This window comes from Amblyraja radiata, chromosome 32 (assembly GCF_010909765.2).
Source record: "Amblyraja radiata isolate CabotCenter1 chromosome 32, sAmbRad1.1.pri, whole genome shotgun sequence".
NCBI lineage: Eukaryota > Metazoa > Chordata > Chondrichthyes > Rajiformes > Rajidae > Amblyraja > Amblyraja radiata.
The window spans coordinates 29,753,415-29,825,503 of NC_045987.1; the positions used below are offsets into that span (position 1 = coordinate 29,753,415).

A 72,089-nucleotide genomic window follows, 5' to 3' on the forward strand; every position below is an offset into this window, starting at 1 on the left:
CCACACCATACACAGAACATATAGTAAGGAGCTGCTGGAGACCAGCGCTAGATGGACTAAAGACCACAAGAACAGCTGCATACATAATATGGTTCACTAAAATATTACCAATCATGCACCCAGTATTACAGGCTTTTAATTGTTTGGACAGATCATCAATATAAAGATTAAAAAGAACCAGGGCCGGATTTACGTATAAGCTTCACATGCTTAAGCTTAGGGCCTCGAGATCTAGGGGGGCCTCGCAGAGCCGGATTTACCACTAGGCTTCATAGGCTAAAGGCTAGGGCGCTAGGGCCGAGACGGGACAGGTGGCGGAGGTATGCGTTGGGGAGCACTTCGGGTCCAGTGATCACAATACCATTAGTTTCAATATAATTATGGAGAGGGTCAGAATTGGCGGTTGAGACTTTTGATTGGAGAAAGGCTAACTTTGATGAGATGCGAAATTATTTAAAAGGAGTGAACTGGGACATTTTGTTTTATGGGAAGGATGTAGAAGAGAAATGGAGGACATTTAAAGGGGAAATTTTAAGAGTACAGAATCTTTATGTTCCTCGGTTGAAAGGAAACAGTAAAAATTGGAAAGAGCCCTGGTTTTCAAGGGAAATTGGACATCTTGTTCGGAAAAAGAGGGAGATCTACAATAATTATAGGCAGCATGAAGTAAATGAGGTGCTTGAGGAGTATAAGGAATGTAAAAAGAATCTTAAGAAAGAATTTAGAAAAGAAGATATGAGGTTGCTTTGGCAAGTAAGGTGAAAGTAAATCCAAAACGTTTCTACAGCTATATTAATAGCAAAAGGATAACGAGGGATAAAACTAGTCCATTGGAGAGACAGAGTGGACAGCTATCTGCAAAGCCAAAAGAGATGGGGGAGATATTGAACAATTTCTTTTCTTCAGTATTCACCAAGGAGAAGGATATTGAATTATGTGAGGTAAGGGAAACTAGCAGAGTAGCTATGGATACTTTGAGTTTCAAAGTAAAAGAAGTACTGACACTTTTGAAAAATATAAAAGTGGATAAGTCTCCAGGTCCTGACAGGATATTCCCTAGGACATTGAGGGAAGTTAGTGTAGAAATAGCCGGGGCTATGACAGAAATATTTCAAATGTCATTAAAAACGGGAATAGTCCCCGAGGATTGGCGTACTGCGCATGTTGATCCATTGTTTAAAAAGGGTTCTAAGAGTAAACCTAGCAATTATAGACCTGTTAGTTTGACTTCAGTGGTGGGCAAATTAATGGAAAAGATACTTAGAGATAATATATATAAGCATCTGGATAAACAGGGTCTGATTAGGAACAGTCCACATGGATTTGTGCCTGGAAGGTCATGTTTGACTAATCTTCTTGAGTTTTTTGAAGAGGTTACTAGGGAAATTGACGAGGGTAAAGCAGTGGACGTTGTCTATATGGACTTTAGTAAGGCCTTTGACAAGGTTTCTCATGGAAGGTTGGTTAAGAAGGTTCAACTGTTGGGTATAAATGCAGGAGTAGCAAGATGGATTCAACAGTGGCTGAATGGGAGACGCCAGAGGGTAATGGTGGATGGCTGTTTGTCGGGTTGGAGGCAGGTGACTAGTGGGGTGCCTCAGGGATCTGTGTTGGGTCCTTTGTTGTTTGTCATGTACATCAATGATCTGGATGAAGGTGTTGTAAATTGGATTAGTAAGTATGCAGATGATACCAAGATAGGGGGTGTTGTGGATAATGAAGAGGATTTCCCAAGTCTACAGAGTGATTTAGGCCATTTGGAAGAATGGGCTGAAAGATGGCAGATGGAGTTTAATGCTGATAAATGTGAGGTGCTACACCTTGGCAGGACAAATCAAAATAGGACGTACATGGTAAAGGGTAGGGAATTGAAGAATGCAGTTGAACAGAGGGATCTGGGAATAACCGTGCATAGTTCCTTGAAGGTGGAATCTCATATAGACAGGGTGGTAAAGAAAGCTTTTGGTATGCTAGCCTTTATAAATCAGAGCATTGAGTATAGAAGCTGTGATGTAATGTTAAAATTGTACAAGGTGAAACCAAATCTGGAGTATGGTGTACAATTTTGGTCGCCCAATTATAGGAGGGATGTCAACAAAATAGAGAGAGTACAGAGGAGATTTACTAGAATGTTGCCTGGGTTTCAACAACTAAGTTACAGAGAAAGGTTGAATAAGTTAGGTCTTTATTCTCTGGAGCGCAGAAGGTTAAGGGTGGGACTTGATAGAGGTCTTTAAAATGACGAGAGAGATAGACAGAGTTGATGTGGACAAGCTTTTCCCTTTGAGAATAGGGAAGATTCAAACAAGAATTAAGGGACAGAAGTTTAGGGGTAACATGAGGGGGAACTTCTTTACTGAATGAGCTTCCAGTGGAAGTGGTGGAGGCAGGTTCGTTGGTATCATTTAAAAATAAATTGGATAGGCATATGGATGAGAAGGGAATGGAGGGTTATGGTATGAGTGCAGGCAGGTGGGACTAAGGGAAACTAATTGTTCGGCACGGACTTGTAGGGCCGAGATGGCCTGTTTCCGTTCTGTAATTGTTATATGGTTATATGGTTATGGAAATCTTGGGGGCCTCCGGCCAAGGCAGGACACCTGCCGTTCAACTCTGGGTGGGCCCCCCTCTCTATCTCTCTCTCTCTCTCTCTCTCTCTCTCTCTCTCTCTCTCTCTGTCTGTCACTCTCCGTCTCCGCCCGCCATCCGTATCCATGTCCGGACTGCCGGGTCTCCGCTCGCGCCTCATCCGCCGGCACGGCAGGCCGCCTTGCACATGCGCACTGCTCCGGCCAGCACATTCTTTCCCTGCACATGCCCTCCGCGGCGGGATCCGGCCGCCATTGCGCACCCGTGTGCCGGCATGTCGTCCCAGCGTGGCCTGCCGTCAATTCCTTTGGATGCCACCAGAGGTCACTGGTGGTCGGGTCAGTCCGCACCTCCACCTGTTTCTTATGGCGCCAGCAGGGGGAGACAATAGTCAAAGAATTTAACATGGTAATTGGGGCGAGAACAAAAATGGAACAAATGCGATGAGATCAGCTGGAAAGTGACAATAAAATGGAACATTTAAAAGCATAAACATATGCAATGGACTGCGCCGAGCAGGTCAGCTTCCCCAATGGAGGGAGGCAATCTGAGCCAATATTGCAGGCTTATAGCAGAAATGACTCGTTCCAGTGCAGTCAGTGAATATGAGTGACCTTGTAGTTCAATACTCCAGAAGTCCAGAAGTCTGCATCATGCAGAGGTGGATGATGACCTGTTATTTTTAAGCATGGGCCTCAATATCACATCCTTCGAAATCCCTGTGAATACAAGCCCACTCTTTCATCATATGTCAATCCCGGGAATTAACCTGGTGATCCTATGCTGCACTCCCTCAATACCAAAAATTTCCTTCCACAAATTAGCAGACCAAAACTGCACATAGTGCTCCAGGTGTTGTCTCACTAGGGCCTTGTACAACTGCAGTAGGACCTCCTTGCTCCTAAACGCATATTCTCTCGCAATGAGGGCCCAACATGCCATTAGCTTTCTTCACTGCCTGCTATACCTGCATGCTTACTTTCAGTGACTGGTGTACAAGCACACCCAGGTCTCGTTGCACCCCTTTTCCTAATCTGACATCAGATAATAATCTGCCGCCTTGTTCTTGCCACCAAAGTGGAAAACCTCACATTTATACACATTATACTGCATCTGCCATGCATCTGGCCACTCACCCAGTCAGCCTGCAGCTTCATAGCATCCTCCTTGCAGCTCACTCTGCCATGCCACTCAGCTTGGTGTCATCCGCAAACTTGGAGATGTTACATTTAATTTCCTCATCTAAATCGTTAATCTACACTAGACCAAGTGGGACCCTCCTACGTTTTGAGGAAGATACAATGAATACAGACAGATGACACACACACAACAGACTTTTATAGGTATAGAGATAGAGATCATAAAAGACTGAAGTCCCACCACTGCAGGGTTTCCACGTTGAAGGAAATTACCCGAAATTCAGGAAATTCTGGTTGTCTTTGGGTAATTTTAAGGAAATTGAATAATTTCGGGAAATTTCCACATGCGGCGCACGAAGGGGTGTAAAGGTAATCCAAACAGTACTGCCGGTTTAGCGCTCAAATGTTTAAACAGAGCGCTGTCAGTTTAACTCGTGGGAATTGAAACAGAGTTGTCGACTGCAGTGCTATGGGTTCTAAATATAGCGCTACGGCTGCAGTGCTATGGGCTTTAAACATAGCGCTATGGCCACAGTTCTATGGGTCACAGACTGTTCGGGAAAATTCTCGTATAACAATGAATGTTTGAAATTCTCTTTCTCAGTGGAAGTTGAGCCTTTGGTTATTTTTCAGGCAGTGGTAGAAATCTGGATAAGCCTAGTGGTGAAAATTTACCAGTGGGCGGTGGGATTGCAGTTACATTGGGATTGGCCTTGATTTTACGGAATGGTGGATGGGCTCAAGGGGGAGAGAGGGAGGGGTGGAGGAGGGAGGGAGAGAGGGAGAAGGAGGGAGGGAGGGAGGGAATAAAAGGAGAGAAAAAAGGAAAGGGGAGCGTGAGGAAGAGAGAGGGAGGGAGGAAGAGAAAGGGAGGGGGAGAGAGAGAGAGCGAGGAAGGGAGAGACGAAAAGAGGGAGGGAGGGAGGGAGGGAGAGAGGGTGAGAGCAGGCAGTTACATAGATCTGTTTTGCCTTGTTCTTCTTTGTGTTAACATGACCACTAAAAAAAAACCACCAAATAGCACGCAGGAAGCATTTTTGAAAATTTCAAGAAATACCATAAAATTCCAGGAAATTTGGGATTCTATTTAAAGATTTTTTTTTGAGGTGTGGAAGCATTGCACCACTGAGCCTTGCGGGTCACTGCCTGCCATTATGAAAAGGACCTGTTAATTCCTACTCTTTGCTTCCTCTCTTCCAACCAGTTCTCTGTCCATGCCAATACCCTACCCCATGTGTTGAGACTCCCCCCCCATCCCCATGATTTCCAGATTGTCCCACTTTGTGGTTTAAGTTTGTTTCCATCGTCTCCTGTGTACCTACAATATTTCAGCAGTCATTTTAATCATAGGTTACTCGTGTATGAAGGATAAAGGGGCCTTCCTATTTCCTTAACCCAGGCCCTTTCAACTTAGCATATTAAAAATGATATTTCCCCACAAGTCTCCTCTGATAACAGAAAATATTCCTAACATCCTGTTTTTCGATATGTAAAAAAAAATGCTGGCCCTGTTAAAAACCTCAGATCTCCTCTGCATCCTCTCCAGTGCAACCACATACATCTCTGCTGAAATTTGGTAGCAAAACTGTATATAGTACTCAAACGACAGGCACAATTTCTACCAAAACCTCTTTGCTCTAATATTTTATACATCAGTTTTAGTCACATAGTCATTGAGCGATACTGTGTGGAAACAGGCCCTTCGGCCCAACTTGCCCATACTGGTAAAGATGTCCCAGCTACATTGGTCCCGCCTGCCTGTGTTTGGCCCATATCCTTCCAAACCTGTCCATTCCATGTACCTGACTGATTCTTAAACGTTGCGATAGTCCCTGGCTCAACGACCTCCTCTGGCAGCGTGTTCCATTCATCCACCAACCTTTGTTTGAGAATGTTACCCCTCGGATTCCTTTTACCCCTCATTTCCCCTTCACATTTAAACCTATGTCCTCTGGTCCTCGATCCGCATACTCTGGGCAAGAGACTCTGTGCATCTACGCAATCTATTCCTCTCTGATATCATACACCTCTATAAGATCGCCCCTCATCCTCCTGCACTCCAATGAATAGACTAAACCTACTCAACCTCTCCATAGAGCTCAGGCACTCTAGTCCTGGCAACAACCTCGGAAATCTCTATCCTTTCCAGCTTGGCAACATCTTTCTTATAACAGGAACTGAACTCTAAATGCGCCCTAACCAATGTCTTATACAACTGCAAGATTACCTCCCAACTTCTACACTCAATACTCTAACTGATGTAAATCCTTTTTGTCCCCCCTATCTACCTGCAACTACCTTCAAGGAATCATGCACCTGCACTCCCAGATCTGTCTGCTGTACCACACTCTCCAGAGCCCTACCATTCACCGTGTAACATGAAACCATCTGTATGTGTTTTTAACCACATGTATTAGTACATTTAAGGATATGTGGACTCCAAGGTTCTTCCATTCTGCTCAATCCCCTCCCATTTATTGTGTTCCTTTGCCTTGTTGCAATTGCATACCACACAGTGGAGGAGGTAGATGAATAGGCTTAACACTGAATGTTCAATATTTGAAATTTGTACCTCCCATTTTAAAAACATAGAAAATAGGTGCAGGAGGAGGCCATTCGGCCCTTCTTGCCAACCATTGTGATCGTCCCCAATCAATAACCCATGCCTGCCGTCTCCCCATATCCCTTGATTCCACTAGCCCCTAGAACTCTATCTAACTCTCTCTTAAATCCATCCAGTGATTTGGCCTCCACTGCACTCTGTGGCAGGGAATTCCACAAATTCACAACTGGGTGAAAAAGTTTTTTCTCACCTCGGTCTTAAATGGCCTCCCTTTTTATTCTAAGACTGGCCCCTGGTTCTGGACTCGCCCAACATTGGGAACATTTTTCCTGCATCTAGCTTGTCCAGTCCTTTTATAAGTTTCTATAAGATGCCCCCTCATCCTTCTAAACTCCAGTGAATACAAGCCTAGTCTTTTCAATCTTTCCTCATATGACAGTCCCGCCATCCCAGGAATTAATCTCGTGAACCAACGCTGCACTGCCTCAATCACAAGGATATTCTTCCTCAAATTAGGAAGGACATTTCCTTCTTATAATCTTGAATACAGTCACTGGTAAAACCTATATATCTTACACATGCCAACAACATTTTCACGTCCTACCATGGGCAATTGTGTCATCACATTTGCTCCAATGAAAATTGTTTATCTTTTGGAACATCATGAAAGATTTGATAACAAATACATAGGACAACTATGTATGAAATGTGATTCCAAAGGAAAGGCTATTGGTGAAAGGGGATAGGGGGGTTATTGGAAAGTGGAATATTGGTGAACATCCAGGTGGAACACAGAGATGGGGTAAAGAACAGAGGAATTTTGTTGGTTAGTTATCTAAAATGAGAGAATTCAGTGTTCATATTGTTGGGTTGTAAGCTACCCAAGTGGAATATGTGATGTTGTTCATCCAGTTTGCCTTTGGCCTCACTCTGGCAATGCAGGAGAGGCCCAGGACTGAGAGGTGAACATGGGAAGTGTTGCTAAAAGATTAGCAACCTGAACATCCAGCAGACCTTGGCGGACTGAGCACAAGTGGTTGGCAAAACCGTCACCAAGTCTACCGTTGGTCTCGCTGATGTAAAGAGTCGATATATCGTGAACAGTGGATGTAACACTGCCCTAAAACATCCTCTGTCACATCCATCACAGGACCCCAGCAGTCCTTCCAGGTGAGACAGAGGGTCACGTGCACCTCCTCTAATGTCATCTACTGCATTTGGTGTTCCTGATTTTGATTTGTATGAATATTAAACTAAGGAAGATTGTGCTTGTTGTGCATTGTTATTCAGGAACAGTTAAGTTACCATCAGGATAAATTGATCATAGCAAAATTTTAAAATATTTTGTTTAAGTACCACATACTATGATCACATCTAAACAACTGTGGGACGTGTCATTCCCCAGTCAGAAAAAGTGGTATATTCCTGAACATAGGGGAAAACAATCCCTACAAGAAATTGTAAACCCTGTGCATAAACAAGGGGGAGGGGGGCGTGATCATCGAGCCTTTTCGATTTGACTCGCCAGTGTTTGGTGTCAGAAAACCTGATGGACGATGATGATTAGTCATCGACTACATTGTCCTAAATAAACAGATGAAGCTAAAGTTAGACCAAAAGCAGTCATTACGACAAATGTTGTCGGCATTAACCCGTAAAAAATATAAGTCCTGTATAAATGTACTTAATAGCTTCTGGTCACATCTAATCCTCAAAAATGACATGACTTTTGATGGTTCACAATATCAGTGGACTCCCCAAAATGTTCAAAATAGCCCAGACATATTTTCGGCAGGAGTTGTGCAGATTGTACAAGACACTTGTGCATATACAGATGATGTATACTGTACAGCAGACACATTTGATGAACAAGTAGCACACATTAGGAATGTTACTGAAAAACTATCAGAAGCTATGTAATTAACGTTAGAAAATCTCAACTATATCGATCAGGAATGGAGGTACAGTAGTCGGATTGGAAAACTTTATAATACAGACTAAAAGATCTGTGGGCCAAAGCAAAAAAGACTAGAATACAGCTGAAAACAGGCTATTTTATTTTGTGTAGGATAATGAGTATATATTAGCCTATCAATCTTTGTGGCACTTCTTACTGGCTCCAAACCAATCACCCATGTTGAGTCCCTTCCTTGTTGGTCCTGATCCCAGGGTGCCGGTTGACATTACCTCATTACTTGTGTCCTGAGAAGGAGTTGCTGTTCACAGTTCTGTCCGGGTTTTTGTCAGTTGTAACCTTGAGTTCACAGCTTGTTCTTTGACTCTGCGCTCAAGTTTACAGCCAGTTCTTATCAAGGAATTAGCAGTTGGTAACAATCTCACTCCGTCAATACAGTAACTTAATATAATATGGTTTGTAAGGCTTTATATACTCTATTTTGTTAATATGTTGTTTACTGCTATTAATGCAATTATATCCTCATGGTTTACTCCTTTGACATTTATATTTAAGCCAATATGTCTTAAGGGCCTGTCCCACGAGCATGCGACTCCATGCGACAAGCGCGACCTAACGTGGTCGCTTGAGCCGTATGGCCTCACGGGCCGGTCCCACTTCGATCGCCGGAGCCGTATATGTAGTTGTGCGGAGCTGGTCCCGACATCACGCGAGGCTCCGAAAAACTGACCTTGTTCAAAAATTCCGCGTGGCAACGGCCTGCTGGCCCGCAGCCGCCTCGACGCCGTACACACGCCTCGACGGGGGTGCGCAGCGTCTTGACGCCGTACGTCACGCGCGAACCTCCCGCGGACTTCGATCGAACTTCATGTCACTCACTCGACCTCCGCGCGGCCCCCGCTTCCGGTTTGGTCGCGCTTGCTGCATGCAGGCCCTTAACTGTATCAGGTGTATTATCTATATCATGTTTATTATCCATTACATGTCTTACCAGGATGAGAAATATGGCTACCCTTGAGGAACACTATACTCCTGATCATCTTTTTACCTATTTTGTTACAACTTCTTCAGAAAAGTCAATGTAACCATAAAGCCTCTGAGGCCTACAAATTATTGTCTTGTCACAAAGTGAAACGATTTGGATGTATTGTGTTACTTGGTTACTATTTATATGTAGGCATATATTGTGTATGCAGTACACGTACAATGCAACAAGTAGGTACAGAGTGCTACGCAGCACCATTGCCATTTGTTTTACATTCATGTTACAAGAACAATCTGTATAATATTCTGAAAATATTCCATTGTCTGGTAGAATGGATTGGGTAGCCCTTGCTCAGTTAAAGTTTTGTAGAGAATTGGAAATATTGGGGAAATGGATTACATGCTCCAAATCAAACCTAATTGCTAATAAGATAAAAGGTGGAGATCTGGACATACCTATCTGGAATCCAGAACCAACAAAATGGAAAGAAACCTATATAAATGGTCTGGTTTGAGTCCGAATGCCAAAATACAGCACCCACAATGGGAGGAAGTTAAACATTCTGAAACCTCATGCTGTTATTCGGATTGGGTAAACCAAGCAGAATCCTCAACAGGAAGCTTTTACCCTTCATTATCTCAGTACATACAGTGCATTCAGAAAGTATTCAGACCCCTTCACTTTTTCCACATTTTGTTACATTACAGCCTTATTCTAAAATGGATTACAGTCATTTTTAAAATCATCAATCTACACACAACACCTCATAATATAAAAGCGAAAATGGGTGTTTAGAAATTTTTGCAAAATAATTAAAAATAAATAACTGAAATATCACATTTACGTAAGTATTCAGACCCTTTACTGTGACTCTCAAAATTGAGCTTCGGTGCAACCTGTTTCCATTGATTATCCATGGGATGTTTCTACAACTTGATTGGAGTCCACCAGTGGTAAATTAAATTGATTGGACATGATTTGGAAAGGCACACACCTGTCTATATAAGGTCCCACAGTTGACAGTGCATGTCAGATCAAATATCAAGCCATGAAGATGAAGGAATTGTCTGTAGACCTCCGAGGCAGGATTGTGTTGATACACAGATCTGGGGAAGGGTATAAAACATTTTTTTGCAGCATTGCAGGTCCCGAAGAGCACAGTGGCCTCCGTCACTCTTAAATAGAAGAACTTTGAAACTTCATAGAGCTGGCCGCCCAGCCAAACTGAGCAATCGGGGAAGAAGGGCCTTGGTCAGGGAGGTGACCAAGAACCAGATGGTCACTCTGACAGAGCTCCAGAGTTCCTCTGTGGAGATGGGAGAAACTTCCAGAAGGACAACTATATCTGCAGCACTCCACCAATCAGGCCTTTATGGTTGAGTGGCCAGCCAGAAGCCATTCCTCAGTAAAAGGCACATGACAGCCGCTTGGGGTTTGCCAAAAGGCACCTAAACAAGATTCCCTGGCCTGATGAAAGCAAGAATGAACTCTTTGGCCTGAATGCCAAGTGTCATGTCTGGAGGAAACCAGGCTCCGCTCAACACCTGGCCAATACCATACCTACGGTGAAGCATGGTGGTGGCAGCATCATGCTGTGGGGATGTTTTTCAGTGGCAGGAACTGCGAGACTAGTCAGGATCGAAGGAAAGGTGAACGGAGCAAAGTACAGAAAGATCCTTGATGAAAACCTGCTCCAGAGCATTCAGGACTTCAGACTAGGGCAGAGGTTCAACTTCCAACAGGACAACGACCCAAAGCTCACAGCCAAGGCAGGAATGGCTTTGTGACGAGTCTGTGAATGTCTGTGAGTGGCCCGGCTAGAGCCCGGACTTGAACCTGATCGAATATCTCTGGAGGGACCTGAAAATAGCTGTTCATCAACACTCCCCATCCAACATGACAGAGCTTGAGAGGATCTGCAGAGAAGAATGAGAGAAATTACCCAAATACAGGTGTGCCAAACTTGTAGCGTCATACCCAAGAAGACTCGAGGCTGTAATCACTGCCAAAGGTGCCTCAACAAAGTACTGAGTAAAGGGTCTGAATACTTATGTAAATGTGACATTTCAGTTATTTATTTTTAATTATTTTGCAAACATTTCTAAACATCTGTTTTCACTTTTTTATTGTGGGCTAGATTGCTGATTAAAAAAATGAATTTAATCAATTGTAGAATAAGGCTGTAACGTAACAAAATGTGGAAAAAGTGATGGGGTCCGAATACTTTCTGAATGCACTGTATAACTTTCACTGAAACACAAAGTTACAAATCCATAGGAAGCAGAATATAGCGATACAAAATGTAATGAAAGAAAAATTAGGTATCTTGTTTATAGTGTCATAATCTTACAACATGGAAACAGGCCCTTCGGCACAACTTACCCTCAGCGCCCAACATGTCTCATTTACACTGGTCCAACCTGCCTGCGTTTGGCCCATGTCCCTATAAACCTATCCTATCCATATGCTTGTCTAACTGTTTCTGAAATGTTGCGATAGTACCTGCCTTAATTACCTCCTCTGGCAGCTCGTTCCGTACATCTACCACCCTTTATATGAAAAAGTTATCCCTCAGATTCTTATTAAATCTTTTCACTGACACTTTAATCCTATGTCCTCTGGTTCTCCAGTCCTGGTTTACAGAACTTACTTTCAAAAGATCTCAACTGCAGCAAAACCCTTGTTATTATGGTCATCTTTATAACAGATTTTGGTGATAATAGAGAGCATCCCTACAGTAATCACGCCACCGTCTGTTTAGAAATAAAGACTGTTACATTGCGGGGGCCTTTAGAAAATTTGCAAGTAATTACTTTGATTAACACTTGTTCCATGATGGACACAAAGTGCTGGTGTAACTCAGCAGGTGAGGCATCTTTGGAGAGCATGCACAGGTGACGTTTCAGGTTGAGACCCACCGCAGGATCATGTTGTGCACCCGACTGTCACAAGGCCAAGACTAGCAGCGTGCCTGGAGACACGCCAATGTTGACCGCCTCCTCTCTCTGAGACTGGGACAGGGGAAGCTGCCGTCGACCCACACTGTGGCCTCAGCTGATTCCAGACCAGTCGTACCGACCCTCACCTCTAGACCATGCTGCAGACTCTACCCCAGACGCGCACTGCTTCCCTGGCCACTTCAAGGCAGGACCTACCAAACATAATTGTCATGCCGGCATCAGACCGCAACGCTTCACCGGCTGCTTCCACGCCTAACCTACTGATGCCATAATCAGCCCACACAGCTTCCTCATCCACTCTTCCAGACCGTGTCTGCCGCCACCACCAACAACTCTTACCTGCACTCTGGCCTCACGTGGGCCAGGACCATGGACTTCCGCCAGGCTTCATCTCATCTGGCAGCTAATAGGCTGGGGCTGTCAACTCACCTGGATTCCAGACCCAGTTCCACACCGAGAATCTGAAGAAAGGTTTTGACCCGAAACATCATCTATCCATGATCTCCAGAGATGTTACCTGACCTGTTATTCCAGCACTTTGTGTCCTTTTATGTATTAATCAGCATCTGCAGTTCTTTGTTTCTACTACTTGTGCAATGAAACTACTACTTGTGCAATGATTACTCGGTAATCAAATTCGGTTATAGCGGACAAGCAACAATAATGGATACCATTCTGCCCCCATGCTATGGTCCGTTATGACGAAGTTTACTGTAATGAATCCTGAACGACAAACAAGGAACTTATGAACACTTCTGCGAAAAGGAATGAATAATTTCAACTCACCGCAAGATGTCACTACTTCATTAAATGAACTAATGGTAATAAAGACTGCAGCCTTAACTTGAATTATTTTAAAGATCGGGTAAAAATACAAGAACTGTTAATGACGAAGAAATGTCAAAGATGGACTGAAATAGACGTTGCATACACTATTGTATGATCACTACACAAAATACTGGAATGACTCAGCGGCTCAGGTGACAATATAATGAATATCTGTGTAGAAATTACACCTGAATGCTTCATTTTAAAATTAACAAACTGCTGCATCAGCTGGACGTATCTCCTTGGTTAGGAGCGACTTGTAATGATTATTGACGGCTAGACCCTTTTGCAAAAGAGACTACGGTAGTGAAGTAAATTAGACTTTGAAATATTGGTTGCTAAGCATTATCCTGCTCGAATCCGTAGGTAGTAAAGTGCAAGGGTGCCGCTGAGAACAGTGAGAATCTAGTGAAGATTCTGTCAAGAGTTACTCCCAGTGGTAACATCAGCGATGCCCACAAATTATGTCTGAGACCACAGGAAAGAAATTGAACCTTCTCTATCCACAACCTGCTGAAATCCCAATCACTCCCCCAACAAAACTGTTTTCATCCTTTAAAACACCGTGGAAGGTGGTGAAAATTTGTGCCCTTGCCTCCACCACCTGTTCAAGCAGTCACTCTCACATTTGTCTGGATTACCTCCTCAAACCGCACAGGAGAGAACACTATCAAACCATGAGAAGAGTTTAGGGGGTGGAGGTAACCCAATTGAATTTACCAATTAGAGTTAACTCTTGTCTCTTGGGTTCCTATTTCTCCTCTCATTCAAATCTACTGCCCATGCTACCGAAAGGCCTACTCCTGCACATATTTTCTATGTTTGTTTATATCACCATATTCCAGCTTCTGCCTATTAGAGCCCATTCTGGTTCTGGTTACTGCGCAAACACGTAATCAGTGGTTATCTCATGCAGGTCAATACAATAATACTATATTAGCCAAGTATGTTTTGTAACATACAATGAATTTTATTTGCAAAGTCAGCCATACAAATAAAAGGCAACAGAACACACAAACCCCATTTTAACATAAACGTCCATCACAGTGACTTCTCCACATTCCTCACAGTGATGAAAGGTGAATTTCAATTTCTTCCCTTCTTTGTTCTCTTGCAGTCTGGGGCCTCGAGACATCCGCAGACGAGGCAATCTTATTCCGTAGTGCGCAGTGGCCTCCGCTTCGTGGCAATCGATCCTGCATTGGGGAAATCTCAGCTCCCGTGCGATCTTACCCCGGGTCGGGGCTATTGAACCTTCCGCATCGTTGGAGCTCCCGACTTGACCTCTCCCGAAACTACGTGCTCTCGATGGTAAAGTCCGCAGGCCGCAGTTGGAACAATCCCAGGCAAGGGATCGGTCGGCTCCCATGTAAGTCCACGCCCTGCGGAGGGGCTCGTAGTCAAGGGGGCTTTTCGTCCCCTTTATTATTTACATCCACCTACTTGCCATACATTGCACATACCATGCCCCCTACCCCATCTGGTCTTCATCTCCCCCTTAAGTCATTCCAATTATCTCCTTGTTTAATTGGCAGATTCCAGCACCTGTGGTATATGTGTCCACACTTATCACCCTCCAACCTCTATCAACCTTCACCCTTCTCTCCCTCCACCTGGCTCTGTCTGCCAATGTTTTGCTTTTCTAATTCCATAATCGTTCACCGCTCCTTTGTTCACTTGTTAGTCATGAGCCCTTGTCTCGCCTCTCCCATCCTCTTTATTTTGGCAATCTTCCCTCTTTACTCCATCCTGATGCAAGCACTCGATCCAAAACACTGACAATTACTCCAACGCCATCTTTACCCAACAGACGCTGCTTGATACGCGGAGTTCCTGCAACAGAATATTTTGTTTGCAGTCTGTTGGAGTACCTCTCAAAATGCTTTAATCCATTTTTAGGATCAAGGCAGCACCAACCTTGACAGGATAGTTGAGGGCTTTGAGTTCTTCCGAAAGATGGCTGATCATTTTACATGGGTACAGGGCATGTGAGAAGTAGGTGACTCAGCAGAAACTGCTGAAACTAAAAAATGAATTTACATGAACTAGTTTCCAAAATCAATGATTGGAGGTCTCAGGATTTAAGTATTAAAATTGTTGATTTGCATCTGATTCATCAAACAACGTCTGGGCAGTTGTGTTGGATGATGAATAATACAATATCTATACTTGAAGAGGAAACCCAAATATATGGACCAATAAATGTGACTCCAGTAATGTGATATAATTGGCATTGATCCATGCACCGTCAGAATGGGTCTGGCAGGTTGGCCACACGCACAGTGAGGCTGTATTCATTTGTTAAAAGGACCAACCTCCCCCTATTCACATCAAGAAATTACAACATGAATACAATGGTAAACACTTCTGCTATTAACAATACAAGTTAGAACTATTTTTTAAAAAGTGGAAAATTAGAACATATTCGCTGTTAAACTGAAAAATGTTTGCACTCTCAGAATCTCAATTTCCCAACTTCTCTCTCACTTATGTATTAATGAAATGCAGCCAGGTCTTCAGGTGCCAAAACCATTGCAACCGGACTCTTTGACAGTTTCTTTGTGCATTGATTTGTCCTTTAGCCTGGGATGGTGAAATACTGCAGGTTTCCTTTTTGAGTACTCAAATGTTGTCAATTATTGTCCTTGAGGAAAGTGGAAAAACTGTCATCGACGGTGCTCGCACCGATTGTTGCTGCTTCTGTGCTGATCAGTGTCTCTTCCAGATGCTCCAAACTGTGACTTTGCTTCCGAGACTGTAGCATTACCTGGGTAGAATGTTCTCTGGCTTGCCATGGAAGGTTGGTTAAGAAGGTTCAATTGTTGGGTATTAATGGTGGAGTAGCAAGATGGATTCAACAGTGGCTGAATGGGAGATACCAGAGAGTAATGGTGGATGGCTGTTTGTCAGGTTGGAGGCCGGTGACTAGTGTGGTGCCTCAGGGATCTGTGTTGGGTCCACTGTTGTTTGTCATATACATCAATGATCTGGATGATGGTGTGGTAAATTAGATTAGTAAGTAAACAGATGATACTAAGATAGGTGGTGTTGTGGATAATGAAGTAGATTTTCAAAGTCTACAGAGAGATTTAGGACATTTGGAAGAGTGGGCTGAAAGATGGCAGATGGAGTTTAATGCTGATAAGTGTGAGGTGCTACATCTTGGCAGGACAAATCAAAATAGGATGTACATGGTAAATAGTAGTGAATTGAGTGAGGAATGCAGTTGAACAGAGGGATCTAAGTATAACTGCATAGTTCCCTGAAGGTGGAATCTCATGTAGATAGGGTGGTAAAGAAAGCTTTTGGTGTGCTGGCCTTTATAAATCAGAGCATTGAGTATAGAAGTTGGGATGTAATGTTAAAATTGTAAAAGGCATTGGTGAGGCCAATTTTGGAATATGGCGTACAATTCTGGTCGCCAAATTATAGGAAAGATGTCAACAAAATAGAGAGAGTACAGAGGAGATTTACCAGAATGTTGCCTGGGTTTTAGCACCTAAGTTACAGAGAAAGGTTAAACAAGATAGGTCTTTATTCTTTGGAGCGCAGAAGGTTAAGGGGGGACTTGATAGAGGCCTTTAAAATTATGAGTGGGATAGACAGAGTTGACGTGGATAAGCTTTTTCCATTGAGAGTAGGGAAGATTCAAACAAGAGGACCTGATTTGAGAATTAAAGGACAAAAATTTAGGGGCAACATGAGGGGGAACTTCTTTACTCAGAGTGGTAGCTGTGTTGAATGAGCTTCCAGAGGAAGTGGTGAAAGGCAGGTTCGTTTTTGTCATTTAAAAATAAATTGGATGGGTATATGGACTGTAAAGGAATGGAGGGTTATGGTCTGAGTGCAGGTAGATGGGACTAGGTGAGAGTAAGTGTTCGGCATGGACTAGAAGGGCCGAGATGGCCTGTTTCTGTGCTGTAATTGTTATATGTTAATTATATGGTCTCATCTGACTTAATTCTGCCATGGAATAATGTACACCAAATGGCAAAGAGCCTTTCTCAGGCTGGCCCTCTGTAAATTCCTTGGATGATCTTGTCAACTCCTAAGGTATTTTTGCCTCGTCTCCAACAGCTTTGTTTTCTCCACACACCAATGCATTGATTGCTGCTACTGGAGTGGTGTGCTGTGCAGTATTTGGACCCGATACTTCTGTCCCATCGTCAGGGATTGCAGTTGATTCTCACTCACTGTGGTCATCTGGTCCGCAGGTCTGTCTGTCTCTGAAGCGAATCATCAGGTACACAAGCCAAGATGAGAAAATCATTCCTGTTGTTTTGTGAAACTCAGTAGTGATACAGTTGTGTCTGAGTGCAGAATCTTCAGCTGTTGCTGCTATTTATTAGTTGGGGAACAATTCCATTGTGATGAAGGTTCACAGCGACAATGGTCACCGTGGTGAAAACCCCAAAACGAAAGCAGTGCAACAACTGCCATCCTTACGATAGTCATTGATCACAATGAGCATATGATGCAAAACAATAAAGCCTGTACTCAAAATAATAGAATGGTATATTAAAGTTATATGGAACACCAAGTGTTTCAAAAGCTAACAAAAATAAAGATGAAGAAAATCTGAAATAAACACTGAATGTTGGGACTGCTGCCGTTTTCAAGTGTTCTTTTATTTCATATTTGCAGCAACTGCAATTTTTGGCTACTGACTTCTTGTGAAAGGGCTTTTATCTGCTATGGTAAAGGTCTGTCCCTACACAGATGTTGCGCCACAACTCACACATTTCCGATTATAACATTCCAATGGTTATCATTTCAGGGTTCAGTGATCTCCCATCACATTCTTTATACTCTTGCACTGACTATAAAAAAGTGTGTCTGCCATCACAGGGCTCTCACTTAACTTTTTTTTCTCTGTTTCCAGCTGGGCAACCTAGGCAGCTTTTTAGCGCGGAAGGGGGGGAGAGTAGGACAGAGAAAGGGAGAGAGAAGGGTGAGAAGGAGTGGAGACAGTTTTAAGAAGTTTAATAAAGTTAGCAGGCACCTTCCGGTGGGTCTTCTAGGTCCTGAAAAGCAAAGTTCTTATAGGATCTTTGCTGAAAACTCCAATGAGCCAATCAAAATGGCCGATCAGCGAAGGAGATAGCAAGGCTGCCTGTAAGTAAATAGTGACCCCACTCCACTGGCTTCGACCAAACGGGAACCTATTTTTAGTCGAGGTTGCTTTTGTTTTTTTTTTAAATAATCGCAGGATCATAGAAGAAGCCTCGACTACGCGGAAACCACTTTCCACCATTAGGGAGAGTGATCGGAACCTCCGGGTGTGTGCGATCGGTAGCAACGATCCTGTAGGATCTTTGATCAGTAGATGCAGCTCACACTTCGGTCGAGGCTTTCCAGGCAAGTGACCAAAACCCCTGGTGACTCATGGAGAGTGACCGGAACCTCCGGGAACCTCACGGAAACCTTGGGTGGGGCGCAAGGTCACCAGTGGTTTCCGTCCAGGTTTCCTAAGTGGGACAGGGGCTTTAAAAGTGCCAGAGACCCGGAATTGGACCTGAATATGGGTGCTATATGTATGGAGTTTGCTCCTTTTTCCCTTTGATCGCATGGGTTTTCTCTGGGTGAACCTTTTTCAGACCCAACCCAAATCATAATATTTTCCTTTTGTCCAGAGATTCCGTCTGACCGGTTGAGTTACTCCAGCTTTTTGTGTCTATCTTCATTTTAAAGAGAAGCAGCTGAAGCAGCCGCCTTTGCATAGCTCCCGGAAGGCCCCGCTCCCAAAGAACACTGACCCTGCATGGTATCAGGTGCTATAATTTAAACATAGCACTTAAAAACACTGGCACAGACAGTCCAAATGGCACGAAGCCAAGTCCACACATAAAAACAAATGGACCAGTTCGAGGGAGGGAGGCAAGTGATGTGTTGAACGATGATAATGGCGGCTTCCCCGAAAAACTGCGTAACCACCTCTTTGCTGGACTGTCTTGGGCTCTCCTGCATTCCTTGGTGAGCTGCTGACCTTCACACGCAAACCCAGCTGGTCTTTGCTGTTCTTGCAGCAACGAAAGGGATTTGCCTGCTGTCGTTGTTGGAGGCTTATCTCCCTCGGTCTTGCTGAGAGAAAGGAGGCTTCAGCGTCAGTTACAGGCTCCAAGGCCGCAGAAGAAGGTCGAGACGGTGCAGGTGCAAAAAACCTCCCGCACTGCACAAAAGCCAGACCGGGCCGGATAGCACCGATGAGGCAGTAAGGGGGGTTGTTCCGGATGCAGTTGGAAACTCCCAGAAAGATTTTCCTCCCCGATCCTGGTGTGCAATAGTTTCCTGGCAGGTTGCCAGCCACCGTAGTGGGAGCTCGGCAGTTAGTTGATAAAACTGCTCATTGCCACAAAACAAGCAGAAACTTAAAATAAAGCTCTGCTGCGTCACAGCGATACTCCAAGATGTTTAAAAGTATTTCAGATGAATTCCAGAAAGATGTTTAAATTCACTTGTTCTTATGTTAGGACGGGAGCTCCGCAACACCACACCAGCTTTTTTATAATAAAAAATGTATTCAATTATTAAAAATAATATTCACAATACAATAAAACAAGCCAGAACCCACCACCATAATACAAGACAAACAAATATCCTTAATAAACTACAATACAACTATGTTAAATCCGTATTGAGGATGCATTCAACCCCCTGCAGCACCCTGTGGTCTCGGAACTCCCCCAGGGTGCCCATGGACAGGGCGTATTCCCTTTCTAATCCCACCCGGGCGCGGACGTAACCCCGGAAAAGGGGGAGGCAGCCAGTTCGGGCAGAGCCTTCCACCACCTGGTGCAGTGATTCACGGATGGCCAGCTTGGCCAGGCCCAAACAGGACATCTTCAGCCCTACCCTCTCCCCTACGCACAGGGTGTCCAAAGATGAGGATGGTGGGTGGAAAATGCAGCCAGAAGGCATGGAGCAGCCCCTTTAGGTATTCAAACAGTGGCTGCAGCCTCACGCGCTCCATGTACACGTGGTACACAGACTCTTCCAGCCCGCAAATGGCAGGCGGCTGGCGAGTCTGAACCGCGAGAGAAACAGGTTGCAGGGAACACCTCGGTGCAATACCCTTCACCCCAGGTCCCCAATGTAGAGGAGGAGAATCCCTGCGTAGAGGGACCCCCACCGGGGCCCCCCCCTCGCGACCGGAAGGCAACACCGACCGCCACTTGGTGTCGGGACGGTGGACCAGGGTGAGGAAGTGCAGGGTGTGGAGGAGGAGCCCGTACAGGACACGCCTCTCTGCGTCTCGGAGGGAGACGAAGGGTGTCGAGGAAAAGTGGTTCAAGTTGTGTGGGACTGGCTCCCGGGTTGGATTACGGCGCCTGGGTCCGATGAATACGTTCGGCTGAGCGGGGGTTTACAAAACAAGTGGAGCTCACAGACTCTGGGGTTACCTTAGCAACTTTCTTCTGTGGCTCTCCCTCCTCCCGCCCGATCCCCTCCGCCCTCGGTTGGATTATGGGGCTTGCGGACTCCCTAATGGGAGGTGACGGGATGGGTGGATCATTCGTGTCCCTGGGGGTTTTGTTCTCCAGGTGCTTCATCTTCTTTGCCATCTTGTCCCCCTTTTGAACCTCCTCACCCATGCTCTGCGCAACCCCAGGTTTCACTGACTCAACTACAGAGGGGGTGGGAGTGGGGGGGAGGAGGGGGTTAGTGGCACCGGAAGCGGAGCCCCCCGCCCGGGATTTGGGGTAGTTCCTTGGAATATGCCCCACTTCCTTACAGGCATGGCACCTTGGACGCTCCGACGTCCAGTAGATGATGAAGTCACGCCCATCCTGCTAGACACAGAAACGCCCGTCAACTTCCTCCTCCCAGTCCAGCAACATCGTCAGCTGGTGCCGGAGGGAAAGAACGTGCCGCAGCACCTTCCTGCTGAACCCCTGAGATATCGGAGTGATGTCTGTGAGTACCTTCCCCAGGGTGTGAAGGTGGGGAAGGAGGGCCTCGTTTGTGATGCAGGGCGGGACATTAGAAAGGACCACCCACTGCGATGAACCGTACGGGGCAAGTAATATCTTACCCCATGCTCAAAAGGCAGGTTCTTCATGGGGAACTGGGCCCCAAGAGGAGTAGGCGAAGCAGCTGAAGCAGCTGCCTGAGCATAGCACCTGGAAGGCCCTGGCTCCCCAAACACTGACCTGGCATGGTCTCAGTCACTACAATTGAACAAACTCAAAAACGCAACATAACTGACAGTCAAAAAACAGGTACTGACAGTGAAAAGTGGCACGAAGCCGGTGTCCAAACACAAATATGGAAGTGTTCAAGGGAGGCAGCAAGTGATAATGGAGGCTCCCCCACAAAACTGCTGCGTCACCACCTCTTCGCCCGGCTATCTTGGTTCTCCTGCGATCCCTGGCGAGCTGCTGCTGACCTTCACTGACAATCCCAGCTGTTCCTCTCTGCTTCTCCAGCAACGAAAGGGGCTTGTTTAAGAAGGAACTGCAGATGCTGGAAAATCGAATGTGGACAAAAGTGCTGGAGAAACTCGGCAGGTGCAGCAGCATCTATGGAGTGAAGGAAATAGGCAACATTTCGGGCCGAAACCCTTCTTCAGGCTGATGTAGGGTTGGGGGGGGGAGTGGCGGGGAGAAAGGAAGAGTAGGAGCCCGAGGGCTGAGGGAGAGCTGAGCAGGGGAAGAGACAGCAAGGGCTACCGGAAATTGGAGAAGTCAATGTTTATGCTGCTAGGGTGCAAACTGCCCAAGTGGAATATGAAGTGCAGCTCCTCCAATTTCCGGTGGTGCTCACTCTGGCCATGGAGGAGTCCCAGGACAGAACGGTAAGTGTGGGAATGGGAAGAGGAATTAAATTATTTGGCAACCGTGTGATCATCGTAACTTTTTGCATACCTTTCATTCATTTGTTCTCTATCACCGTCTATATCTTTTGTTTCCCTTTCCCCTGACTCAGTCTGAAGAAGGTTCTTGATCCAAAATGTCACCCATTCCTTTTCTCCAGAGATGCTGTCTGACCCGCTGAGTTGCTGCAGATTTTTGTGCCTATTGGTTTAAACCAGCATCTGCGATTCTTTCCAATTGATATTTCGGCCAAATATCAATTGGCAATGAATTCCACAGATTTACCACCCTCTGATTAAAGAAATTCTTCCTCATCTTCAAAGGTACGTCCTTTTTTTTCTGAGGCTCTGACCTCCGGTCCTATACTCACCCACTAGTGGAAACATCCTCTCCACATCCATTCAACCGAGGTCTTTCATTATTTGGTAAGTTTCAATAAGGTCTCTCACCCTTCTAAACTTCAGCTAGCAGAGGCCCAACCACTTCATCATATGTTCACCCAGTCATCCCCGAGTTCATTCTCATAAACCTCCTCTGGACCCTCACCAACGGCAGCACATCCTTCCTCAGATATAGGGTGGCATGGTGGCTCAGAGGTAGGATTGCTGCCTTACAACGCCAGAAAACCGGGTTCAATCCCGTCTACGGCTGCTGTCTGTACAAGGTTTGTGCGTTCTCCCCATGACCTGCGTGGGTTTTCTCCGAGATCTTTGGTTTCCTCCCATACATCAAAGACATGCAGGTCTGTGGGTTAATAGGCTTTGGTAATAATTGTAAATTGTTCCTAGTGTGTGTTGGATAAAACTAGTTATGGGGTGATTGCTGGTCGTCGCGGACATGGTGGGCCGAAGGGGCTGTTTCCGTGCTGTATCTCTAATAATAATAATAATAATAATAATATATTTTATTGTCATTGCACGTAGGTGCAACGAGATTTTGTAAGCAGCTTCCATCCAATGTCATAACTTAAACAACTAATACATTTTAGATACCCCGAGAAACATGATATATAAAAAGAAATAACAGTAAAACAGTCTAAAGTGCAAATATGTCTGTGCCGGGTTGATGGGGGGGGGGGGGGGGGGGCACTCAGGAGGGCTGGTTCAGAGCAGTGATAGCTCTGGGGATCAAGCTGTTTCTGAGTCTGGAGGTGCGGGCGTAGAAGGCCTTGTAACGTTTGCCGGAAGGTAGGTGTTCGAACAGACTATTCTAAAGGTGTGAGGTGTCTTTGTAGATGGTGACGGCCTTCGTCAGGCACCGTGTGTAGTAGATGCCCTCCAAGGCTGGTAGCTGTGTCCCAATAATCTGCGCCCTATGGACAATGCACTGAAGAGCTCTCCTCCCGCCTCCATGCAGCTGAGATACCACACAGAGATAGTAAGTAAGTAAGTAAGTAAGTACATTTTATTTATATAGCATGTTTAAATCAACTCGCGTTGAAACCTAAGTCCTTTACATAGAAGAAATAATTAAGTTTCCGTACATCCATAGAAAAATTAAAAAAAAATAAAAATGACACAACACATTATAGAATTCAACATGAACAACCCCCACAGCAAAATCAACATTTTCCACTGTGGGGAAAGGCACCAGAAAGTTCAATCCTCTTCCTCTGTGATCACCCGAGGTTGGGGCCTATTTGTGGCCTCCACAGCCAGTCCGATGTTACAGGCCCTCTTGCCGGGAAGATGGAACTCCGGCGTCGGGTGAACACTCCTCAGCGGCTTGGAATGTCTGGAGCGGCCGCTCCCTCCCCGGAGACTGTGGCTCCCAAAGTCCTCAGGCCGCACTGGTTGGAGCACCGACTCTGGCAATCTCAGATCCCAGGCTCCGCGGATGTTGGAGTCGGCAGTCACTGCACTCCGGGGCCCACCACACGGCGACCTGGGTAGGGCATCGCCCGCTCCGTGTTGGTGTCCCAGCGCTGCGCCGCCGTCGAAGCTGTAGTCCCGGCTGGTCCCGACAGGAAACATCGCTCCAGACCGATGGTAGACCGCGAGGAGGGGGCAAAGAAGCAGCTCGGAGGGAAGCTGCCTCCCCGACCAGGTAGGGACTAGGAAATGTGTCCATTGAGTCTATGGTCAGGACTGGCTGGTCAGTTTGTAAGCAGGGGCTGGCTCTCCCCTTGGGTGTGATGTTTGCTGCATCAAAACGTGCAATGAAGTTGTTCAGTTTATCTGGAAGAGAAGTGTCGGTGTCAGTTACCTGCTGCCCTGCCTTGTACCCCGTCAGTGTTTGGATTCCCTTCCACATCCTCCTAGTGTCTCCTGTGTCACAGAGGTGTCCCTGGATTTTCCCTGCATTGGCACGTTTCTCTGCCCTGATTCCTTTTTCCAGTGCAGTCCTGGTAGATCGAAGAGCGGCTGTGTTACCGGCTCTGTAGGCTGCATCACGGGCCCTCAGCAGCGAGCGCACCTCTGCTGTCATCCATGGCTTTTCATTTCCACGTGCAGTGAAGGTTTTAATGATAGTGACATCCTTGGTGCACTTAGCAATGTAGCTTGTTACAGTCTCTGCGTACTCCTCAATGTTGATGAGGTCATCATAGGATGCTGCTGTCCTGAACACATCCCAGTCAGTGTGCAGGAAGCAATCCTGAAGTGCTGAGGCTGGTCCCTCTGGTCAGACCCTGGTGTGTTTTCTCTCCGCTCTGACTTGTTTTTGCAGAGGTCTGTAGGCTGGTGTTAAAAACACTGAAATGTGGTCAGAGTGGCCCAGGTGAGGGCGTGGGGCTGCCTTACAGGCCTCTGGGGTGTTGGTGTAAACCAAGTCCAAGATGTTCTCTCCCCTGGTCTCAAAATCCACATATTGCTTGAATTTTGGGAGCACAGTCTTAAGGCTGGTGTGATTAAAATCCCCAGCCACCACAATGAAGCTGTTAAGGATATTTGGTCTGGAACTCACTGATGGCGTCATGCAGGGCTCCCAGTGCTTCGTTGGCCTTAGAATTTACATTGGCACTTGGAGCAACATATACAGCCACAACAAAAACAACGGAGAATTCCCTCGGCAGATAGAAAGGCCGACATTTCACAATGAGAAATTCTATCAGCGGAGAGCAGTGTTTCCCGGCTATCGTAGCGTTCACACACCAGTCCTTGTTTATATACAAGCACAGGCCTCCACCTCGGCTCTTACCAGAGCTAGCTGCCTCTCTGTCCGCACGGAACTATGTCTTTCCCTCCAGCTGTATCGCCGAGTCCGGGATGTTACCGTGGAGCCATGATTCCGTGAAAACAAACACACAGCAGTCTCTTATATCGCAGTATGTTGTTTTGAGAAGACGCAGCTCGTCAAGTTTGTTGGCCAGGGAGTGGACATTAGAGAGGAGAAGTGAGGGCACTGCCGGTCGGGTGGGGTTAGCTGTTAGCCTAGCGTGAATGCGTGCTCTTTGCCCCCGTCTCCGCCTTGTGTAAGAGCCTGCTCTATTACCTTGTCTCTGCCTCCTCTCACACCGCTTGCGTCTCCTCCTCCTCCTCTCTCTCCGATCGTATTCGGCTCTGTGGCCGATATGTTTGGCTTCGCAGCCGGTAGTAGTAGTAGTCCATAGCGGCGTATTTGGTCTATATCGCACCAAAACACGCCCGTACTACCAACGTGGTTTGCCCTGATGTTTAGGAACATGTTCCTGCAGTACATATATCTTGGACAGACTGCACAAAACACACAACACTCACTTTTTAATACTCCGACAATCACCTGAGGGGCCGCTGTGACTGTGCGCACCGCCATCTTGGACACAGCCGTGTGTGAAGAGGGAGTAGAGCATGGGGCTCAGTACACAGCCCAGTGCTCAGAGGGATAGTGGAGGACAGGTGCGGGCCCACCCGCAACTAAAAAAAACTAAAACTGTTCACACTTCACTGCTCACTGCCTCCCAGGAGAACCGGTCGGCCTTAAGCGCTAGAGTTCAGCGAAACAGTCGCCGAGTATACGCTTGGTGTCGCTAATGTACAGGAATGCACATCTGGAGCACCAGATACAGTAGATCAAGAGTCAAGAGTGTTTTAATGTCATATGTCCTAAACAGAACAATTAAATTCTTGTAGCAGCACAACAGAATTTAGAGAGTCTCTTGCTCAGAGTAGTAGAATCAAGAACCAGATGTCATAGGTTCAAGGTGAAGGGGGAAAAATGGGGAATCTAAGGGGTAACTTTTTCAAACAAAGGGTGGTTAGTGTATGGAACGAGCTTCCGGAGGAGGTAGTTGGGCTGGTTCTTAATTTCCCTACTCTGTAGGTATGATACAAAACTTACCTTCAGCGGTGCTGCAGTTCTGTCAATTGCCGTGTGCGCGACTTTGGCGCCTGTGTGAGGGGGGTGGGTTTAAAATGCCATTTTTCTCCAGCCTGTTCAAATCGATCTTTGTCAGGCTGTTTAGTTGCTGAAGAAAAATCACTCCGACACCGTTTTATTAAGTTTATTAAAATTAGCGCTGGATAATTTAATAGCAGGAGTAAAATTAAAATCTTCTTCTAAAGCCGTCAACGCCGATAACGGGACGGATCTCACGTATGGGACAAAGCAAGGTGCACCGTTTATTTTTACATATAAACATGCTTCTTAGGATGCCTTTAATCAAAATTTCATGTTGCGAAAATGTGATTATGTAAATATACGAACCGGCAGTATTTTTCCTGCCGATATGGGGTTCAAATTCACTGCAACCGCAATGTTCCAAACGATCGCGTTCCACAAAATCTCACTCGCAAGATGATTTAAATGGCCATTAATTTACGGGAATTAAACACTAAATTCCTTCCATTTGGCCTATAAATTTATGACAATGAGATTTAAAAATCATGTTATATTGTGAATTATTGTGTGAATGTTATTTGGACACTTAGGCTTTTAAAAAATGTTAACCTTTTCTTAAGAAATGGATACATGTTTAGATCTAGTAATTGAATTTTGTAATTAGCTACAATTAGGTAACTAACTAAAAATATACTTTAATTTCAGGTCATCCAAGTAAGATTGTTTTATATTTGTTTCAGAATGCTTCAATCTATAATGACTGAAAATTTCTTTCAGTTCTCTTAATTTTTAAGAATATTATGGGCTTTTGACTGTCCTCGATCACAGCTTTTGTGTAAAGTCAATGGAAATGCAATAGGGAATAAGATGCTATTTTCCGAGTATGAAAATGGCCATCTTTTTTAATATTGAAGATATGAAAGTGAATTAAGTGTCAAATTAAACTTATTTTTATGCTTTATCTGGTGGGATAAATTACAGACGTTATTTTCTAAATCTCAAAATTTTGTAACATTGCTATATTCTGGGCAAGAGACTCTGCACGTAGACCCTATCTATTCCTCTCACAATTTTGTACGCCTCCATACGATGACCTCCAGTGCTCAAAGGAATAGTCTCTTACAGAGTCTCTGTATCTCTCTTCCCCCCCCATCCATGGCCGTCCGAAGGGGGGGGGGGGGGGCGTTGGGTGCGACCGCCCCCCCCCCCCTTTTTTTCCCCCATTAGAAAAATCGGGGGGAAAAATTGGGGGGAAAATGGGATCATTATATACAGATGTAACATTTCAATTTCGAGATCGGGGGGAGGGTTGGGGGCAAATATGCGTCAAGCCAATAGCCTAATTGTTAAAGAGTAAAAGATAGCCTAATCGATAAAGAGCTGTGAAGAGGAATCAGAGCTGCCAAGGAAAGGTACTCTGAGAAGTTGAGGAGCAAGTTCTCAGCTAATGACTCTTCTTCTGTTTGGAAGGGCATGCAAGAAATCACCAGCTATGAGGAAAGCCCCCCGCTCTTTGGACAATCGTCAGCTGACGAACGACCTGAATGAGTTTTACTGCAGGTTTGAAAATCAGAAACGTAACCCTGGTACCCCTTCCCCAACAAACACAGCCAGACCCCAGTCTGCAAAAAATGGACCCTGCAACCTCTGCTTCCCATTCACCACTTCACACCTACTTAAGGCAAGACTCCAGTATGAAAAGAGTGGACCCTTTCCCACCCCACCCAACACTTAACACCCAATTACTCATTTTTAACCAGTCCCTGCCTGCTTCAAAGTCTACACTATTGTCCCTGTACCCAAAAAGGTAAGGATTACTGGTCTTAATGACTACAGGCTTGTCGCACTGACCTGTGTAGTCATGAAGACCGTTGAAAGGCTTGTGCTGGCCAAGCTGAAAAATATCACAATCCCTCTGCTGGACCATCTGCATTTTGCATATTTGGCAAATAGATCTGTGGATGCTGCAGTCAATCTGGGCCTGCATTTCATCCTCCAGCACCTAGACCGCCAGGATTTTGTTTTATTGATTTTGGCTGTCTCCCAACTTCTATACTCAATACTCTGACTGATGAAGGCCAAAGTTCCAAAATACTTTATGGCCACCTGATATACCTGCGACTCGACCTTCAAGGAACCATGCAACCATCAACCATTCCTCTGCCCACCTGGCCAATTGATCCAGATCCTGCTGCAATCTTTCACAACCATCTTCACTATCTGCAAAACCACTCACTTCTGTATCATCAGCAAACTTGCTAATCTTGTCCTGTTCTGTGACGTTTCACAGAGTGCTGGAGTAACTCAGCGGGCCAGGCTGAGTATAGAAGTTGGGAGGTCATGTTGCAGTTGCATAAGAAGTTGGTGAGGCCGCATTCAGAGTATTGTGTTCAGTTCTGGGTACCATGTTATAGGAAATATGTCATCAAACTGGAAAGGGTACAGTGAAGATTTATGAGGATGTTGCCAAGACTAGAGAGCCAGAGCTATACGGAGAGGTTGAGTAGGCTGGGACTATTTCATGGAGCACAGGAGGACGAGGGATGATCTAATAGAGGTGTATAAAATCATAATATGGACAGATATGGTTGAGTCTTTTGCCCAGAGTAAGTGAATCGAGGAGCAGAGGACATAAGTTTAAGGTGAAGGGCAAAAGATTTAATAGGAATCTGTGGGGTATGTTTTTCATACAAAGGGTGGTAGGTGTATGGAACAAGCTGCCAGAGGAGGTTGTTGAGGCAGGGACGATCGCAACATTTAAGAAACAGACAGGTACATGGATAGGTACACAAAATTGCTGGGGAAACTCAGCGGGTGCAGCAGCATCTATGGAGCGAAGGAAATAGGCGACGTTTCGGACCGTAACCCTTCTTCAGACTGGCGACGTTTCGGGCCGAAACCCTTCTTCAGACCCCGTCCTGTCCTATCCAGGTACATGGATAGGACAGGTTCGGAGGGATATGGATCAAACGTGGGCAGGTGGGACTAGTGCAGATGGGGCATGCTGGGCCGAAGGGCCTGTTTCCACACTGTATCACTCTATGACTCTATCTTTCCCTCTCAAACCCATTCTCCTGCCTTCTCCCCATTACCTCTGACACCCGTATCAATCAAGAATCTATCAATCTCCTCCTGAAAAATGTCCATTGACTTTACCTCCACAGCTGTCTGTGGCAATGAATTCCACAGTTCACCACCCTCTGACTTAAGAAATTCCTGCTCATTTCCTTCCTAAAGGAATGTCTTTTAATTCTGAGGCTGTGGCCACTGGTCCTAGACTCACACTAGTGGAAACATCCTCTCCAAATCCACTCCATCCAGGTTTTTACCAGGCTGGGGCAGATGGCAACAGCTTCACACTGTCCTGTCCTGCATCACCCAAGGCAGCAGAGATGTAATAGGAGAGGGCAAGCACCGTAACAAAGTAGCTCACGATGGTTTGGGTACCATTCAGGAATGTCTATGCATGTCACATCATGAATATTACTGAAGAACGGTCTTGACGCGAAATATGATCTATACCATTTCTCCGGAGATACTGCCTGACCCACTGAGTTACTCCAGCACTCTGTGACAAGTCACCTATCCATGTTCTCCACAGATGCTGCCTGACTCGCTGAGTTACTCCAGCACTCTGTGAAACGTCGCCTATTCATATTCTCCGCAGATGCTGCCTGACCCACTGAGTTACTCCAGCACTTTGTGACTATTTTCCCTTCACCCATCTGCCCAAGCCCACTCTCCCCCCTCCTTTCCTATGTTTCTTTCCACCCGTAAACCTCTCTCTGCCTTTACATTTCACTCCTCTTTCAAATCTGCTCTACTTATCTACATGCATTTTTCTTCTTCACTTTTTAGTCATAGAATGATGCAGTGTGGAAACAGGCCCTTCAGCCCAACTTGCCCACACCGACCAACATGTCCCATCTAAACTAGTCCCACTCACACGTGTCTGGCCCATATCCATCTAAATCTGTCCTATCCATGTACGTGTCCAAATGTATATTAAACAGTAGGATAGTCCCAGCCTTAACTATCTCCTCTGGCAGCTCGTTCTATACACACAGCACCCTTTGTGTGAAAAAGCTACCTCTCAGGTTCCTGTTAATTTCTGAAATATTGGTCATAAATTTGGTGCAAAAATGCTCCAAAATAAGGCTCAGAATGCATCAGAGAGCATCTAAAAACCTTGGCATCGAGGGACTTCACGCTTCGCGCACATTATTTCACATTAAGTTTTTTGTAATCCTGTCATGCCACCCCCTTTTTGAAAAGCTTCGTACGGGCCTGCCCTCTCTCTCTCTTTCTCACAAGGTCATGTGATAGGAGCACAATTAGGATATTTGGCCCATCAAGTCTATCCCGCTATTCAATCGTGGCTGATCTATCTCTCCCTCCTAACCCCATTCTGCCTTTTCCTCACAACCTGTTCTAATCAAGAATCTCTTTCTGTCTCCCCCCCCCCCCTCTCCCTACCCCCTCTCTCTCTTTCTCCCTCTCTGGCCCACCCCCTCTCCCTCCCTTCATTCTGTCTCACCCCTTGTTTCTCTCTCTCTCTCTTTCTCTCTCTCTCCTATCTCCCTCCAATCCCCTCTGTCTGTCTCTGTCTCTCGTTCCCTCCCTCCCTCTCCGTCCGGCTCTCCCTTTCTCTTATGTCTCTCACAAGCAAAGATCTTAGAGCAGCTCTAAGCAAAGATCCTATAGCTCTCCGCTATAGGATCTTTGGCTCTAAGATCTTTGCTCACAAGGGGTGCGGTCCCTTTAAGAACCAAGCAAACCCCGCCCACGGATCGTGCGCCCTGACGTCACGGGGCGGGACAGGGCAGCTGACGCGCCGCGCCGGCGTGTTGACGTCAGGGCGAGGCATGGCGGTGGCGGTGGCGGCGGCGCGCACCGGGCTGGCACGAGCGGGAGCCCCGGGTAACGGCGGCAAGCGGGGGCCTGGGGGCTGGGGGAAGGGTCGCCCTGGTCCACGATTGGCCCTTTGTCCACCGGAAGGTGGCTGATTGGTCCGGGGGCCAGGGGAAGGGTCTTCGTGGCCACTGATTGGCCCGTTGGCCAAGGGACGGGTTCTCCAGCCTGTGAATGGCCAGTTAACCAAGGACCGGTCTATCATTGGTCACTTGGTCAGTGGATCTCCAGACCGCTCTCTGATTGGCCGCTTGACCAGAGGTAGGGGTTACATTGGCAGCTGATTGGCCAGTTGACCATGGTGGGGGTCTTTCTGGCGTCTGGTTTATCCAGGGGACGGGTCTGTCATTGGCTGCTTGACCAGGGGGAAGGGGACTAATTGACAGCTGATTGGCCGTCAGTCAAAGTAGACCACGTGCAGCATCATTGGCGACGATGACAGGGAATGTCACTAACCCTCTCCCTCTCCCCTCTCCCCTCCCCCTCCTCCTCTCCCTTCTCCCTCTCCCTTCTCCCTCTCCCCCTTCCCCCTCTCCCCCTTCCCTCTTCCCTCTTCCTGTCTCTCTTCTCCTTGCTCCCTCCTTTCCCTTTCCTGTCCCATCTCTTTCTCTCCCTCCTCCTACCCTCCCTCCTTCCCATTTTCCTTTCGAACTCTCTCCTCTGTCTGTGTTTGTGTCTCTCCTTTTTACCTCCCCTGCTTGCCCTTTCCCATCTTTATCTGTCTCTCACTCTTCATCTCTCTCCTTCCTCCTGCTTTTCTTCCTTTCTCCCTCTCCCTCCCCCTCCCCTCCACCTCTCCCTTTCCCCTCCATCTCTCTCCCTTTCCCCTCCAACTCTCTCCCTTTCCCCTCCATCTCTCTCCTCCTTCCCTCCCCCTCCCCTCTCTCCCCTTCCCCTCCATCTCTCTCCTCCTGCACTCCTCCTCCCCCACCCCACCCAGGTTCCCGACGACTGGCCTCGTGCCCCCAGGTCTCCCCGCAGATTGACCGGGAGGGGAATGGCACGGTGAGCCCACGGTTTCTCAACAGGAACCCCCGAAACTTGGAGCGCCTCGCCCTTGCGTCTCGGGATAAGGGATGGTGTGGAGTGTGGCCCGGGAGAGACTTCTGGCATCGGTGAGTGGGAGAGAGAGCGGGGAGAAAGAGGAAAGGGAGAGTGGGGAGAGAGAGGGTGGGGGAAGAAGGGGCAGCATGGGGAAAGAGAGAAGGGAGAGGGAGAGAGTGAGGGGAAAGAGAGAGGGGGGGTGGAGAGAGAGTCAGGGTTGAGAGACAGAAAGGGGAGAAATGGAGAGAGAGAGGGGAGAGTGTGTCAGGGAAAGAATGGACAGAGCAGGGGGGGGGTAGAAAAAGGAGGGGAGAGTGAGGGAGATGGAGCAGGTGGAAAGGGGAGAGTGGGAGAGAGAAAAGGGAGGCGTGAGATGGAGAGAGGGGGAGAGAGATTGGAAAGGGGGAGCGAGAAGGAGAGAAGAAAGGGAGGTAGAGAGAGGGGGAGAGAGTGTATATACAGTATATATAAAATGTTGTTTATATATATATAAAGTATATACATATTGTAGATGCACACACACAGATATTTATTTGAAAGAGATTCTTGCATTTACACAACACATATGTGAATGTTGGACTCTAAAACATAAATATTTATTTACATACGTATAATATAAAGCATATGTATAGACATACAAGTATATTAAAATACACTATAAAATATATATGTATATATACAAAAGTTTACACATACGTGTGTGTATATATATATATATATACTAATGTGTAAATCAATCAAATCTATGTTTATGTAATGAAAAAATGTATATTCACTTTTTTGTATATAATTTATTTAATATTTTATGTTATGTAGATACACAGACACACACACACATCTATATATGTACTATACGAAGTGGGACCCGTTGGGTCCCAGCTTCACACGGGAGGGCTGGCCCCCCAATGCAATATTTCACCTCTCCACCAATTCCAATATTGCTGGCCAGTGGGGGGGGGGGGGGGGGGGGGGGGGGGGGGGGGGGGGGGAGATTTTTGGAGCGCTAGCATGGTGTTGTGGGCAGAAGGGATGGGTTTCCAGAGGGTTAGTATGACATCATGGGTCGAATGGATTCTTGGGCTGGCAGCTTCGTCACTGAGACCACACACACACACTCAAGATTTTTTAAACAGTCATAACTTTTTTATTTTTCATCGATGCGGAAAAATCCTTGGGGCCTGCTCAGTGGAGGAGGACTGTGAGTAAGATGGCCAAAATTCATAGCGATATATGGTAGCGTCTTTTCTAAAATCAATATACAGCGCAGACGAAGTGGTCAAGATGAGACTTTTAATTATATAGATATTGGACGGTGGGTCCCAGGCACACAGGAGGCCTGGTCTCCCAACGCAACCCATTCCCCAATGCAATATTCCACCATTCACCTGTTCTCCCAACGCAATGACGGGAGCATTCTGTAGCCGCAGGAGTGTGATGGCTTCAGGTGAGGCCTGTCGGGGGGTGTGGAGGAGGGGAGGTGCGTGGGGGAGGGGTGTGTGTGTGGAGGAGGAGGGTATGTTGTGGTGGCGGAGGGGGGTTGTGGGGGAGGGTTGCGGTGGAGGAAGGGGTGGTGGTGGCGGTGGGGGGGGGATTGTGTTCGCCGCAGACGCAGCCCACACTCTGCTCACTCTGCACCTTCAGCTTTTGGCCTCACTCAGCGGCTCCCGGGTCGTCGTGGTGGTCTTCGAGGGGAAGAGAGAGAAGGGGGGAGTGAGGGAAAGGCAGGGGGTGGAAGGGAGCGAGGGAGGGAGAGAGAGATTAGAGGGGGAGAGAGTAGAGGGGAGGGAGAGGAGGGGGTGAGGGAGGGGAGGGGATGGGGAGTTGGAGGGGGAAGAGAAGAGGAGGCGGAGAGGTGGAGGGGGGAGATAAGAGGAGGTGGAGGGGGTAGAAGGGGATGAGGTGGGTAGAGGGCGGGGGGAGGGAGAGAGGATGGAGGAGACAGGATGGTAGAGGTGGAGAGGGGGGAGGTGGAGTGAGATTGGAGGGGGAGAGAGTGGAGGGGGAGAGAGAGATAGAGCAGGGGAGAGGAGGAGGGGAGAGAAGGGGACGGGGAAAGGCAGGGGGTGGAAGGGAGGGAGGGAGGGAGGGAGGGAGGGAGGTGTGGAGAGAGAGAGAGTAGAGGGTAGTGAGAGCGAGTAGAGGGGGGAGAGAGAGGAGGGTGAGTGAGGGGAGGGGGAGAGAAGAGGAGGGGAGAGGTGGAGGGGGAGAGAAGAGGAGGGGGAGAGGTGGAGGGGGGAGAAGAGGAAGGGATGGAGGAGAGGGGCGGTTTGGAGAGGGGGGGAGGATAGGAGGGGTAGACGTGGAGTGGGGTGGAGGGAGAGGGGTTAGGGAGGGCGGGGGTAGATGGAACTTGATCTTATTTGATTGTGCACGCCAGATCGATTGCTTTCGTGGGACCACGTGAAGGTTGCAGTCTCCCATCCCTGTCCCATTGTGATGTCAGATCATATGTAAATCTGTGGAATTCTCTGCCAATCTGGAATTCGCTGCCACAGAAGGTAGTTAAGGCCAGTTCATTGGCTATATTTAAGAGGTAGTTAGATGTGGCCCTTGTGGCTAAAGGGATCAGTGGGTATGGAGAGAAGGCAGGTACGGGATACTGAGTTGGATGATCAGCCATGATCATATTGAATGGCGGTGCAGGCTCGAAGGGCCGAATGGCCTACTCCTGCACCTATTTTCTATGTCTCTATGTAAATGAGATCCATTGTGATTGGACATCGGTGACATGGCACTGTGACTCATGCAGCAGTTTGTTTTTAAATTTTATTGTTTTTTTTACTAAAAAAGCAGGGAAATTAATAACCACATTTTCAAATTTTCAAAACAAAATGTGGAGGAGGAAAAACTACAGGAATATGTAAAAATTTCCCCCTTATGACAAAGGGTGGAGGAGTAGATCCACAAATGCTTTAAACGAATATTCGCAAAATAGAATCCGTACAAACTACAACAAACCAACGAGAGTTTTAATAGTTACTAGATTAAGTGGAACCCATTGGGACCCAGCATCACACAGGAAGGCTGGTCATCCAACGCAATATTCCACCTCTCCACCAATTCTAATATTGGTGGCCAGTTGGGGGGGCTTTCTGGAGCGCTAGTATGGGTGTTGTGGGCTGAAGGGACTGGTTTCCAGATGGCTAATGTGCAAATTGTGCGCCAAATGGATTCTTGGGCTGGCGTCTCAGTCAATCAAGCCTGTTGTGCTGGCAACTCACTCACACACACCGCTGGTGGGCTGGTAGTTGACTCACTGCTAATCCTTGAAATTCTATTTCAAGCAGGGTATAAGGCCACCAAATTCAAGTGCAGTTTCTTACCACTTCTAGCAGGGTGCAAGGCCACCAAATTCAAGTGCAGTTTCATACCATTTGAAGTAGGGTGCAAAGCCACTAAAGACAGCGAGTCGTGACCTCTCCCTCCTCCATCTTGCAGAGACTGAGCCACACCCACATTTCCAGGTTTTATAACCCCTCCTCCCCCCGCCGGAAAGGGTGTGGCTTTCATCGAGTGATTGACAGGAGAGAGATTCTCAACATTTAAAAAAAACTAATAACACTTTTATTTTTCATTGATGGGAAGAATTCTCTGCATCTGCTCAGCGGAGGGGGACTGAGTAAGGTGGCCAAATATCACAGCCGTAAATGGTAGCGTTTTATATAAAATCAATATACAGTGCAAACAGGAAGTAAGTGCATTTACAGTAGTGCCTTTTAACTTCCAGCCAAAGCACCCAAGCCACCATTTGCAGTAAGTAGTGCATTTCAACTTCATGCCACCATTTGCAGTAAGTAATGGGTTTCAACTTCAAGCCAAAACACCCACGCCACCATTTGCAGTAAGTAGTGGCTTTCAACTTCAAACCATTGCATCCAAGCCACCATTTGCAGTAAGTAGTGCCTTTCAACTTCAAACCACACCCAAGCCACCATTAGCAGTAAGAGGTGCCTTTCAACTTCAAGTCAAAGCTCCCAAGTCACCATTTGCAGTAAGTAGTGCCTTTCAACTTCAAGCCAATGCTCCCAAGCCACCATTTGCAGTAAGTAGTGCATTTTCTACTTCAAGCCAAAGCTCCAAAGCCTCTATTTGCAGTAAGTAGTGCCTTTCAACTTCATGCCACATTTGCAGTAAGTGGTGTCTTTCAACTTCAAGCCACACCGAAGCCATCATTTGCAGTAAGTGGTGTCTTTCAACTTCAAGCCACACCCAAGCCATCATTTGCAGTTAGTGCCTTTCAACTTCAAAGCTCCCAAGCCACCATTTACAGTAAATGGTGTCTTTCAACTTCAAGCCACACCCAAGCCACCATTTGCAATAAGTAGTGCCTTTCAACTTCAAGCCAATGCACCCATGCCCCCATTTGCAGTAAGTAATGCATTTTAACTTCAAGCCATTGCACCCAAGCCACCATCTGCAGTAAGTAGTGCCTTTCAACTTCAAGCCACACCCAAGCCATCATTTGCAGTAAGTAGTGCCTTTCAACTTCAAAGCTCCCAAGCCACCATTTGCAGTAAGTAGTGCTTTCAACTTAAAGCCAAAGCACCCAAGCCACCATTTGCAGTAAGTAGTGCCTTACAACTTCAAGCCAATGCACCCACGCCCCCATTTGCAGTAAGTAATGCATTTTAACTTCAAGCCATTGCACCCAAGCCACCATCTGCAGTAAGTAGTGCCTTTCAACTGCAAGCCACACCCAAGCCATCATTTGCAGTAAGTAGTGCCTTTCAACTTCAAGCCAAAGCTCCCAAGCCTCCATTTGCAGTAAGTATTGCCTTTCAACTTCATGCCACCATTTGCAGTAAGTGGTGTCTTTCAACTTCAAGCCACACCCAAGCCATCATTTGCAGTAAGTAGTGCCTTTCAACTTCAAAGCTCCCAAGCCACCATTTGCAGTAAGTGGTGTCTTTCAACGTCAAGCCACACCCAAGCCACCATTTGCAGTAAGTAGTGCCTTTCAACTTCAAAGCTCCCAAGCCACCATTTGCAGTAAGTAGTGCCCTTCAACTACATGCCACCATTTGTAGTAAGTTGTGCCTTTCAACTTCAAGCCAAAGCACCCAAGCCACCATTTGCAGTAAGTAGTGCCTTTCAACTTAATGCCACCATTTGCAGTAAGTAGTGCCTTTCAATTTCAAGACACACCCAAGCCAAGCCAACCAGGGGGGAGGGGGGCTAGTATGAACCATTTTAGAACCAATATACTTTTTTTTGCAAGCTTTAGAACCAATAGAGACACTTCTTGCAAGCTTTAGAACCAATAGACATTTTTTGCAAGCTTTAGAACCATTAGACATTTTTTTTGCAAGCTTTAGAATCAATAGACATTTTTTTTTGCAAGCTTTAGAACCAATAGAGACATTTTTTGCAAACATTAGAACCAATAGACATTTTTTGCAAGCTTTAGAACCAATAGACACATTCTGCAAGCATTTTAGAACCACTAAGGTCACTTACATTTGAATAACATGTGTTCAGTGTTATTCACAGCTCAGAGAAACGTGACCCTCTGCCTTCCTCCAGCTTGCAGACACTGATTGAGGCACACCACTTCCTGGTTTTATAGTCCCTCCCCCCTGCCGCCAGCGGAGGCAGCAGAGAGAATGGGGAATTTTGTAAAAACATTAATACCTCTGTCATTTTTAATCGACGGGAAAAATCCTCGGCACACATGCGGCGGAGGGGGGCTCTGAGCAAGGTGGCCAAAAATGACGGCCGTAGGTGGCGGCGTTCTCTCGGAAATCGCAGCACAGATGGCCAAAACCGGTCAAGAACAGACTTTTAGTAATGTAGATAGACTAGACCAAGTGCAGACCCGTTGGGTCTGTTCCCTCAACGCGCGGTGGCTGAGAGGGGGGGGGGGGCGGCAAGCAGCGTCACACACATTAACCACCCCCACACTACACACTAACTACCCCCCCCCCCGCACACACGCTAACTACCCCCTTGTTAATATATTAATATTATTACTTTGCTCCTTTTACCTCTTAAACGCCCGCATAGCCCCCAACTCGCAAGCGTGTCTAGAGTGGTGGGGGGGGGGGGTAGAGAGTGAGGGCAGAGAGAGAAGGGTGGGAGGGAGAGGGTAGAGGGGGGGAGAGGGTGAGGGGGGGAGAGAGAGAGGTGGGGGAGAAGGAGAGAATGGAGGGGGGAGAGAGAGGGGGGGGGGGTCGAAAGGTCTTTATCAAAGGCTTGACTCGCTGCGCTGGGTTTCCCAGACGGAATAATGGCCGCCTTCTCATCGCGTGCCCCGTTTGACGATAATGGCCGCCGTTGCCACCATGTTCTACCATCGGGCGGGGGAGACGGAGAGGATTCAGAAGCAAGCCGGCGGCCTCCGGTGACCAGCTGTAACCTGCTGTGACCTCCTGATCTGCAGAACGCTCGTTCTTTCTGTGCTTTTTGAAGAACGGGGAGTTGGAGTGGGCGGGCGCGTATGGGAGTCCAGCTGCGGGAGGCGTGGTGCGTGCGTACTTGGGCTGAGCGGGGGGGGCGGGGCCAGAAGAACAGTGGGCCTCGATTGGTGGGCATGTGGGCATTGTGACATCAGCAGCTGGAAAGCGCCGATTATTTTTTAAAACCAGGGAAATAATTGACCAAGGAGTGGATTTCTGAACTCGAGATAAATCCCTACTAAAATATGTAAAAACCTCCGCATATTTGCGTCTGGTTTTCGAGGAAATACATTTCAAAGGCAAAATCACCCACGCACACACACACACACACTTAAAGGTATATTGATAAGATACTTCAGATATATATATCTTATCTTATATACTTAAAACTCTGATCTTGTATGTGTTTGTGTGTAATAGCTTCTTGAAAAAATGACAATGGTAATATTTTCACATATTCCGACAGAGATTTATCCCCTGGAGTCCGAAATTGCCTTATCTGAAAATTTGGTGCTTTATTTCTCGAGTTATTTATGAAAATGTTCTCAAATCTGAAATAACTTTGAAAATAAACAGCTCTTTAGCTGATGACGTCACAATGGATCTGATTGCTGTCATCTTTCGCTGACGACGTCACCCCCTTCATCTCTTCCTACCCCCCAGTTATTCAAAAGACGTTCGGGCATCGCTGTCTCTCGGAGCTTTCTCTCGTCTCCTCGGTCGCCTCCTATCTGTCCCCCCTGGGCTCTCTCTTCCCCCCCCCCTCCCGGCTCCACCCCGGGCTCTCTCCCCCCCAGGCCTCTCTTCCACCACCACCACCCCCGGCCTCTCTTCCACCCCCCTTCTTCCTCCACCTCTCCCTCCCCCCCTCTTTCTCCCCCCTCCCTCTCTCCCCCTCCCTCTCTCCCCCCCTCCTCTCTCTCCCCCCCTCCTCTCCCCCCCCCAGCCACTCTCCCCCAGCCTCTTCCTCCCTGGCATCCCTATTCCTCCCTGGCATCCCTCTTCCTCGCCCTCCCACCCCCCTCTCTCCCCAGCTCCCTCTCCCCAGCTCCCTCTCCCCACCTCCCTCTCCACCCCCTGCCTCTCCACCCACTCTCTCTCCAACCCTCTCTCTCTGTACCTGCCCCCTCTCTCTCTGCCATCGCTCTCTCTCTACCCCCCCCCCCCCTAACTCTCCCGATGTGCCTGCGAGTTGGGAGCTATGCGTGAGTGGATAGGATGGGGATGGGGTAAAAGGAGCGAATGAATAATAATAATATAATATCAAGGGGGGTGGTTAGCATGTGTGTTTTTGGGGGGGTGTGGTTAGTATGTGTATGACGTCCGCAGGCTGCCCCCCCCCCCCCCTTCAACTGCGCATTGACACTTGGTCTTGTATATATATATATGTATATATATATATATATGTGTGTGTGGTGTGTATATATATATATATACAGTAAAGATATCTAGTATATATATTACATATCTGTTACATACACATATCTGTTGTGTCGCTGTAAGTGAGAATGTCTGTTACGTTTCGGGACATCTGACACTAAACCCTCTCCTCTCTGGACTCCCTCTCTCCAGGTTGTCCGTACGTAGGACCCAGCACCACATTGACGCCTTTGTCGAGTCGGCCGAGGGAAAGGTAGTCGTCTCGGCCTCCACCAAGGAGTGGACCATCAAGAAGCACCTACACGCCACCCGTGGCCCTACCGCCGCACGGAACCTCGCCCTCGTCCTCTCCCGCCGATGCCTGGAGGCCGGCCTTGGCCTTGTGCACTTCCGCTGTCTCCCCTGGGAGTTCCGCAGTGAGACGGTGAGCGGAAAACACCAGAGAATATCCCTCCCTTCCTCCCCACCCCATTTCACGTTAGGCTTTGCAGGCCTCCGTTGGCATGGCCACAGATTATTTCGTAGTTCAGCTTCTGACCTTGTTTAGCGTTTTCTTAGGAGTTAGACTGTGTAGGCCTTGGTTGTCATGGCAGCAGATTCCTGGTAGTTAGGCTTCTTTGCATGGTGTTGCACAATGGCAGGCAGTTGCTAGTGGGGTACCGCAAGGCTCGGTGCTGCAACCACAGCTATTTACAATATACATCAATGATTTGGATGAAGGGAGTCAAAGTAACATTCGCAAATTTGCAGATGACACAAAGCTGAGTGGAAGTGTGAACTGTGAGGAGGATGCTATGAGATTGCAGGGCGACTTGGACAGGTTGGGGGAGTGGGCAGATGTGGCAAATGAAGTTTAATGCGGATAAACGTGAGGTTATCCACTTTGGTAGCAAAAACAGGAAGGCAGATTACTATCTAAATGGTGTCAACTTGGGAAAAGAGGAAGTACAACGGGATCTGGGGGTCCTTGTGCAGCAGTCTATGAAAGTAAACATGCAGGTACAGCAGGCAGTGAAGAAAGCGAATGACATGTTGGCCTTTATAACACGAGGAATCGAATATAGGAGCAAAGAGGTCCTTCTGCAGTTGTACAGAGCCCTAGTGAGACCACACCTGTGCAGTTTTGGTCCCCTTATTTGAGGAAGGACATTCTTGCTATTGAGGGAGTGCAGCGTAGGTTTACAAGGTTAATTCCCGGGATGGCTGAGAGAATGGAGCAGCTGGGCTTGTACACTCTGGAGTTTACAAGGGTGAGAGGGCATCTCATTGAAACATATAAGATTGTTAAGGGCTTGAACACACTAGAGGCAGGAAACATGTTTCCAATGTTGGGGGAGTCCAGAACCAGGGGCCACAGTTTAAAAATAAGGAGTAAACCATTTAGAACGGAGACGAGGAAACACTTTTTCTCACAAAGAGTGGTGAGTCTGTGGAATTCTCTGCCTCAGAGGGCGGTGGAGGCAGGTTCTCTGGGTGTTTTCAAGAGAGAGTTAGATATGGCTCTTAAAAAAAGTGGAGTCAGGGGATATGGGGAGAAGGCAGGAACGGGGTACTGATTGGGGATGATCAGCCATGATCACATTGAATGGCTCGAAGGGCCAAATGGCCTACTGCACCTATTGTCTATTGTTTCCTTAGTAGTTAATCTTCTAAGGCCTTGGATGGTGTAGCAACCGATTTTCTGGTAGTTAAGCTTCTTTTTTCCACATCCTTTGGAGTAAGGTTTTGAAGGCCTCAAGTGGCATGGTACCTGTTCCCCTGGTAGTTAGGCTTCTGAGGCTGTGCTTGGTGTTTCTTTGGAGTTTGGCTATGTAGGGCTTTGCACGCACGGCAACCAGTTTCACTGGTTGTTAGGCTTCGGGCCTTCCTTGGTGTTTCTTTATGGGTTTGCCTTTGTAGGCCTTGGTTGGAATGACAACTGGTTTCTCTCTTAGTTAGGCTACTAGGCCTTGTTTGACGATTCTTTAGGAGTTGCATAGAAATATAGAAAATAGGTGCAGGAGGAGGCCATTCGGCCCTTCGAGCCAGCACCGCCGTTCATTATGATCATGGCTGATTGTCCCCAATCAATAACCCGTGCCTGACTTCTCCCCATATCCCCTGATTCCACTAGCCCCTAGAACTCTATCTAACTCTCTCTTAAATCCATCTAGTTATTTGGCCTCCACTGCCCTCTGTGGCAGGGAATTCCACAAATTCACAACTCTGGGGGAAAAATACTTTTCTCACCTCAGTCTTAAATGGCCTCCCCTTTATTCTATGGCTGTGGCCCCTGGCTCTGGACTCGCCCAACATTGGGAACATTTTTCCTGCATCTAGCTTGTCCAGTCCTTTTATAATTGTATATGTCTCTATAAGATACTCTATATGACATCCTTCTAAACTCCAGTGAATACAAGCCTAGTCTTTTAAATCTTTCCTCATATGACAGTCCCGCCATCCCAGGGATCAATCTCATGAACCTACGCTGCACTGCCTCAATGACAAGGATGTCCTTCCTCAAATTAAGAGACCAAAACTGTACACAATAGTCCAGATGTTGTCTTCCCAGAGCCGTATACAACTGCAGAAGAACCTCTTTACTCCTATACTGAAATCCTCTTGTTATGAAGGCCAACATTCCTTTAGCTTTCTTCACTGCCTGCTGTACCTGCATGGCAAATTTCAGTGACTGGTGTACAAGGACACCCAGGTCTCGCTGCACCTCCCCCTTACCTAACTTAACCCCATTGAGATAATAATCTGCCCCCTTGTTTTTGCCGCCAAAGTGGATAACCTCACATTTATCTATATTATACTGCATCTGCCACGCATCTGCCCACTCCCTCAACCTGTCCAGGTCACCCTGCAACCTCCTAACATCCTCTTCACAGTTCACACTGCCACCCAGCTTTGTGTCATCCGCAAACTTGCTGGTGTTGCTCCCAATTCCCTCTTCCAAATCATTAATATATATGGTAAACAGTTGCGGCCCTAACACCGAGCCTTGCGGCATTTCACTCACCACTGCCTGCCATTCTGAAAAGGACATGTTCACTCCTACTCTTTGCTTCCTGTCTGCCAACCAATTTTCTATCCATGTCAACCCCAATATCATGTGCTCAAATTTTAGTCACCAGTCTCCCGTGCGGGACCTTATAAAAGGTTGTCTGAAAGTCTAGAGACACTACATCCACCGGTTTCCCTTCATCCATTTTACTTGGCACATCCTCAAAAAATTCCAGATTAGTCAAGCATGATTTCCCTTTCATAAATCCATGTTGACTTGGACTAATTATTTTACTGCTATCCAAATGTCCCATTATTACCTCTTTAATAATTGACTCCAGCATCTTTCCCACCACCGAAGTCAAGTTAACTGGTCTGTAATTCCCCGTTTTCTCTCTCGCTCCTTTCTTGAAAAGTGGGATATCATTAGCTATCCTCCAATCCACAGGAACTGATCCTGAATCCATTGAACATTGGAAAATGATCACCAATGCATCCACTATTTCTAGAGCCAGCTCCCTGAGGACCCTGGGATGCAATCCTTCAGGCCCAGGGGATTTATCATCCTTCAGTCCCATTAGCCTACCCTATACTATTTCTCGCCTAATGAAAATTTATTTCAGTTCTTCTACCCCCTACAATCCTCTGTCCTTCAGTACATCTGGGAAATTGTTTGTGTCTTCCTTAGTGAAGACAGATCTGAAGTACCTGCTCAACTCTTCTGCCATTTCCTTGTTCCCCATAATAATTTCACCCATGTCTGCCTTCAAGGGACCCACATTTGACTTTGCTACTCTTTTTCCCTTAACATATCTAAAGAAGCTTTTACTGTCCTTTATATTCCTGGCCAGCTTCCCCTCGTACTTCATCTTTTCAGCCCGTATTGCCAGTTTTGTTTCCTTCTGTTGTCCTATGAAAGTTTCCCAATCCTCTGGCTCCCGGCTACTCTTTGCTGTGTTATACATCGTTTCTTTTAGTTTTATTCTATCCCTAACTTCTCTTGTCAGCCTCGGTTGCGTCCTCTACGCCGCATCTGCTCCCAGGATGAGGTGTTCCACACCAGGGCATCGGAAATGTCCTTATTCTTCAGGGAACTTTGGGTTCCCCTCCCATACTATAGATGAGGCTCGCACCAGGGTCTCTTCCATATCCTGTAACACTGCTCTCTCTCCCCATCCCCCCACTCGTAACAAGGGCAGAGTCCTCCTAGTCCTCACCTTTCACCCCACTAGCGGTCACATACAACAATGAATGAATGAATCTCTGTCATTTTTGCTACCTCCAACATGACCCCACCACTCGCCACATCTTTCCATCTCCCCCCCTTGTCTGCCTTCCGCAAAGACCGCTTCCTCCGCAACTCCCTTGTCAATTCTTCCCTTCCCTCCCGCACCATCCCCTCCCTGGGCACTTTCCCTTGCAACCGCAAGAGATGCTACAATAGTCACTTTACCTCCCCCCTCGACTCCATTCAAGGACCCAAGCAGTTGTTCCAGGTGCAACAGAGGTTCACCTGCATCTCCTCCAACCTCATCTATTGCATCCGCTGCTCTAGATGTCAGCTGATCTACATCGGTGAGACCAAGCGGAGGCTTGGCGATCATTTCGCCGAACACCTCCGCTCGGTCCACATTAACCAACCTGATCTCCCTGTGGCTCAGCACTTCAACTCCCCCTCCCATTCCGAATCCGACCTCTCTGTCCTGGGCCTCCTCCATGGCCAGAGTGAGCACCACCGGAAATTGGAGGAGCAGCAACTCAACTTGGGCAGTCTGCACCCTAGCGGCATAAACATTAAATTCTCCAATTTCCGGTAGCACTTGCTGTTACTTCCCCTTCTCAGCTCTCCCTCAGCCCTCGGGCTCCTCTTCTTTTTCCTTTCTTCTCCCCGCCCCCCCACCCTCCATCAGTCTGAAGAAGGGTTTCGGCCTGAAACGTTGCCTATTTCCTTCGCTTCATAGATGCTGCTGCACCCGCTGAGTTTCTCCAGCACCTTTGTCTACCTTCGATTTTCCAGCATCTGCAGTTCCTTCTTAAACCCTATGTCTTCCTTCGCAAGGGACTGAATTCCATCCCTCACCAGCAGAGCTACCTCCCCCCCCCCCTCCTCTGCCAACCTGCCTGTCATTTCTATAGGATGTATAACCCTGAATATTAAGGTCCCAGGCCCGACCCTCCTGCAGCCACGTCTCAGTAATCCCCACAATGTCATATCTACCAACCTCTAACTGAGCCTCAAGCTCATCTACTTTACTTCTTATACTTTGCGCATTCAAATACAGTACTTTTAATTCCTTACGTATCTCACCTTTCAAATCGATCCCCAGTTCATTGGCTATATTTAAGAGGGAGTTAGATGTGGCCCTTGTGGCTAAAGGGATCAGGGAGTATGGAGAGAAGGCAGGTACAGGATACTGAGTTGGATACCCCCCCCCCCCCCCTTATTTAGTTTAAAACCACCCGTGTAGCAGTGGCAAACCTGCCTGCCAGAATGCTGGTCCCCCACCTGTTAAGATGCAATCCATCCCTTTTGTACGGTTTCCTCTTACTCCATAACAGATCCCATTGGTCTAAAAATCTAAATCCCTGCCCCCTGCACCTGTTCCTCAGCCACACATTCAGGTCCTGTATCTCCCTGTTCCTGCTCTCGCCAGCATCGAGGAACAGGAAGCAAACCGGAGATAACAACCCTGGCGGTCCTGCTTTACAGGATTTTTCCGAGCTCTCTAAAGCCACGCTGCAGAATATTCATCCCCTTCTTTCCGACATCGTTTGTTCAGACATGCACTACCAATTCCGGCTGTTCACCTTCGCCCTTGAGGATTTTCTGCACTCTGACCGTGACATCCTGGATCCTGGCACCAGGGAAGCAACACACCATCCTCGAATCCCGTCTGTTGCCGCAGAAACCCCTGTCCGTACCTCTCACAATGGAGTCTCCCACTGCAATGGCGTTGAATAAGTTAGGTCTTTATTCTCTGGAGCGCAGAAGGTTAAGGGCTGGACTTGATAGAGGTCTTTAAAATGATGAGAGGGATAGACAGAGTTGATGTGGATCAGCTTTTCCCTTTGAGAATAGGGAAGATTCAAACAAGAGGACATGACTTCAGAATTAAGGGACAGAAGTTTAGGGGTAACATGAGGGGGAACTTCTTTACTCAGAGAGTGGTAGCGGTGTGGAATGAGCTTCCAGTGGAAGTGGTGGAGGCAGGTTCGTTGGTATCATTTAAAAATAAATTGGATAGGCATATGGATGAGAAGGGAATGGAGGGTTATGGTATGAGTGCAGGCAGGTGGGACTAAGGGAAAAAAGTTGTTCGGCACGGACTTGTAGGGCCGAGATGGCCTGTTTCCGTGCTGTAATTGTCATATGGTTATATGGAAAGTATGCAGAGAACCGGCCTCCACCGCCCTCTGAGGCAGAGAATTCCACAGAATCACAACTCTCTGCGTGAAAAAGTGCTTCCTCATCTCCATTCTAAATGGCTTACCCCTTATTCTGGAACTGTGGCCCCTGGTTCTGGACTCCCCCAACATCGGGAACATGTTTCCTGCCTCCAGCGTGTCCAAACCCTTAATAATCTTATATGTTTCAATAAGAAACCCTCTCATCCTTCTAAACTCCAGAGTATACAAGCCCAGTCGCTCTATTCTCTCAGCATATGACAGTTCCGCCATCCTGGGAATTAACCTTGTAAACCTACGCTGCACTCCCTCAATAGCAAGAATATCCTTCCTCAAATTCGGCAACCAAAACTGCACACAATACTCCATGTGTGATCTCACTAGGGCTCTGTACAACTGCAGTAGGACCTCTTTGCTCCTATACTCAACTCCTCTTGTTATGAAGGCCAACATGCCATTCGCTTTCTTCACTGCCAGCTGTACCTGCATGCTTACTTTCATTGACTGATGAACAAGGACCCCTAGATCATGTTGTATTTCCCCTTTTCCCAACTTGACACTATTTAGATAATAGTCTTGCCTTCCTGTTTTTGCTACCAAAGTAGATAACCTCACATTTATCCACATTAAATTGCACCTGCCATGCATCTGCCCACTCACCCAACCTGTCCAAGTCACCCTGCATTCTCAGCATCCTCCTCACAGTTCACGCTGCCACCCAGCTTCGTGTCATCTGCAAATTTGCTAATGTTACTTTGAATCCCTTAATCTAAATCATTGATGTATATTGTAAAAAGCTGCGGTCCCAGCACCGAGCCTTGCGGTACTTCACTAGTCACTGCCTGCCATTCTGAAAGAGACCCGTTAATCCCTACTCTTTGTTTCCTGTCTGCCAACCAATTTTCTATCGGTCAGCCCTCTACCCCCAATACCATGTGCCCTAATTTTGCCCATTAATCTCCTATGTGGGACCTTATCAAATGCTTTCTGAAAGTCCCGATACTACATCCACTGGCTCACCCTTGTCCATTTTGATAGTCCCATCCTCAAAAAATTCCAGAAGATTAGTCAAGCATGATTTACCCTTCATAAATCCATGCTGACTGGGACCAATCCTGTTGCTGCTATCCAAATGTGCTGCTATTTCATCATTTATGATTGACTCCAGCATCTTCCCCACCACCGGTGTCAGACTAACTGGTCTATAATTCCCTGTTTTCTCTCTCCCGCCTTCCTTAAAAAGTGGTATAACATTAGCTACCTTCAAATCCACAGGAACTAATCCTGAGTCTATAGTACATTGGAAAATGATCGCCAATGCGTCCACGATTTCTAGATCCATTTCCTTAAGTACCCTGGTATGCAGACCATCAGGCCCTGGGGATTTATCAGCCCTCAGTCCCATCCGTCTACCCAACACCCTTTCCTGCCTAATGTGGATTTCCTTCAGCTCCTCCGTTACCCCAGATCCTCTGGCCATTAGTACATCAGGAAGATTGTTTGTGCCTTCCTTAGTGAAGACGGATCCAAATATCCTGTTCAACTCGTCTGCTATTTCCTTGTTCCCCATAATAAATTCACCTTTTTCAGTCTTCAAGGGTCCAACTTTGGTCTTAACTAATCTTTTCCTCTTCACATACCAAAATAAACTTTTACTATCCTCCTTTATATTCTTTGCTAGCTTACCTTCGTACCTCATCTTTTCTCCCCGTATTGCCTTTTTAGTTATCTTCTGTTGCTCTTTAAACATTACCCAATCCTCATGCTTCCCGCTCATCTATGCTACGTTGTACTTCTTCTCTTTTATTTTTATACTGTCCCTGACTTCCCTTGTTAGCCACGGTCGCCCCTTACTCCCCTTGGAATCTTTCTTCCTCTTTGGAATGAACTGATCCTGCACCTTCTGTATTATTCCCAGAAATACCTGCCATTGTTATTCCACTGTCATCCCTGCTGGGGTATCTTTCCAGTCAACTTTGGCCAGCTGCTCCCTCATGGCTCCATAGTACCCTTTGTTCAATTGTAACACTGACACCTCCGATTTACCCGTAGATTAAAACTTATCATATTATGGTCACTACCTCCTAATGGCCTCTTAACCTCAAGTTCCTTTATCAAATCCGGTTCATCACACAGCACTAAATCCAGAATTGCCTTCTCCCTGGTAGGTTCCAGTACAAGCTGCTCTAAGAATCCATGACGGAGGCACTCCACTTCCTAGGTTGACATGACAACAGATTCTCTGGCAGTTAGGCTTTTGGGCCTTGCTTGTCATTTCCTTTGGAATTCTGCTTTAGTGGTCTCTGATGGCATGGCAACAGATTTCCTGGTTGTTAGGCTTCTGGGCCTTGTTTGATGTTTTCTTACTCGTTAGGCTGTGTAGGCCCCAGTTGTCACGGCGACTGGTTTTCCTGGTAGTTTAGCTTTTGAGCCTTGCTTGGTGTTTCCTTAATAATTAGGCTTTGTAAGCCTCAGTTGTTGTGCTAACAGTACGCTGGTAGTTGAGCCCCCGTGTCTTGAATCGCGTTTCCTTATGTTATGCTTCTAATGCCTTGGTTGGCATAGTAAAAGTTTTCCCAGTAGCTAGGCTTTGTAGGCCCTTGCTTGGCATTTCCTGAGGGGATAGGCTTCTGAAGCCTTATTTGGCGTAGCAACAGAATCCCTGGTAGTAATGCTTCTGGGCCTTGCTTTGTGTTTCCTTATGAGTTAGGCTTTGTAGGCCTAGGTTGGCATGGCAACAGATTACCTGGTAATTAGACCTGGGCCTGTGTGGCACTTCCTTAGGAGTTAAGCTTTGTCGGTCTTTGTTGGCACACTTCCGTAGTAGTTGGCATTTTCTTTGGGGTTACGCTTTGTTGGGGTGGCACCAGATTTTCTGGTACTTAGGCTTGTTTGGCATTTCCTAAGTAGTTAGGCTTTGTAGGCCTTGGTTGGCATGGCAACAGATTCCCTGGTAGGTTTCTGGGCCTTGGTGTTTCCTGCGAATTTAGGCTTTGTAGGCCTTCATTGGCAGTTAATGAGGCTTCTGGGCCGAGTGTAGCGTTTCCTTAGGTTAAGGCTATTTGGTTAGCACAGCGATTGGTTTCTCTTAATAGTTAAGTTTCTGGCTGTTGTTTGCTGTTCTTTGGAGTTAGACTTTGTAGGCCTTTGTTGGCATTGATAGTTAAGCTTCTGGGCCTTATCTAATTGTTTCCTTTGTAGTTAGGCTTGTAGGCCTTGCTTGGCATTTCCTTAGAAGATAGGCTCTGTAGGCCTCTCCTTAGGCATTAGGCTTTGTAAGCCTCAGTTGGCATGACACAGTTTCCCGATTACTTATGGTGTGGGGGCGGAAGTAGCGAGGGGAGCAAAATGGAGAGAACTAATGACCTCTCTCCCTACCACTCCCCACTCTCTCGCTCTCTCGACTCCTCTCACTTCCCCATCCCTCTCTATCTGTACCCCCTCCCCCCCTATCTCTCTCTCGTTCTCACCCGCTCTCTCTACCCCTCTTTCCGCACTCTCCCTCCCCTCTCCCCTCCCCTCCTCTCCATCCCCTCTCCCTCTCCCTCTCCCCCCCTCCCTCTCCCCCCCCCTCCCCCTCTCTCTCTCTCTCCCCCCCTCCCTCTCTCTCCCCCCCCCTCTCTCTCCCCCCTCCCTCTCTCTCCCTCTCCTCCCCCTCTCTGTCCCCTCTCCCCTATCTTTCTCCCCCATCTTTCTCCCCATAGATACAACTGTTCCGTGAGGCATTGAAGGATTCGGGGCTGGTTCTGAGTGAGCCTCGTTGCGTTTTCCAGAGGACTGAGGGAGGGGGAGAGAAGTGACGTTGAGTGGAATAAAGTCTCTCCATCTTGTTACCTGTAACAGTGTCGTTTATTGACTGTGGGAACATGTGCCCACTCTCCCTTTTCTTCTTCCTTCTCCCCTTCCTTTCTTTTCCAGGATAGGGCCTGGGGGAGCGTTGTAGAGCAGAGGGATCGAGGAGTGCAGGTACATATAATCCTGAAAGTGGCATCACAGGCAGACAGTGAGTTTTGTAGACCAGACGTTTCTAGGAGAGCTGAAAGTGATGTCACTTAGATAGGTTGGTCAAAAAGGAAGTTGGCACATTGGTCTTCATCAGTCAGTATTGAGTATAGAGGTTGGGAGATCATGTTGTAGTTATATAAGACATTGATGAGCCTGCATCTGGAGTATTATGGCAGTTCTGGGCACCATGTTATAGGAAATATGTTGTCAAGCTAGAAAGGGTACAGAGGGCTTGAAATATTTACGAGAATGTTTCCAGGACTAGAGGGCCTGAGCTATCGGGAGAGGTTGAGCAGGTTGGGACTTGGAGCGCAAAATGAGAGGTATTGCGTACAGTTTTTGTCTCCTAATCTGAAGAAAAACATTCTTGCCATAGTGTGAGTACAGAGAAGGTTCACCAGACAGATTCCTGGGATGGCAGCACTTTCATATGAAGAAAGACTGGATAGACTCGGCTTGTACACGCTAGAATTTTGAAGATTGAGGGCGGATCTTATGGAAACTTACAAAATTCTTAAGGGGTTGGACAGGCTAGATGTAGGAAGATTATTCCCGATGTTGGGGAAGTTCAGAACTAGGGGTCACAGGTTTAAGGATAAGAGGGAAGTATTTTAGGACCGAGATGAGAAAATCATTTTTTACACAGAGAGTGGTGAATCTGTGGAATTCTCTGCCATAGAAGGTAGTTGAGGCCAGTTCATTGGCTCTATTTAAGAGGGAGTTAGATGTGGCCCTTGTGGCTAAAGGGATACTGAGTTGGATATGGAGAGAAGGCAGGGATGGGATACTGAGTTGGATGATCAGCCATGATCATATCGAATGGCGGTGCAGGCTCGAAGGGCCGAATGGCCTACTCCTGCACCTATTTTCTATGTTTCTATGTAATTTTGTAGAGGCGTATCATGAGAGGAATAGATCGGGTAGATGCACAGAGTCTCTTGCCCAGAGTGGGGGAATCGAGGACCAGACCTATAGGTTTAAGGTGGAGTGGGAAAACATTTTATAGGAATATGCTGGGTAATTTTTTTCACACAAAGGGTGGTAGGTGTATTGTACGAGCTGCCTGAGGAGGTAGTTGAGGCAGGGACTATCCCAACGTTTAAGAATCGATTAGACAGGTAAATGCATAGGACAGGTTTGGAGTGATTTGGGCCAAAGTCAGGTTGGTGGGACTAGAGTCATACAGAGTCAAGCAATGAGGAAACAAGCCCTTCGGTCCTGCCCACACTGACCAACATGTCCCATCTACACTCGTCACACGTGCCTACGTTTGGCCCATATCCCTCCAAACCTGTCCTGTCCATGTACTTGTTTAAACGTTTCTTAAAGGTTGCGATAGTACCTGCCTCAACTACCTCCTCCGGCAGCTCGTTCCATACACCTACCACCCTTTGCCTGAAAAGGTTATCCCTCAGATTCTTATTAAATCTTTCCCCCCTTCACCTTAAACCTTTGGTTCTCCTTTGGTTCTCCATTCCCCGACTCTGGGCAAGGGATGTAATGCTAAGGCTTTATAAGACACTTGTCAGACCGCATTTATTGCAATGTGAGCAGTTCTGGGCCCCACATCTGAGCAAAGATGTGCTGGCGTTCGAGAGGGTCCAGGGAAGGTTTATGAGAATGATCCCGGGGTGACAGATAATGTGTGACAACACTGGGCCTGTACTCACTGGAGCTTAGCAGGATGACTGGGAATATCATTGAAACTTACCGAAGAGGGGATGTGGAGAGGATGTTTCCACTACTGGGATAGTCTAGGACCAGAGTCCGCAGCTTCTGAATAAAAGGACGTACCTTCAGGAAGGAGGTGATGAGAAATTCCTTGTCAGAGGATGGACAATCTGCCACAGACAGCGGTGGAGGCTGTTGGTCGATATTTTTAAGGTGGAGATTGATAGATTCTTGATCAGTAGGGGTGTCAGGGACTATGAGGAAAAGACAGGAGAATGGGGTTAAGAATGAAAGATTGCTCAGCCATGATTGAATGGCTGTAGACTTCAGGGGTCAAATGGCCTAATTCTGCTCCTATAACTTAAGGGCATGTCGCACTATGGCGACCTTATTGGCAAGTTTAGGAGAGTCTGGTCGGCACATGGTGGTAGGTGGTCACTGGTAAGTCTCCTTCATGGTCGAGAGGAGTTCCCGCATACTACTCGCGGCCTCAGATTGGTCTCGGAAAATGTTTCAACATTCAAGCAAAAATTGGTCGGCATGGAGAAAATCGATACTTTTGAACTCGTAGGGCAGTGGTAGTGGGGTCACCATGCCATAGGTAGTCGAGGTAGCCGTAGGTAATCTGACCGGGCATTTTAATTATCTCATTGGGGGAAAAAAACATAAGCACGAGTTTTCAGAACCAAGGAAAACTGACCGGTAATGTTAAATGCCCGCTAAACTTCACAGCTGAGTATCTCTGGCTTATTAAAAGTTGTCTGGCTTCTTAAGTGTCTTCTCTCCCCTTCTTTTCCCTTTTCTCCCCCCTTCTCCCCTCCCCGCTCTTTTAAAGGACGTACCGTACACTGTACCAGCCGCCTTTAACCTTCCTGTTCATCGTGGGTATCACCCTGGCTTTGCACCGTGTGAATTTCAGACAGCGCTCCCCGCTTTCCCTCGCCCCTGCCTTTGCAGGGTTCCGCGCTGACGGTCGGTCCAGCTTGCGGTTTTTCAGGCGAGTGCCCCCGAGCTTAAAGATCGCAGACAGTTTGCTGAAAAGTCATGTAAGTGGGACAGGTCCTTAAAGGACTTACAAAACAGTGTTGACCCCACACTGGGCTACAACATGGATTGAGTCCAATCTACCCCTGCTTTAGAACTTTGAAAATATCAGCACGATAATAGACTATTCTGCCTGGAGTGTCGGTGCTGGACATGATCCAAGATTGGCCCATACCTGCTTGCCTCTATAATTCACAGATCAACACCCCCATATCCCCACATGCATGTCCATGTTGATGTGCATTCAAGGCATGCACTACCCTATGTGTAAAGGAACATGACCCGCACATTATCTTTATACTTTGCCTGTCTTTGAGTATACAGGGAAGTTTTCTCTGGCTTAATAGCATCTTAAAATAATCTTTATGTCCCTGTTCGGTTGAAAGGAAAGAGTAATAACATGGTTTTCAAGGGAAATTGGACACTTGGTTCGGAAAAAAGAGAAAGATCTACAATAATTATAGGCAGCATGGAGTAAATGAGGTGCTTGAGTATAAATAATGTAAAAAGACTCTTAAGAAATTAGAAAACCTAAAAGAAGATATGAGGTTGTGTTGGCAAGTAAGTTTAAAGTAAATCCAAAGGGTTTCCACAGCTATGTTAATAGCAAAAGGATAACAAGGGATAAAATTGGTCCATTAGAGTGTCAGAGTGGACAGCTATCTGCAGAGCCAAAAGAGATGGGGGAGATATTGAACAATTTATTTTCTTCGGTATTCACCAAGGAGAAGGATATTGAATTATGTGAGGTAAGGGAAAGAAGTAGAGTAGCTATGGAAATTATGAGGATCAAAGAAGAGGAAGTACTGACACTTTAGAAAAATATAAAAGTGGATATCTCTTTAGGTCCTGACAGGATATTCCCCAGGACATTGTAGAAATAGCAGGGGCTATGACAGAAATATTTCAAATGTGATTAGAAACGGGAATAGTGCCTCCAAAAGGATTGGCGTACTGCGCATGTTGTTCCATTGTTAAAAAAGGGTTCTAAGAGTAAACCTACCAATTATAGACCTGTTAGTTTGACGTCAGTGGTGGTCAAATTAATGGAAAGGATACTTGGAGATAATATATATAATCATCTGGATAAACAGGGTCTGATTAGGAACAGTCAACATGGATTTGCGCGTGGAAGGTCATGTTTGACTAATCTTGAATTTTTTTGAAGAGGTTACTAGGGAAATTGATGAGGATAAAGCAGTGGATGTTGTCTATATGGACTTCAGTAAGGCCTTTGACAAGGTTCCACATGGAAGGTTGGTTAAGAAGGTTCAATTGTTGGGTGTTCATGGTGGCGTAGCAAAATGGATTCAACAGTGGCTGAATGGGAGATACCAGAGATAACTGTTTGTCAGGTTGGAGGCCAGTGACTAGTGGGGTGCCTCAGGGTTTGGTCCACTGTTGTTTGTCGTATACATCAATGATCTGGATGATGGTGTGGTAAATTGGATTAGTAAGTATGCAGATGATACTAAGATTGGTGGTGTGGATAATGAAGTAGATTTTCAAAGTCTACAGAGAGATTTAGAACATTTGGAAGAGTGGGCTGAAATATGGCAGATGGAGTTTAATGTTGATAAGTATGAGGTGCTACACCTTGGCAGGACAACTCAAAATAGGACGTACATGGTAAACGGTAGCAAATTGAGGAATGTAGCTGAACAGAGGGATCTAGGGATAATTGTGCATAGTTCCCTGAACGTGGAATCTCATGTAGATAGGGTGGTAAAGAAAGCTTTTGGTGTGCTGGCCTTTATAAATCAGAGCATTGAGTATAGAAGTTGGGATGTAATGTTAAAATTGTACAAGGCATTGGTGAGGCCAATTCTGGAGTATGGTGTACAATTTTGGACGCCAAATTATAGGAAAGGTGTCAACAAAATAGAGAGAGTACAGAGGAGATTTACTAGAATGTTGCCTGGGTTTCAGCACCTAAGTTACAGAGAAAGGTTGAACAAGATAGGTCGTTATTCTTTGGAGCGCAGAAGGTTAAGGGGGGACGTAGGGGTCTTTAAAATTATGAGAGGGATAGACAGAGTTGACGTGGATAAGCTTTTTCCATTGAGAGTAGGGAAGATTCAAACAAGAGGACATGACTTGAGAATTAAGGGACAAAAGTTTAGGGGCAACATGACGGGGAACTTCTTATTATTTAAATCTTTTTATTTGAATTTCAAAGCAATTTGCATACATACAATGATAACAGACAGTGACAGTCAAGGCATAATTATGCAACAGTATGTAAGCGACCCTCAAAGCCCTTACCCTTACCCACCTTCAACCCACCCGAATCAGGTCGGAACCAAACGGGGACAAACAACACTCACATACATACACATCCACACAAATATTGTAAGATAAACAAAACAAAAAGTACTAAAAAAAAGAAGAAGGAAAAGGGGTCACATAACAGTAAATAAGTAAGTAATTAAATAAATAAGTGTGGGAGGGGGGGGGGTTAAGGGGAGAACAGCTGCAGTAGAGCAGAACAATGGTGGAGAGCACTCAGTCCTCTTCTGAGTCCGGGGACAAGTTGAGAGAGTTAACAAGTTCCAAGAAAGGGTTCCATGTATCTAGGAATGTCTTGGTAGAGCCTTTGAGATAGAACTTAAGTTTTTCAAGCTTTAAATTGTAAAGCACCTGCTTAATCCAGCGGGCATGTGGCGGGGGACAGGTGAGCCTCCAGTTAAGCAAGATCAGTCTCCAGGCTAACAAGGTTGTACAAGCTAACAAGGTCAGGCTAAAAGGTTGTAAAAGCTAGGACCCGTTTCACCGCAACAGAGATGTTGGTGTTGGGAGGGGTACCGAAAATGGCTGACTGTGGGTATAGTCTGGCCGTAGGCTCTGCTTATCAAGTCGAAAGCACTCCTCCAAAAGGCTGCTAGCTTAGGGCAAGACCAAAACATATGGCTATGGTTGGCAGGAGATTGATTACATCTGTTGCAGGTGTCCCTAACAGCGGGTAAATTCTAGATAATCTTGCGTTTGTGTAGTGGACTTTGTGAAGGACTTTGCATTGGATTAGGGCATGATGGGCACATATGGAGGAAGAATGGATCAAATCCAAGGCAGAGTCCCATTGCTGGTCTGTTAGTTTCGTATTCAGCTCACCCTCCCACGCAGCTTTTAATGAGGTATGAGGTTTCAATATAACCGACCCTAACAAGTTATACAAAACAGAGATGCATTTCTTCCGGTTGGGATCTAGAGCTAAGATGGTATCGGTCAGGGTTTCAGGCGGGCGATTTGGGAAATGGGGGAATGTCTTCTTCACAAAATCCCTAATCTGGAAAAAACGAAAAAGGTGGGAGTTTGGGAGGCTATGGTTGGACGAGAGCTCCGCAAAAGACGAAAATATGCCATCCTTGTATAGGTTTTTGATACTACTGATACCGTTGCTATGCCAGGTTTTGAATGCGTGGTCTGTACTTGAAGGTTTAAAGATGTGGTTTTTAAGCAGTGGGGTCAAGATGGAAGGGCCTTGTAAACCGAAGTTTTTCCTGAGTTGAGCGAGAGGGACGTAATTGGGCCTGCACCCACAGATGTTATAGGAAGGGGGAGTTGGGAGCATAGGACAGACCGCAACGGGAGATGTGAACTCGCATTTTCCATGTGTACCCAGGTCGGTAGGTGGTCGCAATCATCATTCATCCAATACAAGAGTTTTTGCAAGTTAGCTGCCCAATAGTATCGCCTAAAGTCAGGAAGTGCCAAACCGATGTCACTCTTAGGAGACTGCAGTATCGCCTTTCGGATTCTAGCCGGTTTGCTACCCAATAAAAATTTTGATATTGTCCTTTCTAATTTATCAAAAAAAGATTTAGTGATAAGTATAGGGACGTGCTGGAAAAGATACAGGAATTTGGGTAGGACGACCATCTTGACCAGATTTATGCGGCCCACGAGGGATAGCGATAAAACTGACCAGCGGTCAAAATCTCTTTCAGCTTTCTCAACCAGAGGCAGAAAGTTTGTGCGGAACATATCAGATAAGGGTGTTGTGATAAAGACGCCGTGGTAGCGAAATCCGTCCTCTGCCCATTTGAATGAGGTTAAAGAGCGTGGGAGCTGCTTAGCCAATGAGTTAATCGGTAATAGTTCACTCTTTTGGTAGTTAAGTTTATAACCAGAATACGCACCAAACCGTTCTAAAATATTCGTAATCACAGGGAGAGAGCTGACTGGGTTCGAGATGTACAGGAGCAGGTCATCCGCATACAATGAGACTTTATGAGTTCTGTCGAACCATGTAATACCTTTAAAGCCCTTCTCTGAACGTAACCAGACCGCCAAGGATTCTATCGCGACAGCAAACAGAAGTGGTGATAACAGGCAACCCTGTCTGGTACCTCTCTGAAGGGGGAAGTGGGGCGGAAGTGGGGCGACAGTGTGCCGTTTGTTTGTACTGAGGCCACCAGGGACGAGTATAATAGACTGACCCAAAGAATAAAACTTACCGAGGCCAAACCTGTCCATCGCCTCATATAGGTACCTCCACTCGACCCTGTCGAAAGCTTTTTCGGCGTCGAGGGAGACCACTATCTCCGGGGTCTCATTACTCGGTGAATGGATGATGTTAAGGAGACGCCTAATATTGTGGGAAGACTGTCGGCCTGGTATGAACCCTGTTTGGTCTAACGAGATAATAGAGGGCATCACTCGTTGAAGACGGAGCGCAAGGGCTTTAGAGTTTGAGGTCCACATTCAGGAGTGAAATTGGTCTATAGCGACTACAAAGCAGGGGATCTTTCTCCTTTTTAAGAATTAGGGAGATAGTAGCCCACGACAAGGTGGGCGGTAGGCGACGATGTAGAAACGCCTCATTGTACATATCTCTCAGGACTGGTGCGAGGAGAGCAGAGAAAGCTTTGTAATATTCTACAGTGAAGCCGTCAGGGCCGGGTGACTTTCCGCTTTGCAGCGATGAGATGGCTGCTTGGACCTCAGCAACAGTTATGGGACCACCGAAGTCTCTCGTGGCTTCATCGTCAATTCGGGGAAACGTCATACTACTGAGCATGTCACCTGCAGTGGGAGGACAATCGGAAACGTATAGTTCAGCGTAGAATTTAGCAAATGCTTCATTAATTCTAAGAGGATCAGTATGAATCTCCCCTCAGCTGGATCTAATGGCTGGAATTAGCCGTGAAGTCGCCTTGGTTCTGGCCTGATGGGCCAAAAGCTTCCCAGCTTTATCCCCAGATTCAAAAATGTGTTGCTTAGATCTAAGCAGTCGTAGCTTGGCAATACATAGAGGTACCTACTAGAGGAGGGGCAGTGCTGGACCTCCTGTTAGGAAATGAGACGGGACAGGTGGCGGAGGTATGCGTTGGGGAGCACTTCGGATCCAGTGATCACAATACCATTAGTTTCAATATAATTATGGAGAAGGTCAGAACTGGACCTAGGGTTGAGATTTTTGATTGGAGAAAGGCTAACTTTGATGAGATGCGAGATGATTTAAAAGGAGTGGACTGGGACATTTTGTTTTATGGGAAAGATGTAGAAGAGAAATGGTGGACATTTAAAGGGGAAATTTTAAGAGTACAGAATCTTTATGTTCCTGTTCGGTTGAAAGGATACAGTAAAACTTGGAAAGAGCCCTGGTTTTCAAGGCAAATTGGACATCTTGTTCGGTAAAAGAGGGAGATCTACAATAATTATAGGCAGCATTAAGTAAATGAGGTACTCGTGGAGTATAAGGAATGTAAAAAGAATCTTAAGAAAGAGATTAGAAAAGCTAAAAGAAGATATGAGGTTGCTTTGGCAAGTAAGGTGAAAGTAAATCCAAAGGGTTTCTACAGCTATATTAATAGCAAAAGGATAACGAGCGATAAAATTGGTCCATTGGAGAAACAGAGTGGGCAGCTATCTGCAGAGCCAAAAGAGATGGGGGAGATATTGAACAATTTCTTTTCTTCGGTATTCACCAAGGAGAAGGATATTGAATTATGTGAGGTAAGGGAAACGAGTAGAGTAGTTATGGATACTATGAGTTTCAAAGTAAAAGAAGTACTGACACTTTTGAAAAATATAAAAGTGGATAAGTCTCCAGGTCCTGACAGGATATTCCCTAGGACATTGAGGGAAGTTAGTGTAGAAATAGCCGGGGCTATGACAGAAATATTTCAAATGTCATTAGAAACGGGAATAGTCCCCGACGATTGGCGTACTGCGCATGTTGTTCCATTGTTTAAAAAGGGTTCTAAGAGTAAACCTAGCAATTATAGACCTGTTAGTTTGACTTCAGTGGTGGGCAAATTAATGGAAAAGATACTTAGAGATAATATATATAAGCATCTGGATAAACAGGGTCTGATTAGGAACAGTCAACATGGATTTGTGCCTGGAAGGACATGTTTGACTAATCTTCTTGAATTTTTTGAAGAGGTTACTAGGGAAATTGACGAGAGTAAAGCAGTGGATGTTGTCTATATGGACTTTAGTAAGGCCTTTGACAAGGTTCCTCATGGAAGGTTGGTTAAGAAGGTTCAACTGTTGGGTATAAATGCAGGAATAGCAAGATGGATTCAGCAGTGGCTGAATGGGAGAAGCCAGAGGGTAATGGTGGATGGCTGTTTGTCGGGTTGGAGGCAGGTGACTAGTGGGGTGCCTCAGGGATCTGTGTTGGGTCCTTTGTTGTTTGTTATGTACATCAATGATCTGAATGAAGGGGTGGTAAATTGGATTAGTAAGTATGCAGATGATACCAAGATAGGGGGTGTTGTGGATAACGAAGAGGATTTCCAAAGTCTACAGAGTGATTAGGCCATTTGGAAAAATGGGCTGAAAGATGGCAGATGGAGTTTAATGCTGATAAATGTGAGGTGTTACACCTTGGCAGGACAAATCAAAATAGGACGTACATGATAAATGGTAGGGAATTGAAGAATACAGTTGAACAGAGGGATCTGGGAATAACCGTGCATAGTTCCTTGAAGGTGGAATCTCATATAGATAGGGTGGTAAAGAAAGCTTTTGGTATGCTAGCCTTTATAAATCAGAGCATTGAGTATAGAAGCTGGGATGTAATGTTAAAATTGTACAAGGCATTGGTGAGACCAAATCTGGAGTATGGTGTACAATTTTGGTCGCCCAATTATAGGAAGGATGTCAACAAAATAGAGAGAGTACAGAGGAGATTTACTAGAATGTTGCCTGGGTTTCAACAACTAAGTTACAGAGATAGGTTGAATAAGTTAGGTCTTTATTCTCTGGAGCGCAGAAGGTTAAGGGGGGATTTGATAGAGGTCTTTAAAATGATGAGAGGGATAGACAGAGTTGATGTGATCAAGCTTTTCCCTTTGAGAACAGGGAAGATTCAAACAAGAGGACATGACTTCAGAATTAAGGGACAGAAGTTTAGGGGTAACATGAGGGGGAACTTCTTTACTCAGAGAGTGGTAGCCGTGTGGAATGAGCTTCCAGTGGAAGTGGTGGCGGCTGATTCGTTGGTATCATTTAAAAATAAATTGGATAGGCATATGGATGAGAAGGGAATGGAGGGTTATGGTATGAGTGCAGGCAGGTGGGACTAAGGGAAAAAAGTTGTTCGGCACGGACCTGTAGGGCCGAGATGGCCTGTTTCCGTGCTGTAATTGTTATATGGTTATATGGTTATTAGTAGACGTGAGGTCAAAGTCTGTTTGTAACCTAAGGCGTTCCCTATAAAGGTTAGGGTCTGGGTCAGATGCATATTTGTCATCAATGTCCTTTATTTTTTGTAACAGGTCTGCCGTTTGGGACGTCTCCGTTCTTTTCAGGTTGGAGACAAAAGAGATAAGTTGGCCCCTAATATAGGCTTTTGAAGCTTCCCAGAGTATACCTCTTTCTATGTCCGGCGAGTCATTCAGCTCAAAATATAAGGTGATTTAGAAGTGCAAGAATTGCATGTAGTGAGCCTCTGCTAATAATGAGTTGAACCTCCACTGTTTAAAGGGGTTAGTTCGTTTACGAAAGTGGAGGTCGAGGGAAGTCGCAGCGTGATCTGATATTACGATGCTATGATACTCGCTGGATTTGATTTTGGAGAGCAGTCTGTTATCTATGAGAAAGAAGTCTATACGGGTATAGGTACGGTGCACGTGGGGAAAAAATGAAAATAATTTAGTCGTGGGGAATGTAAATCTCCATGGGTCTGTGAGCCCAAGTTGTTTGGCGAAAGCATGCAGAGTCTTACCTGATTTAGTTAAAGTAGAGGCTTTGTTCGAAGATCTGTCCAGTATAGGGTCTTGGACCAGATTAAAATCTCCACCCACAATGACGTGGTGATTTTCAATATTTGAGAGAGATGTAAAAAATTTGGTTACAAATGAGCTGTCATCCCAGTTGGGACCGTAAATGCTGGCCAATATGATAGGTGTGTCTTGCAGTTTGCCAGGCACTATGACAAAGTGGCCAGCAGGATCCTCCACAGTTTTCTGTGGTTCGAACATAACATTCTTACGAATCAGGATAGCAGTATCCCCTAGCCCTACCATTAAATTTCGAGTGAAATAAGTGGCTAATCCAGCCTCTCTTAAGCCGTGTTACCTCTCTGTTGCGAAGGTGGGTCTCTTGAATAAAAAATATATCGCCTTTGAGCTGTTGCAAGTGGGCCAAGATCCTGTCAGTCTTGGTAGGACTTCCCATCCCCCTCAAGTTCCACGAGACAAATCTAAGAGTGTCGTTTGTGTTGGCCATACTTAGCTATATCCAAGCGAGTGGGCAGAGCGCTGTAGTACTGCAAGTCGAAACGGAAGAGCGCATCGAAACCAGCTGCCGAGAGTGGGGGTGTGGGGGGGGGTAGAAGGAGTGATAAAAAAAATGTTTTAAAAGATACATACACACGTATACACACAACAACAAACAAGTGGGTCACATATCACTTAACCATCTTTCAAACCTGAGTCCCCGGACCTGAGATCCCCCATGTCCCAACTGAACCTTGAGTGCCCATTGCACCAAGGTGCGTTGTCCTCGCATCCGCATGGAGATATCCGATCTTAACTCCCAATATTTCCACCTCCCAAAGCAACAAAATCGCTCAATGTCAGTAAAGTAACATAAAATGAAATAAGTGTAGTAATAATAATAATAACAATGATAATAATAATTTGAAAAATAGAAAGTAGAAATAAAGTAAAATAAACATAAATAAATAAATACAAAGTTGAAATAATTGCCATAATAGTTGCACTGCCAATGACATTGCTAACACTAATGGTAATGATAGTAATGATGATAGTAATAATAAGACAAAGCAAATTAACAAAATGGTGATACTGAATAAGCAAGCCAACGTATAAGTGGAGCAAGAATAGCTTCCTTTTGGTATTACATAGTTTATCTTAAAGTCGACAAGGTATAAAGAAAGAGCGTTAGAAAAGTTAGCAAGTTGCAAACTGGGCTCTTGGTTTAAAGCGCAGGGCAAAAGAACATCAATTAAGTATTGTTAAATAAAAACGCTGTAGGAGCAGATTGGTATAACACAGCCTTGGCTGTAAGTAGACCTCGTAGCAGCCCCAGACAGTCCTGCTAGGAAAGGGACACAAAAGGGCTGGGGAAACTCAGCGGGTGCAGCAGCATCTATTGAGCGAAGGAATAGGGCGACGTTTCGGGCCGAAACCCTTCCGCAACTGATTGGGGTGGGGGAAAGAAAGAAAGGAAGGTGGACTGATGGGGTGGGAAGAAAGAAGGAAAGGGAGGAGACTGAGGGGTGGGGAAAGAAAGAAGGAAAAGGAGGAGACTGGATGGGGGTGGGGGGAAAAGAAAGAACGGAAGAACTTGATGGGGGTGGTGGGGAAAGAAAGAAGAAAGGGGAAGGAGACTGATGGGGGGGGGAAAAGAAAGAATGAAAACGGGAGGAGAACATGGGGATGGGGAAAAACAGAAAGAACGGAAGGAAACTGATGTGGGTGGTGGGGAGAAGAAAAAGAGGAAAAGGGATAGTCGCTAGAAACTATGAAGCAAACTAGCCGAATGCTGGCAGCGTTAGCAGCCAGCTGCTAAAAATAAGAAGGCAGAGACCACATCACGAACCACAAAGTGGGTCCCTTAAGCCCAATTGTATAGCATGTGCAGGTGAAGAACCTTTCAAGTATGATTACACATAAACATTATTAGGAAAAGTTGGTATAAGATAGTCACGAATCGTGGTGAATTCTTACCAGCCTCATACATTTCAAGACAGGGATCTAGTATAATCAGCAAGGCCGAGTGCTAGCAATGGCTAGTTGCTAAGAGCAGTCAAGCTAAAGTTAGTCCATAGTGTAACCGTAGATTATCCGGACCCCTGTGCCACTCGGATATAGACGTATCGAGCGAAGTCAGTCGTCTGTGGGTCCCGGCCTGCGTCGACGGTAAAATGAGATGAAATCCTGAGCGTCCTCAGGAGATGTTAGTCGTCGCCTCTTTCCTTCCCCGGCCACGATGAACAGCTTGGCTGGATAATGAAGGGAGGGTTTGAGACCCAGGTTGTACAGCTCCTTCATAACGTCTCGGTACGCGGAGCGTTGTTCAACTATCTCGGGACAGTAGTCTTCGAAAATGTGGATCGGGATATCCTTGTACTTCAGCTTACCCCTCTGCCTCCGAGCCTCACGCACCACCAACTCGCGGGTCTGGTATCTATGGAAGCAGATCACAACTGCTCTGGGTTTCTCTCCAGGGCTTGGCTTGGCTGTTAGCGTACGGTGGGCTCGGTCTAGCTCCGGGGCTGATTCCAGTGTGTGTTCGCCAAGAGTCTCGAGCAGGAGTTGAGAGAAAAAAGCTGTTGTTTGGTCGGTCTCCCCTTCGATGTTCTCGGGGAGACCGACTATCCTTATGTTATTTCGGCGACTCCTGCCTTCCAGGCCGATAAGCTTAGACTTTAGCTTGGCGTTCTCTTCGGTCACCGTAGTTAGCATTGTCGCTATAGCTCGTATGTCTTGGCTGGTGGTATCGGCAAAAGACTCTAATGACGAAAGACGGTGTTGGTAATCTAAAATTGTGGTCTGGATATTGTCCAGCTTCGTTTCCAGTTTGGTGAACTCTGCTAGTAGCGATACCTTGTGCTCTGTTAACATGGCTGCTAGCGTGGCCATGCCGGTGCTGGTCGTCGGGTCTTCCGTCTTTTGCTCCTCTTTCTTTCCTCTGCCTGGCATCTTTACGGCGTGGAGAGGTGCTGTCAATGGTGTTTAAATATTTATGGGTAATTATAAAACTTAGGCTGAGCTATAATAAAAGTTGGAGGTGAACAGGTCGGGAGCGTGGAAAAGTGCGACTACTCCAACATGTTGCCCCCAGCGGATCTCAGGGGGAACTTCTTTACTCAGAGAGTGGTAGCTGTGTGAAATGAGAGTGGAAGTGGTGAAGGCAGGTTCGATTATATCATTTAAAAATAAATTGGATAGGTAGATGGACGGGAAAGGAATGGAGGGTTATGGTTTGATAGCAGGTAGATGGGACTAGGTGAGAGTAAGTGTTCAGCACGGACTAGAAGGGCCGAGATGGCCTGTTTTCGTGCTGTAATTGTTATATGGTTATATTCAGGGTTATACATCCTATAGAAAGCACAGGCAGATGGGCAGAGGAGGTGGGGGCGGGGGGTAGCTCTGCTGGTGAGGTGTGTCAGTCCCTTGCAAGGGAAGACATAGGGACTGACAAGGTAGAGTCACTGTGGATTGAGTTGAGGAATTGTAAAGGCAAGAAGACACTAATTGGTGTTATCTACAGACCCCCAAATAGTAGCCCGGATGTAGGGTGTAAGTTGCAGCGGGAGTTAAAACCGGCATGTACCACTCCCGCCGTATTCCGGTCCCCTTTCCCGACTCCATCTGTCCGCTCACTCACTCTCTAACCATGCCTCCAGCCCTCCCTTCGCCCACGACTCGGGCATCCCCTTCCCCACTCCCCGAGCCCTCTCTTTCCCGACTCCTCCGGGCCTCACCTAAACATCTCACACCCCCGGCTCGCTCTCCTAACATTCCTTGGGCCCTCTCTGCTCATATTCCGCCCACACTCCCTCTCCCCGCTCCTTCGGCTCTTTCACCCCCCACCCCACCCAGTCCGGCTCTCTCCCCACTTCTCCGGTCATCTCTCCCTGCTCCTCCAACCGTGGCTCCTCGTCCACTCTCCTACCCCACTCTCCTCCCACTATTTCATTGTTCTCAGCGTCCACTGCTCTGGTCCTCTCTATCAACCCCCTCCCCATTCATTAAGCCCTAAATCTCCCTCACGTCAATCCCACGCCCCGCGACCCCTCCCCCCTCTCTCCCCCCACTCAGCTCCTCCCATCACCCTCACTCTCAGCGTCTCCCTTTCACTTTTCCAGCCCTCTACCCCCATCCCTCCATCGCTAGTCCTCTCCTCCGCCCATCCCTCTCCCTACTCATCCGAGAATGTTTTCTCCGACCGTCCGTCCCTCTCTCCCCTCCCCTCCTGCTGTCCACACTCCTCCGATCCTCCCCCTACCCTCTCGGACCACTTTTCCCTTAATCCCGCCTCTCGTCGCACCCTCGCCCCGCACCTCTCTCCTCGTTCCCGGCGCACGCCCACTACACCTTTACTCTCTCCTCTGGCTCTTCCCTCTCTGCACCATCTCTCTTTACCCCCCTGCCCTCTTTCTGCCCGCTCCTCCAACCATTCCTCGACCTCACGCTTCCACCCCTCTCAACACCGACTCCTTCGCCCCTCTCTCCCCGCACACCTCCAGTCTTTTCATTCGCCCACTTCTCTGGCGCACTTTCCATATTCCGGTTCTCTCCCAACCGCCGGCTCCGTTTCCTCCTACACTCTTTCGTTCCTCTACAACCCACCCCCATGCATCCATCCGACTCGACCCACTCCATCTGTGTTACCCCACACACGCGCAGTCGCCTCTCCCTTACACTCCGATCTCTCTCCATACTGTGCTAGCCCGGGGGGGGGGGGGGGGGGCGGAGATGAGACGCTGAGAAAGTCGCATCTCAGTCTAGGTTAGTGACTGAAAAAAGTTTCCCCCTATTCCACCCCCTCCCCCCACATAAACCAACCAAGAAACATTGAAACACACATTTTAAAAATACGTCAAACAATAAAAACAGAGAAGGGACGGACAGACGGCTGGGGAGGCTGCCATTGCTGGTGCCATCCGGTGGTTATACAGAATCACTGGCATCCCCCGGCAAACGGTGGGGATGGCGGGGAGGGAGAGTGAAAGAGTGCGCACCAACTAACTGGAATTAAACAGGTGCAGCTGCTGTAGACGGTGCCGGGTGGGTTAAAGATCGATCATAAAGTCTGAACACAATGACACCCTGCGATAAGAGGTGGATCACTTTCAGGATGGAGATAGGATTGTCATCGCTGGGGGAAGGGTATGTTATACGGATCACGGGACATTGGGCAATAATACCAGACGGACTACGATTAAAGGGGAGATCTAACCTGCGGACGGAGAAGGGACGATTGGTCCAAGGATGGAGTTTACACAGACCGGTCACCGCTGTTGATGCAGTTGGGAAGTTTGATCCCAGGGCGTAGTTTGCCCCAGGCCTGGCCACTCTGCAGAGGGAGATGGGACGAATGGCCACAGTCGGAGTTTACACACTAGTCCCGACTTGGGAAGCAGAAGGGATGATTGGGTAAATGTGACAGAACGCACCTTGAAGCGGTGCAATCCGCTGGGACTGACACCTGGAAGATCCGGCGGTAAGTGTCACGATCCGGTGCCCGGGCCAGAGAGATTGCGGCCGCCTCTGGGATGGATGCGCTCAGCGTGAGGATTTATGAATGAGCCGCAACACCGTGGTGACTGGATATTCCACCGCGCTCTTCACCTGCTCTCTGAACTTGGACTGTGTTAGCGCGTAAATAAATGTGTTCGTGCAGCAGTTGAGATTGCTCAGAAAAGCCCCGACATTGTTAAATGTCCGTTCAGAATCATTCAGGTTATTTCCAACTCCCGTGACCTGATAATAGACGAAGTTTACAACCGCCGTCGTCCACAGGAGGATGAAGCTGCCGGAGATGGCGAATAGTAAAACTATAGACCTCCTCCTGCTCTCCATCTCCGGGTCACTGCGGTACCCCCCCTTGCTCTCACCCCTCAGCCTCTTACGGACCCGACTGGCCACTAAAATGTGCCGGACTGTCAGAATGTTGAGCAGCAGGATGATAGCGAAAGGGAGGAGCGGAGTTAAAACCGTGGCGATCCAGTCAAATGCCACCCACCCCGGGTCAGTGAAAGCACTGTTCATCGGGTTACAATGCCACGGGACATTGTCGATCATTATCCAGGGTTCCCTTGTGAAGTAATGGGGAATGTTTTTCAGACAGAGCAGAACGCCGGTTAATGCCAGAACCACAGCCGCAGTTTTCCCGGTGCAATATTTTGCTTTCAGCTTCTGGCAACAAATGGCGACAAAGCGATCAAATGTGAAAGTGACGGTGAACCAGACAGAACAGTTTGCAGCTGCAAACATCAAAACAATGATAATACTGCACACAGGAGTGATGGACAGGAAACTCCACGGAAAGTAGTGATAACGGATCCGATACAAAATGACATCGGTGATCAGGACCAGTAGATCGGCCGCTGCCATGGCCACCAGGTAGCGAGTGGTGCAGGTGGAGAGGCCGCACTTTCCCCGGGACAGGATCACAATCGCCACTAAATTCACTGCAGCAAGGGAAAGGAGACTAGGGATTATTGAACACGTTCTCCGGCGTTGAACAACGACTCGACCTTCAGGAGTGTTGGATTCGGTACGTGGCTGAAAGTTTAACAATGTTAGAAACATAGAAAATAGGTGCAGGAGTAGGCCATTTGGCCCTTCGAGCCTGCACCGCCATTCAATATGATCATGGCTGATTATCCAACTCGGTATCCTGTGCCTGCCTTCTCTCCATACCCCCTGATCCCATTAGCCACAAGGGCAACATCTAACTCCCTCTTAAATATAGCCAATGAACTGGCCTCAACTACCTTATGTGGCAGAGAATTCCAGAGATTCATCACTCTCTGTGTGAAAAATGTTTTCCTCATCTCGGCCCCCTTATCCTTAAACTGTGACCCCTTGTTCTGGAAACGGCGTAGACACCTTTTTCACCGTAGACACCTTTGATTCACCTTAGACACGCCTCCGACTCTGCCTGATCAACATGCTTCAGGGGAGAATTGAGAATGCGCTGGTGGGGTGAGGGGCGGGGAGGAGACCAGTAGCCACCTGCTAAAATAGAGGGAAAGGTCATTTCTACAGTTAACCCTGCTCATTGTCTCTGGTGGTGCCGATTTCACAGACAACTGCGACAGTCCGTGATTTACCGGGACCCTGGGAATTTGGCATCTGACGGGGACCAGGAATGTTCCAAGGGGAAGGAGGAACAACTTAGAATTCGGCCGAGTGGCCCCGTTAATGGATTCATTCCACAATGAGTTCAGTTCTGTAACAACACACGCCGCACAATCCGCGGCCACTGGTTCAGGTGAACGATCCAATTATTGAGCAACAGGCGGTGCAGTCCGATTGAGATGTGCCGACAGGGCTGAGTGTGCACTCTGATCAATATATAGAGTGAACTTCACAATTTAAAACCCTCTCAGTCAAACCTTCCCGTGGAGCTGACTGTCCCGAGCATTGGGACAACTCTGAAGGCAAAAATAACGTTTTAGTTAGTGCCGGCACTGAGCGAAAAAGTGGATTATTTTCGGATGAATGATGATCAGAACAAAAGCGGCGTTAATTCAAAACTATTTATCTGAAAAGATTTTTATCAATGAGTTATTATACAACTATCATTAACCTTCTAATATAATCAGAGTCAGGTCAACACCACTTAACACACGGAGTTGCAACACCTCATTTACCAGGGATTCCAACAGCAGCAATGATCATGTACAAGATTTTCTCCACACGGAGGATATCTCCGTGCATTCTTCCTGCCCAGTGACGTATCGCCCTGTGCTATCGGGAATCCTTCTGAATGAAATGCTGGGGCAGAACATTTCCGGAGGTTTTATACCATTTAGTGTCTCCACCGGCACAGGGTAGTTTCAACACATTTAAAAATAGACATTTTAAATTACTCGTAAACAGATTAGGCAGACAAGTGAAATCTCCATTGTGACAGGTTGAGATGACTCTAGGGAATTGATTGCAAACTCCAAAAACTGGGAGTTGTGGCGTTACTGAGGGATGGAAATTGGGGCCGGCACTGTACCAGCAAAGCAAGATATCGTTTTAATTTCCATCAGATCCAACTCTCCGCCTCATGCTATTTGTCTGAACGTACATAAACAGGGAATGAGATTGCAGTTTCCTTCTTCCCTTTCTCCGTTTTTATTAATCACTCTCTGCTCTGTCCCACTCCACCCCCTGCCTTCCATCTCTGCGCCCTTCTCAACGCCAACCCCTTCCTATTCCCTTATCCTCTCCCCTCTATCTATCTATCTATCTATCTATCTATCTATCTATCTATCTATCTATCTATCTATCTATCTATCTATCTATCTATCTATCTATCTATCTATCTATCTATCTATCTATCTATCTATCTATCTATCTATCTATCTCTTTCTCTCCCTCGCTCTTTCGCTCAGCCCCCCCCCCTCTCTCACTCTCTCTCTTTTTGTGGATGCATTGGTGATCATTTTCCCATGTTCTATAGATTCAGGGTCAGGTCCTGTGGTTTGGAGGGTAGCTAATGTTATCCCACTTTTTAAGAAAGGAAACAGGGAATTATAGACCAGTTAGCCTGACATTGGTGGTAGGGAAGATGCTGGAGTCAACTATAATAGATGAAATAGCCGCACATTTGGATATAAGTAACTGGATTGGTCCGAGTCAGCATGGATTTATGAAGGGGCAATCATGCTTCACTAATCTTCTGGAATTTTTTTAAGATGTAACTAGGAAAATGAACAAGGGAGAGCCAGTGGATGTAGTGTACCTGTATTTCCAGAAAGCATTTGATAAGGTTCCACATAGGAGACTTGGTTAAGAAGGTTAAACTGTTGTGTATAAATGCAGGAATAGCAAGATGGATTCAGCAGTGGCTGAATGGGAGAAGCCAGAGGGTAATGGTGGATGGCTGTTTGTCGGGTTGGAGGCAGGTGACTAGTGGGGTGCCTCAGGGATCTGTGTTGGGTCCTTTGTTGTTTGTCATGTACATCAATGATCTGGATGACGGGGTGGTAAATTGGATTAGTAAGTATGCAGATGATACCAAGATAGGGGGTGTTGTGGATAATGAAGAGGATTTCCAAAGTCTACAGAGTGATCTAGGCCATTTGGAAAAATGGGCTGAAAGATGGCAGATGGAGTTTAATGCTGATAAATGTGAGGTGTTACACCTTGGCAGGACAAATCAAAATAGGACGTACATGATAAATGGTAGGGAATTGAAGAATACAGTTGAACAGAGGGATTTGGGAATATCCGTGCATAGTTCCTTGAAGGTGGAATCTCATATAGATAGGGTGGTAAAGAAAGCTTTTGGTATGCTAGCCTTTATAAATCAGAGCATTGAGTATAGAAGCTGGGATGTAATGTTAAAATTGTACAAGGCATTGGTGAGACCAAATCTGGAGTATGGTGTACAATTTTGGTCGCCCAATTATAGGAAGGATGTCAACAAAATAGAGAGAGTACAGAGGAGATTTACTAGAATGTTGCCTGGGTTTCAACAACTAAGTTACAGAGATAGGTTGAATAAGTTAGGTCTTTATTCTCTGGAGCGCAGAAGGTTAAGGGGGGACTTGATAGAGGGATAGACAGAGTTGATGTGATCAAGCTTTTCCCTTTGAGAATAGGGAAGATTCAAACAAGACGACATGACTTCAGAATTAAGGGACAGAAGTTTAGGGGTAACATGAGGGGGAACTTCTTTACTCGGAGAGTGGTAGCGGTGTGGAATGAGCTTCCAGTGGAAGTGGTGGCGGCAGGTTCGTTGGTATCATTTAAGAATACATTGGATAGGCATATGGATGAGAAGGGAATGGAGGGTTATGGTATGAGTGCAGGCAGGTGGGACTAAGGGAAAAAAATTGTTCGGCGCGGACTTGTAGGGCCGAGATGGCCTGTTTCCGTGCTGTAATTGTTATATGGTTATATGGAGATTAGTGTTGTGTAAGTTACACATACTCACGGATCTGGTACAACATTATTTATTGAGTAACATAGAAACATAGAAAATAGGTGCAGGAGGCCATTCGGCCCTTCGAGCCAGCATCGCCATTTATTGTGATCATGGCTGATCGTCCCAAATCAATAACCGTGCCTGCCTTCTCCCCAACATGTACAACACTCAGCAGCATCTCAATTCTACCGTGCTGCATCACCAACCAACTAACAGCACATGCGGGTTGTGTTAATATGAATAGTATAGTAGTAGGTGGAGTTTATATTAATAAACCACTAAATTGGTTAGTAAGTAATGTAACCAATCTACATCTTTCCTTGTAAGAATAAAAAGTGAAACATATCTACAATAAAGTGTAATAAAATATGTATAAGCACGTTGCTAGGTGCTGACTGTTTAATAATGCCGCCAAAAACGCTAGTAGTGCAGACAAGGGAATGCAGATGGTTCAAACAAAGTCCTTGTATCTAAGGGGCAGCCTACAAACCCGTCCCGCGTGCGTCTCCTCCCTTCACCGGCGAGAATGTCGGGGTCCCGGGTGGCGGGAGCACTGGGGACCAGGAGTACAAACACGGTGAGGCAGGCGAGCGGGGCACTGTGCGTGGTGGTGAGGGAGCTGGAGACACAACCAGGGGTGGATCTGCAGCTGCAGGTCGTGAGGGAAGAGAAAGTCCGTCAGTAGATGGGTAGATCAGATGCGGAGCATCAGGATATGAGACAGCAGGACCTGGTTCCTTCACAGGAAGCAGATGTTGATGGTTGTGTCTGTAGATATGAGCGCGGCTCGTTTGCGGGACTGTCGATGAAACACAAACGGCCACAGCCCTTGTTGGTTTGAAGGCGAACGACTTGGCCACTGGAGAGAGATGGAAGTGGTTTGCTGGACTAGTATAAAATCGCTTTTCGGTATCGCATTTCATTTTGCAGTTGTTTCTGGAGCGCGAGTGGTGGAGGAACCTGTGGCTGCAGCAGCTGTTGGAGCACGGGCAGTGCAGCATGGGTCTGTCGGGACATCAAGCGTAGGGCTGGAGACCCCCGTATTGGGTCACGGGCGATGTTTCTCAGGTTGAGTAGATCCAGATAGATCGGATTTGGCAAGGTGTGAGCAAAGTTTTT

The 72,089-nt window shown here is 46.7% G+C and overlaps 1 protein-coding gene across 1 annotated transcript; it reads left to right on the forward strand.

Moving 5' to 3' along the window:
• The first annotated feature begins 30,861 nt into the window (after positions 1 to 30,861).
• On the forward strand, positions 30,862 to 50,009 carry mrpl18 (mitochondrial ribosomal protein L18). Its single transcript, XM_033048746.1, has 4 exons — positions 30,862 to 30,969; positions 31,901 to 32,075; positions 39,972 to 40,203; positions 49,877 to 50,009. Exons 1-4 carry the CDS (start codon positions 30,915 to 30,917, stop codon positions 49,970 to 49,972), a joined length of 558 nt encoding a protein of 185 aa, XP_032904637.1. The 5' UTR covers positions 30,862 to 30,914; the 3' UTR covers positions 49,973 to 50,009.
• The last annotated feature ends 22,080 nt before the right edge of the window (positions 50,010 to 72,089 follow it).

Coding starts and splice junctions, on each gene's coding strand:
- mrpl18 (XM_033048746.1), top strand. CDS start 30,915: ATGGCGGTGGCGGTGGCGGCGGCGCGCACCGGGCTGGCACGAGCGGGA. Junction 30,970..31,900: donor GGCACGAGCGGGAGCCCCGG/GTAACGGCGGCA, acceptor CACCCCACCCAG/GTTCCCGACGACTGGCCTCG. Junction 32,076..39,971: donor GGGAGAGACTTCTGGCATCG/GTGAGTGGGAGA, acceptor CCCTCTCTCCAG/GTTGTCCGTACGTAGGACCC.